The 60,948-nt window shown below is 41.6% G+C and overlaps 3 protein-coding genes across 6 annotated transcripts in view; 1 reads left to right on the top strand and 2 right to left on the bottom strand.

Annotated features, from left to right (window-relative positions):
• Positions 1-1,113: 1,113 nt before the first annotated feature.
• Positions 1,114-22,309, bottom strand: LOC134312013 (nuclear factor 7, ovary-like). The gene is made up of 8 exons (XM_062993658.1): positions 21,716-22,309; positions 21,433-21,528; positions 21,073-21,306; positions 20,830-20,977; positions 20,617-20,643; positions 20,340-20,515; positions 6,317-6,638; positions 1,114-1,118 (listed from the first exon to the last, which is right to left on the bottom strand). Exons 1-8 carry the CDS (start codon positions 22,295-22,297, stop codon positions 1,114-1,116), a joined length of 1,590 nt encoding a protein of 529 aa, XP_062849728.1. The 5' UTR covers positions 22,298-22,309.
• Positions 22,310-42,700: 20,391 nt separating this feature from the next.
• Positions 42,701-50,110, bottom strand: LOC134312520 (zinc-binding protein A33-like). 4 transcript variants are annotated; one of them, XM_062994519.1, is made up of 6 exons: positions 49,508-50,110; positions 45,901-45,996; positions 45,581-45,814; positions 45,338-45,485; positions 45,220-45,246; positions 42,701-43,868 (listed from the first exon to the last, which is right to left on the bottom strand). In XM_062994519.1, exons 1-6 carry the CDS (start codon positions 50,087-50,089, stop codon positions 43,318-43,320), a joined length of 1,638 nt encoding a protein of 545 aa, XP_062850589.1. In that variant the 5' UTR covers positions 50,090-50,110; the 3' UTR covers positions 42,701-43,317. The 4 variants fall into 4 exon arrangements, with proteins under 4 accessions (XP_062850589.1, XP_062850586.1, XP_062850587.1 ...); XM_062994516.1 differs by having other exon boundaries at positions 45,344-45,485; positions 49,508-50,089; XM_062994517.1 differs by having other exon boundaries at positions 45,581-45,748; positions 49,508-50,089.
• Positions 50,111-56,880: 6,770 nt separating this feature from the next.
• The window catches only part of sorcs2 (sortilin-related VPS10 domain containing receptor 2), a 194,707-nt gene continuing 190,639 nt past the window's right edge, over positions 56,881-60,948 (top strand). Inside the window, exon 1 of the mRNA XM_062994515.1 lies at positions 56,881-57,174. Within this exon, the coding sequence (XP_062850585.1) occupies positions 56,881-57,174 (294 nt within the window). The remainder of the gene's footprint in view (positions 57,175-60,948) is intronic.

The raw sequence follows: 60,948 nt of genomic DNA, 5'->3' as shown, positions 1-60,948 counted from the left end.
TCTGATTATGCCTTTCAGAATTTACAAGCAGCACGGAGTAGAGGATGCCGCGGACGTCCTGACCAATCACCACAGCCATCGAAGAGACACCCGAGAGGTCAAACCTGGCGGATCCTTCGACAAGACCGTGTGGATTGATGGTATAGGGGTCCCAAGGGGGGTCCCAGATGAATTTAAGGCTAGGAACCAGATTGCTGCAGGGTTTGAAAGTGCACTCTTTTGGTGGGTAACTATCAATAAGAATGTAGACTGGATAAACTATCTCTATTACAATCAGCAGAGATTTGTCAATTTCAGCGTTCAGGCCATTGAGGGACTGAGAGACCAGCTAGACCAGACTTCACTTATGACCATACAGAATAGAATGGCATTAGACATGTTAGCAGAGAAAGGTGGAGTTTGCCAGATTGTGGGTTCATCGTGTTGCACCTTCATCCCTAATAATACTGCACCCGATGGTAGCGTGACACAAGCTTTGGAAGGATTGAGGGCTTTGTCACGAGAATGGAAGAAAAATTCAGGGATAGACAATGAATGGGTCAAGTGGCTAGAAAAGATGTTTGGACCATGGAAGGGAGTTATTACGAGTTTGGTGATGTCAGTATGTGTGGGATTGGCAATTTTAGTGGTATGTTGTTGTTGTGGTGTCCCGTGTATCAGGGTATCAATAGAAAAATTTGTGATAGAAGTAGTGAGTAGAGGAAGCAGAGGGGGGCAGGATCCACCAGTTATCCAGATGGTGTTGGCTGATTTGTCTAAATATCATGTAGATGATGAGGTGGAGGATACCCTTGAAGGTGGGCCGGAAGACCCACTTCGAGCAGTATAAGTGCTACTAACTCTGCTTAATTAAAGGTAAAACCGACCAGACAAGATGAGGAGAGAGGACCAGCACTACTGATCACCCACCGTGATGAAGGAAGGAGACTTGGAAGAACTGACAGAGGCATACTCTGTGGGGACTGGAAGACCCACTCCAAGGGACAGAAGTGCCACCAACTGGACCTGTCTACAGGGAACAAAACACAGCAGAAAGCCCGACAAAACCGACAATGTGGAAGAAGAGTCCAGTGGAGCCAACGAAACGGAACAAGAAGATGGGGGAGGATTTAGTTAGACTAGGAGAGAAAAACATAAACATATAGTTCGCAGACACGTAGACCATCTTTGAAAACACTAGTTAAGTGCAACACACATAGTTTAGCTACAAAACACAAGGGGTTAGCTCAGGATTGTTTACGATGTATATATGTTTGGTACTCTGCTATTTTTAGGAGGGATATTCTCTGTGTTTCATCGTGTAAATGTTTGTGCCGCTGCGGAAACAGGTAAGACCGACAGGGGAGAATCCATGGGACAGTAGGAGCCATGCAGAGAAACAGGAGCTATGGGCCCCTTCTGAATATCTGCAGCTCCGTCCGGTGGAGGACAACCTGAACGGACTTCCTGTAGAAGCTACGCACCCATTGTTTTTATTTTTCTTCTCGTTTTTGATTTCCTATTTATAAATTGCTTTATTTTGTTTTCCTATTCTTATTTTATTTTTTGGTTGTTTGTTTGTTTGGTTTAGGGGTAGGAGCTGTTGCGATAGGTACGGTTCCTTTAGTTTAACTGGCAGCCTTTTATTTTTTAGATACCTTTTATTGTAAAAACTCAGCCCAGTGGCCATGTAGTCAGAAGGGGTTAAATTGGGGGTTGCTGACAGCTATCCTTTTCTCCTGGAATCTAGAAACACCTAACCTATAGTTAAAAGTTAATGTGAAAGCATTAAGATGCTTTCAAGGGGGAATTGTTAGGATTTTTGGAACATAACATCATTATTAAACATAAATTCAATATGGGAAGTTTTACGGCATTTTCCCAGTTTTACGACATTTTGCCCACGTGGCCCTTTGTTCAAAATGGCGCCTACCACATTCCCTTGGTGGAGTCCCTCCCGGCCCCAGCCGAGGGGGGGGGGGGGGGGGGGCCTGGGCTTTTTAGCACATTTCATTGGCTCCACCAGCAGTGAAGGAGGAGGAGCCTAGTTTAGTTTGAAAAACCGCGCACTCAGAGGCACGGGCTCTCTCTTTGGCTGTTGATCACCTAGATTGCAAGAGAAAGGAGCGCCGATCGGCTTAGCTCTGACATATATTCACAGATCGTTTCTTACACTTAATAAAGTGTTTTTGAAGAGTACTTTCTGGATTCTCTGACTGCTTCTTCAGGGCCTCTCGACAAAAAGATTCGTCGTAACACATTCCTGAATATTAAGAAAAACATGTTTAGTGAAGCTGCTTGTATGTATAAACTCATAAGTTGGCAGGTATTAAAAAAGACAAAATTGAATTTGATGCAAAGAAACAATTAACAGCACCATTTCATCAGCTTGAAGCAAAGAGCAAAATCAGACTAACCTGTAATCCATTAGAACTTACACTCACCTGTCCCACCTTGTCAGTGATCACATGACTTTAATTAGCTTATGAATGGTGGCTTTGATGCTTAAAAAGGCTCATTTAATTTCCTGTTTCTTGTTCACAATGGTAAAGAGAAGTGAGCTGTCTGAGCAAACCAGAAATGCTATTATTATCAACACAAGTAGTTTGAAATGTTATCAAGAGGTCTGCTACAGTCGAGAACCTTCCAACAACATCCAAAGAACTTCAAGCTGACCTGGAGACATCTGGATGGATGGTTTCATAATGTATGATATGCCTTACACTAAAGAAAACAGGGTTCTGTGGGTGAAAGTCCAATAGGACCCCACTGCTTTAAGGAAGGAATAAGAAAAGAGAGTCTGAACTTTGCCAGAACGTACAAAGACAAACCACAATTATTTGGAAAAATCATTTATAAATAGATGAAACCAAATTAGAGCTCTTTGGCGATGAATACCAGTGTTGTTTATGAAGCCTATAAAGAAAAGATCACCTTACCTACAGTGAATCATGGTGGAAGATCTAGAAAACTAAGTGTCAGTCCTACAGCATGATACTGACCCAAAACACAAAATGCTTTAGAAGGAAAATGGACTGTTTTAAACTGGCAGCGACGAGTCCTGATCTCAGTCCACTAGAAAATGTTCAGAGATGAAATCAAAAGTCAATTCAAATGTGTGAGAGAACTTATGTGAGAGAATGTGTGGATAAAACTACCAGCAGACAGGAACAAGAAGCTCACAGATGTTTGGAGACTGTCACTGATGCCAAACATTGTGTAAATAAATTTTAGATAATGGCACCTTTAATCCTGTCCATGTGATATGTTTCTTCTTTCTTTATAGTTTTGAAATGACTGCATGTACGTGGACAGGACAAGTTTTTGTTGGATGTATCTGGACATGCAAATTGGTACCACCTCTGTCCACTTATTTCTGAAGATATTTACTTTTTTATACTAAACAATCGAGGCTGCCAATAATGTTGAGCACAGCTGTATATAAATGACTGAACAGGCTTTTATTACTACTGCAGTGTTTATTCTAATCTCCACCATCTGAATATTCATGTTTTATTATAAGAAGAGACATTTGTACTGTGGTTCTGGTGTGTAACTGAAACACTAATGTAAAACTCAGTCACAAAGTAAATCAGACCTCATCAGATTTCTCCTGTTAATTTATTTTACATATTAAATTTCTATAGAAAACGGCTGTGGTGAGTTTTCATAAAAGATAAAAGTTTCCTGGCATTCCACGCCAGCAGAACATCAAACCAGAGCAAGTCTAGCACCATGGTACCAGAGAAAGTAGGTTACCAAACAGAGGAGCTGGCAAGTCTGTGAGGAACAAACCAATCTATAGAAACACTCCCACCTGAAGCAAATTAACACTCAACAAGGTGCATGTGACTTGTCTCTTAAAAGGAACTGACATGTTAATCATCTGAGGCCCCATGCCTCATCAAATTTAGGAAGGCAAAAGATCAGAATTACAGAATGATTCTGTAACTGATTCAAATAACAGAAACCACAAGTTAAAATCCATCAATAAAGAACTGTTCTGTTACTGTACTGATACGACTCCCTCCCAGCTTCCACATACATACAGTGGATGAACCGGCTGCTTCTAGGAGTGAATACATGAGTGAACGTGTGAAAATATTTCAATAATCAAACAACAGCTACAATCTGAGAATAACAGTGTACATGTACATGCACCGAGAGAAACAGTACAGGAGATTTAATATAAAACAGTCAATAAGAAATGTTTTACAATATGTTAATTCTCTTTTTTCATAAAATATTCCTAGAGATGCATTATGCAGGTCATGCAGTAACAGAGAAATATTGATCAAATGTCATATGGATGGTATAACATACATTTTATTTACAATATTCAGTGCAGAAACATCACAGAAGGTATAAAATGATAAAAAAAAATAACACCATGTAATATCAGCATATTTTTTCCATTTATTGTAATTCTGCTGCTGTCTTCAAGTCTTCAAGACTTGGTGAGATTATTCTGCATGGTTGCTGGTTATTGGTTGCTACGGTGTTGTGAGATGGTTTGCCATCATGGTGCATGTGTGCTGATAGCTAATTGATATAATATCCCATGAAGTTGCTGGGTGTAACAAAGTGGTTGCTATGACATTGCTAGGTGGTTGTTTTAATATGCCACATGGTTGAAATGCTATTATTAGCTGGTTGCTATAGTATTGTATGTAGTTGCAAGGGTGGTCCAGTTAGTCAGTACAGTGCTGCTAGTTGGTCGTGATGGTATTTTATTGTTGTTACCAGTGTGTTTCTAGAGGGTTGCTATGGTATTGTAGGTGTTGCTATGATGTGCCCTGCTCTAAATAGGTGTTGTGAGTGTACTTACACAGTCAAGTCGGAAAGTCTGCACACCCCTTTCACCTTCTCCACGTTTTATTATGTTACAGACTCATTCTATACAGATTGATTCTATTTTTTGTCATACAATTCTACACAAAATCGCCCACAATGACAAAGTGAAAGCAGCTATTAAACATTTGTGTTAATTTATTAAAAATCAAAATGTAAAATATCATATGTACATAAGTGTGCACACCCTGTGATACGACACCCAAAAGTAAGCTGAGGTGCATTTTGATTTCACTGATCCTGCTTGAGATGTTTCTACAGTTTAACTGGAGTCCACTGGTGGTCAATTCAATTGATTTGACATGATTGGGGATTGCCAACACCTGCCTATAAAAGGTTCCACAGTTGACGGTGCATATCAGAGCAAACTCCAAGCCATGGGGTCAAAGGAATTACCTGCAGACCTCAGAAACAGGATTGTATGAAGGCACAGATCTGGAGAAGGGTATAGAAATATTGCTGCAGCTTTACACACCCCAAAGAGCACAGTGGCCTCCATCATTCATAAATGGAAGAAGTTTGGAACCACCAAAAATCTTTGTAGACCTGGCCGCCCAGCCGAACTGAGAGGTCGGGAAAGACGGCCTTGGCCAGGGAGGTGAGCAGGAACCTGAGGGTCACTCTGAAAGAGCTCCAGCATATCCTTGTGGAGATGGGAGAACCTATCAGAAGATCAACCATCCAGCAGCACTCCACAAATCATGCCTTTAGGGTAGAGTGGCAAGACGGAAGCCCCTCCTCAGTAAAAGGCACCTAGAAAACAAGATTCTCTGGTCTGATGAAACCAAAGTGTAACCTTTTGGCCTGAATACCAAGTGTCACGTCTGGAGGAAACTAGGTACCACTCATCACCTGGCTAACACCATCTCTAGTGTGAGGCATGGTGGTGGTAGCATCATGATGTGGGGATGTTTCTCAGCAGTGGGACCGGGGCGACTGGTCCTGATAGAAGGAAAGATGAATGCAGCTCAGTACACCAGATCCTTGATGATAAATAACTTGCTCCAGAGCGCTCTGGACCTCAGGCTGGGGTAAAGGTTTACCTTCCAACATGACAATGACCCAAAGCACACAGCCAAGAGAACAAAGGAGTGGCTTCAGCCCAGCCAGAGCCCAGACCTGAATCCAATCAAACATCTGTGGAAGGAGCTGAAAATGGCCGTGTACTGACGCTCCCCATCCAACCTGACGGAGCTCGCAAGGATATGCCAAGAGGAACGGGCAAAAATGTCCAGAAACAAGAGTGCAGGTGAAGGTGTGAGGGGTGTGCAGACTTTCCGGCTTGACTGTATCATGCTAACATGAGAGGGTGCACTAACTTTTGCAAATAATTTGTTTTTATAGAAATAAAATACAAAGAAGAGAAAGAAGAAGAAACGAGTAGAAGAACATCAGTGCGACAGTGGTGTTGCACATTACGCTGCATTCACTCATTAGGATTGAACTTGACTAACAGGGCAGATGATCAGTGGTGCTGAATTTTTACCTCCATCATTGAGATGAGGACTGAAGTATGGATAGAATTTGTCAGTGAAAGACTGACCAGTGAAAGAGTAGATATGAAACTCATTCTCAACATCATAGAAGGAGACCAAACCCTCCTCATAATCCACAAACACCCCCACCTTCTGAGGAGCCTGTTTCAAGGAGAGGAGAACAGAGGGAGACTCCAGAGCCCCATATTCAGTTTTATTTCTCAACCACACAGACCAATATCCATTTTCAGGACTTGGTGTAATCTTCCCCTTCCTGTTACTGGACTCTCTGGTCACTCCTAAATCCCAGTCAGTCTTCTCTTTAACCTGAACCTCATAGTAAATATCTTCCTGAGGAGAATCCCTCCTTTTCAAGCACACAGACACAGCGATCAAATCTCTCTGGATCATCAGGAAGATTCTGTTCTGTGTCTCCACATGTAACTTGTTTTCCATCATCAGACAGGATCAGGTTGGGATGAGATGTATCAGGATCCAGAATCACATCCACTGAGAGAAAGTGACACAATTTACACCCATTTTATCGTTACACAGTGTGCATTTGTCACAATGAGCTCCTGTGTGCCACGCCCCCCTCTCCATGCGCACACACGGTCTCCTGCCACGCCCCAATTCTGATCAGTTCCTTTGGACTAATTAGCTCCAGCTGCCCTCTATATAAGAGGTGAGCTGGAGAACAGATGTTTGACTCTATTTTGCGATCATTTTGATTTGATTTGATTTGATTTGTTTCTCTGACTTTGGAAGTGACTCTGTCTGATGGTTGGTGACCATTTTGTGATTGTTTTGTACCCTCTAGTTCGCTTTGTTAGCCTAAATCGCCTTGTTAGCCTAGTTCGCCTGTTTAGCCTAGTTCGCCTTGTTAGCCTAGATCACCTTGTTAGCCTAGTTTGCTTTGTTAGCCTAGATCGCCTTGTTAGCCTAGTTTCCATTGTTAGCCTAGTTTGCCTTTTTAGCCTAGATCACCTTGTTAGCCTAGTTTGCTTTGTTAGCCTAGCCTCTCGAGGCCGAGAGCTACTTCAAGGCTACTGAATAATACGAAGGGCTACTTGGTGATACAAACTTCCTGAAACAAAGTTGCACGGTTCACCTTTAATGATATTATTATTATTACAGTCGATTCCGGTTAATTGGACCACTGGTTAATCGGACCAGCCGCTTATTCGGACCGAATCCTAAAGTACCGAAACAAATCCTATTATGTACGTGTAATGTTATTCGCTTATTTGGACCAAAATTCCGTTTAATCGGACCAAAGAACGTGAGAGCGAATAAGAAAAAGTAGCCACAAGTCGCCACTTACAGCGGATGCAAAGCGGGGAAGCGAGATATGGGAGGATTCCTGGGCTCCCCGGGAGAATTTATGCTGTTATCAAAAGTCAGGAAATCCGAAAAGTTGTGTTGACAAGAGCAAAACCAGCGGGAGGTTAACACGCCCACCACTTTCTTTCCCACAACGAAGCACCCAGTAGCCAGCAGCGTGGTTATTGGATCCATCTGCATCTCCGCTTTTCGGCGAAATGAAGTCAAGCGTAAACCAGAGTGTCCGGCAACACGTGCAAGGAATTCCCTCCTGTCAACAGTATATAGTGTACAGTATATCGCACAATAAAGGTTTAATAAACATTTAATATGTTACATAAATTATAGCACGTCCCGTCTTGTAACATAGGGCATGTTCGTGTAATCGGACCTGCCGGTTATTAGGACCAAAACGATCGCGTCCCGATGTGGTCCGATTAACCGGATTCGACTGTATTATTATTATTATTATTATTATTATTATTATTATTATTATTATTATTATTATTATTATTATTATTATTATTATTATTATTATTATTATTATTATTATTATTATTATTATTATTATTATTATTATTATTATTATTATTATTATTATTATTATTATTATTATTAATCAATATTCATATATATGAAGAGACTGTCTGATCATATGATAATAATAATTATTAACAACTATTTACCATGGTAGAAAACATATATTTCAACATGTAACATTATTTATCTCTATTATTCTAAATTTGTCAGAGCTATCACATCTTTAATATTTTAGTAAATATCTTTCTTGACAGTTTTGTACGAATGAGTACATATGTAGCATTTTGATCAAAATCACTTTTTTTTTTTTTTACAAATGATCATCACAATTATTATGGATTTACTGATCTTTATTATATTTTAATATAAAATAAATATAAAAGGATTTTTAAACAAGGTTTGTAGGAGGTAAGGGACATTAATTTGTATATAAAAATAGTTTTACATTAATTCATGAAATGGTACAATATTTTAATAGATTCATTTATTTGCACAATTAAATTATTTTAAAATAAATAAATTTATTTATTTAAAAACAAGGTTTGTAGTAGGTGAGGAAGATTGATTGTTTGTATATAAAAATGCTAAAAATACATTTGAGATCTTTATAGATTTATTCATCTCCATTATAAATTTGTGACAAATTTTTTCATACGTTATTGATACTTTTTAAAGTAAAATTAATGGAAAATAAATACAAACGTCATTTTTAAAAGATATGGTTTGTAGTATTTAATGTGTTTGTATAAAAAATGTTTGACATTAATCCATCAAATCATTACAAGACTTTAATGGATTTATTTCTAGTGCAGAGTAAATGTCTCCTATGTGTTTCTGTTAGTTTGATGACGCTCCCTAACGCCTCAGCTGAAGTGAGAGCTTGATCAGCGGTTTCATTATAACCTTTCTGTAAATAATAATAATAATAATAATAATAATAAAATTTTATTTGAAAAGCACCTTTCATAGGGTAAAAACTACATAAAACCCGCATCTCGCTCCTATGCGGCTGCGCATGCGTAGCTCGTTATCTCAGCGTTATGCGCACGTTTTAAAACTCCGTACTCCGAGATCAGAACTCAAATAAACATCAAACATCAAAATTGTTTTTTAAATGTTATATTCACTATTGTCATTTTCAAATCTACATCAATGCAAGTGTTATTCGTTTAAAAAGAACAGCAACACAAATATAATTTTTAGATGGAGCTCTATAGTCACTATAGTCATACCTGTAAAGTCTCCCGTTTTGGCCGGGAAACTACCGTATTTTACCCCTCTTTCCCGCCGTCCTCCCGTATTAGTATTTTCCCGTAAATTTCCCGTATTATACTATAATTTTAAAAAACATTCCTGTGCCTCTCCAAACTGAAATGTCACTGTGATGTTCTGTTATTTACATTGGGCAAAGGGAGACCCCTGGCATTCATTTGTGCCTTTGCTGTTCCAGTGGGTAGTTTGGACTGTATGAGGTAACTAATCAGTTGCGGTTTTCTTACTCGGCATTATATGGCCAGGAAAACATTTGCCTGTGAGTATTTTTATGTTTAATTACTGTATAACTTTATTTTTAGACTATCTCTGATGCAAACCTTGGTTAATGTATGAAAATAAGTTCTAAATCTCTTGAGTAATTTGTAAATGCTAACCGCTAGCATCTATATGGTTTTTTCCATAGAAGTTAGCTTTAAGCTAATGATTCGGTTCTATTTATTTTAATGTACAGTGTCACGTAAATGCACTCAGGAAACAAATGTAACTAAGACACATTTTGTATGTCTGCTTTACAGTTTTACAGTGAGTCTTAAGTAAAGTTTTGGAGACAATTTCGGTTTCCGGCTTTTCTTGGGAAACTGTTATCCATCTATCGAGCTTGTAGCCACACACACGAGCAGGGGCAAAATAGTCACTAACCTCGCGAGAACTGCCACCCAGGCTGCTGCAAGTGGCAGTTCTCGCAAGGTTAGTGCGGACAGCGGGAACAAACCTGGAACAGGGAGAGATGGATGGATGCAAGGAAAGAGAGGGCATTCCTGCCAAAAAAGTAAAGACTGCATGTAAATATCTAGAGAAATGGGACATCGAATTTACCTTTCTAAAGAGGAGCAGGATGGGGCAAAGTTATGCAAAGGTAGGCCTATCAGATTCTGATCATCTAATTGTAGTTTGTAAGTGTTTCACAGGTGGTTATTTTAGATTTCTTGTAAACCTGTCTTAAAATGTAAGGGATACTGAACCTCGGTTGGGCTGGTGGGACGACTCGAAGCGCGCGGTGGAAAATTTCCCTTATTTTTAAATCCAAAACTTGACAGGTATGACTATAGTGCTATTTTGGAACATGGGCTGCAGGCGACCCACGTGGTCCCTGCGGGTGACCAGGTGCCCGCGGGCACCGTGTTGGTGACCCCTGGCCTAGATCGCCTTGTTAGCCTAGTTTGCATTATTAGCCTAGTTTGCCTTGTTAACCTAGACTGCCTTGTTAGCCTAGTTTGCCTTGTTAGCCTAGATCGCCTTGTTAGCCTAGTTTGCATTGTTAGCCTATTTTGCTTTGTTAGTCTAGTTCACCTTGTTCACATTGTTAGCCTAGATCGCCCGTTTAGCCTAGTTCGCCTTGTTAGCCTAGTTCGCCTTGTTAGCCTAGTTTGCCTTGTTGGCCTAGTTCGTCTCTTTAGCCTAGATCGCCGGGTTAGCCTAGTTTGCCTTGTTGGCCTAGTTAGCCTTGTTTAGTCCTTTTTTGTGTTGTCTTTTTTTGTTTTTAATAAATATTAGTTTAGTTACATCTCTGCGTGTGTGTCCGCCCCCTTTTGTCTTGTCTTAGCCCCCGCGTGACAGTAAATTTAAGTTATAAGCAATTCCTTTCCTCAAACTCACAAGATCTTACAGATGTTAATCACTTACCCATACTGACAACCTTCTTCATTTCCTCATTCCTGAAGCTGAGACAGAGCTCTCCTCAGAGTCTCCACATCCAGATGAGGCTGAATACTGACATCAGTCCAGTTGTTGGTGGGTGGAGGTCTGCACAGGGATGGGTAAATCTACAGTACAGCAGGAGAGAGGAGAAATCCCTCAGCATGACCAGTGCTGTCCTGTCATGTGCTGCATTACTATTATGAAACAGAGGGACTGACCTGTAGGAGATGGAGATGATCCTCAGTGTTGGAGATCTGCTCCAGGTCAGTGTTTCTCCTCTTTAGCTCAGTGATTTCCTGCTCCAGATCTTTAATGAACTCTTGAGCCTGACGCTCTGCTGCTCTCTGCTTCTCTTCCATCACCTTCAGCATCTCAGCCTGGTTTCTCTCAATGCTGCGTATCAGAGCTCTGAAGATCTCCATGCTGTCAGCTTTCTCCTTCTCTGTGTTTTTCTACCAGGAGAAACATCAGGTCATTTATGTAGTGTTATTAGAAATAGCAGTTATTCTTATGTATGTTTGGAAATGAGGACTAGTTGAGAAGAGAAAGGCTTTACTTACTTTATCAAGTTCTGTAGAATGTTTGATTTCTTTTATCTTCTTCAGTCGGTCCTGGATCATCTGCTCAACTTCTGCTTTTGTCACTCCCAGCTGAGTCTGTAAAATATACAAGAATAAGAAATATTAGGCGCTCAGGTGACGCAGTGGTAAAACACGCTAGCACACCAGAGCTGACATTTTACTCTTATCGGTTTTAAACTCAGCTTTGCCAACTGTCTGGGCTGGGCACCTACATGAACAACAACTGACTGTTGTTCATACAGATGGGAGCCGGATAAAGGACTCCCTCATGGCTGATGCAATTACGACCTCTGCTAGCTAATTGATGGCACCTGCACAGAGACGGGAAAAGAGTGTGTGTTGATCAGGGTGTCGCTCTCTATACACAAAGCTGATCCACATATGCACCCGCCTAGTGCAGGTGAAAAGATGCAGTCGGCTACTGCACACATGTTGAAGGGGTCGTGTATTACCTCAATCGGAGTGGGAATCAGCTTTAGTGGAGAGAAAGCAAAGTTCAATCTGGCAATTAGATGCAGTAAATTTAAGAGAAAATGCATAAAACAATTTATACACTGATCCGCCATAAGATTAAAACCACCTCCTTGTTTCTACACTCACTGTCCATTTTATCAGCTCCACTTACCATATAGAAGCACTTTGTAGTTCCACAATTACTAACTGTAGTCCATCTGTTTCTCTTCATGCTTTGTTAGCTCCCTTTCATGCTGTTCTTCAATGGTCAGGACCCCCACAGGACCCCCACAGAGCAGGTATTATTTAGGTGGTGGATCATTCTCAGCACTGCAGTGACACTGACATGGTGGTGGTGAGTTAGTGTGTGTTGTGCTGACACCTCACTGTCACTGCTGGACTGAGAATTGCCACAAACCAAAAATATCCAGCCAACAGCGCCCCGTGGGCAGAGTCCTGTGAACACTGATGAAGGTCTAGAAGATGACCAACTCAAACAGCAGCAATAGATGAGCGATCGTCTCTGACTTTACATCTACAAGGTGGACCAACTAGGTAGGAGTGTCTAATAGAGTGGACAGTGAGTGGACACGATTTTTCAAAACTCCAGCAGCGCTGCTGTGTCTGATCCACTCATACCAGCACAACACACACTAACACACCACCACCATGTCAGTGTCATTGCAGTGCTGAGAATGATCCACCACCTAAATAATACCTGCTCTGTGGTGGTCCTTTGGGGGTCCTGACCACTGAAGAACAGGGTGAAAGGAGGCAACAAAGCATGTAGAGAAACAGATGGACTGCAGTCGGTAATTGTAGAACTACAAAGTGCTTCTATATGGTAATCGGAGCTGATAAAATGGACAGTGAGTGTAGAAACAAGGAGGTGGTTTTAATGTTATGGCTGATCAGTGTATACTCTACATATATACTATTTGTGCAATAATTATAATAATTATTACTACCTGTTTGTGCTGTAAGTTCTTTTATATATATTTTGTACTTTTTATATATTTTAATATTTTTATTTTGTTTTTATTGTATTATTGATGCTGAGAGCTACCAAACAAAGATTCGTTGTTTAACTACAATGACAATAAAGTTTATCTTATCCTATCTTATCTTAGTTTGAATGCAGGTTTTTAGGAGGAAACAAGAGCACCTACAAAAGACCACGCAAACTCCACGCTTGCTCCACTTGGGAATCGAGCCCAGAGCCTTCTCAATGTAAGGCAACAGTGCTACCCAACGAGCCCTGCCATGATTAATTTAGTCCACAGTAAACTTGTGTTTAAAACAAACACAACTTCACTATTGGAGTGGTGAGAAAACTGCACTTCAGATGACTGAACTGTGTTATGAGGCACAATTGATATTTTGCTGTTAATTTACGGTGCTGTACATTTACATTTACATTTCCGGCATTTAGCTGATGCTTTTATCCAACGTGACTTACATTTGTGACAGTATACAACCTAAGCAATTGAGGGTAAAGGGCCTTGCTCAAGGGCCCAACAGTAGTAACCTGGCAGAGGTGGGGCTTAAACCGGCAAACTTCTGATTACTAGTCCAGTACCTTAACCACTAGGCTACAATTACCCAGAGAGAGCTTCTGTAAGCAAAGTGAAAACCAAACACTTACACTGATGGACTTACAGCTGGTTATGGCTGCGAACCGCCGGATGGCTGCTTGTCGTAGTTGGTTACTTTTCATCAATCCCCACATCCCTAACCCGTGGCTGGTTGTGTGACTACGTTGTTTTTATGTTTACATGTGCTTGTGTGCTGTAAGGGGCTTTTTTTTCGTGTTACCATAGTGTGCTCCTCAAGGGAGCACAATCTGGTTGCTCCCCCCCCCCCCCCCTCCCCCTCTTGTCATATTGAATGTTCTGGACGGGTTGATGGCTAATTTCGCTGTAATTGTACCTGTTGCAATTTATAGTGACAATAAAGTTCTTCTACTACTTACGGATTGTACATCAGGATGTGTGGATGTCTCTGGTTTCTCTAACTTTTACTGTATACGTAACAGGTATGAATGCATTTATTATAGAGCACAGAGAACAATGGGTAACAAGAACAAACAGGAAAAATAAAGAATAAAATATTTTGGATAAAAAACTGATTTAAACTATTTTTTACGTTTCACTTGGTGGTAGAATATAGAAGTTCTTGCTCTTGCTCTCGTGGAAGGCGGTCGAACTTCTCTCTCCTCCCTTATCTTTCCTGCTTGGCTTCTCCTGTACTGTCTTGTCTCGTCTACTCTACTCTACAGGGATTCTCTTAGCACTGCTCTTCAAAGAACAAATTATGGAATTAGTTAAATGGTCTCTGAATGCTATTGACACCATCTTCTCATCGAGAAGTTCGGGTTCGGGGGAACCCACATTCCCCGGCAGAACGCAGATGGCGGGATACGCGATGGACTCGTGGGAGAAGTGGATGGTCATGTGCCTGGCACCTCTTTCGTTAGAGGACATAGAGGATGTTTACCTATTCGGAACTTTGATTGTGGGGTTTTTGCTGATTGGATTAGGTTTTACCCTGCTATATCGGGAAATTATAAGAGTTGGGTCAGTTGTCAAAGGTCCCCAGAAACTGCCCAATTTGATTTGATTGATATGATGGGCAGAGCCGTTGGAACTCAGACTGTGACTATAAATCGCAATATGGATTCCATCTTGGAGAAACTAACGGCTTTGCAAAACGGTGTGAATCAGAGACTGACTCAATCTGAGAGCATGTGTTAAAGAAATTGTACTCGTGCACATATAAAAAAAAAAAAAGTAATTTCTGCTCTTTGGCTTTCCCTGTTATCAGCTTCGGCCTTGCTGATAAGGAAATTCCTCCAGAAGATCTGTTGCTACGGGTCATCTTGTACCTAACCTCCCCTGCTCTCTGTTTTTCATTCTGGGTAGCAACGGCTGTAATACGCCATCTTATCGCGAACTTTGTACAGATTTTTTGCTTACAGGAATGAAGAGCTGCCCCAACCCCCAACCCAACGTCTCCACTCTTAGCTTAATTCCACCAATACGGCAAGACGGGTCTGCAGCGCGCGCTGGTTATGGCTGCGAATCGCTGGATGGCTGCTTGTCGTAGTTGGTTACTTTTCCAATCCCCACATCCCTAACCCGTGGCTGGTTGTGTGACTATGTTCTTATGTTTACATGTGCATTTGTGCTGTAAGGGGCTTTTTTTCCTCAGGGAGCACAATCTGGTTGCTGGTACTCTCCCAATGTGTTATCATTTCTTGTTTCTTATCCTGTCTTCCTGTCCTGTCTCCCCCCTTGTCATATTGAATGTTCTGGATGGGTTGATGGCTAATTTTGCTGTAATTGTACCTGTTGCAATTTATAGTGACAATAAAGTTCTACTACTACTACTACTACTAGAAACACACAGAGCCAGTGAAAGTGAAACTCTAATGTAATCAATCAGACTGAACTGTTCTAAACTGAGCTTCTGTATTACAAGAGCTTATAAACCACTGATTATAAACATTCAGATATCAACATTTTATCATCCACTTTACTGCGTCTAGATGTTAAATCATGTGAGATATGAGACACGACCACATAATATTTCTTTATGCTGGGAAATAAAATGAAGACAAACATGCTGCTTGTTTACTGTCCTGCTGTCTCGGTTAGTTTATTTAGTAACTAAATTGTTTGTAATTCTAGCTGTACAATCATCTGTATCAGTATTAACACTTAATAAACATTTCATTCTTCTGTCTTCTGAGACGCATCCTGTGGAACTTCCCCAACATTTCCTTATAGCACCGTTCCACTTTACCTCCCTGTTTGCTCCTTGTATTGCCCCTTTATTATTTACCTGCTTATTTAGCTGACTGAAGACTGTAGAAGCTTCGAACTGGAGATTTTAAGCTGCTGAAACAAGTCACTTCTGATTAGGAAACACGTTTCTACTTTACTTTCGTTTCTGCTGAGTGACGTCATGAAAACACGCCCCTCAGTTTGTACAACAGTTACACACTTTAACCACCAGATAGCAGAAATTCACCCACTTTTACCTGCAGTAAATGGAACCAGTTTGTATAATCTGAGTTTAGTGATTATTATCACTATGATGAGATTTAGCAGCTACATTTACTGCAGAACAGCCTGAACTCAGACACACTGTTGATTTCAGGTCTCACCACAGCACAACTCTACATCCACCGGCTAAACTAAATACTGCTGACGCTTAAGTGTAGTCATGATTTATCAGCCATAACATTAAAACCACTTCCTAGTTTCTACACCCACTGTCCATTTTATCAGCTTTACTTACCATATAGAAGCACTTTGTAGTTCTACAATTACTGACTGTAGTCCATCTGTTTCTCTGCATACTTTTTTACCTGATTCATCCTGTTCTTCAATGGTCAGGACCCCCACAGGACCACCACAGAGCAGGTATTATTTAGGTGGTGGATCATTCTCAGCACTGCAGTGACACTGACATGGTGGTGGTGTGTTAGTGTGTGTTGTGCTGGTATGAGTGGATCAGACACAGCAGCACTGCTGGAGTTTTTAAACACCTCACTGTCACTGCTGGACTAAGAATCGTCCACCAACCAAAAACATCCAAACAACAGTGTCCTGTGACCACTGATGAAGGTCTAGAAGATGACCGACTCTCTAGACCTTTAAGTATGTAGAGAAACAGATGGACTACAGTCAGTAATTGTAGAACTACAAAGTGCTTTTCTATGGCAAGTTTTTCAGGATGAACTCTGAAGTTTATATGCGTGTGAAGGCAGGCGAGCGAATACTTTTGGCAATATAGTGTATCTGCTTGCTCCATACTTGTTGCTTTCATAACTTGACTGTGGGTCAAAACAGCAACTAGGTGATTCATTTGGTGGTCAGTAAAGTTCTTTATTATTTAACTTCTGTTACATGAAGAACCTGCCAAAGAAATGAGGTGTGTGGGCAGCTTAGAACAAGCTGGGGGACAAGCCATAGCCTAGTGGTTAGGGTACTGGAGGTTGCTGGTTCAAGCCTCACCACTGCGAGGTTGCTGCTGTTGGGCCCTTGAGCAAGGCCCTTAAACCTCAATTGCTCAGATTGTATACTGTAACTGTACTGTATATCCACATATACCACACTGTTAGACATTTCAAAGGGTTTTTACGGTAACTTTCTGGTAACACAAGTTATCGTAATTCAAATTTACAGTACCATAACTGTATTTTACTTTTACAGTAACTTGATGTTACTGTAATTGCATTTTACAGTAACACCACAGTAAAAACATAGGTTAACTGTACAGTACTGTAATTATTTGTTAAATTCTTATTATTTAATTTAAAATTTTAGAAACTCTTATTACTTATTTTACTTATATCTTACACAATACTACTATTAAGTCCACACAGACAATTATTGCAACATATCAAATTGTTTATTTAAATCCCTGCAAATGCTTAAAGCACTTTCATCAAAAACGTGTAAAAATGCAGAATTTCCTTAAAAACATTCTTACTTTAATCCACGCAACTTTCAAAATGCATTTAAAACAACACATCTAAAATAACACAATGTGCATTAACTTAACATGTACAAAACACTTTTACTGTTAAATAATTCAGTATTGAATGCATAGTACAACAATGAACAATGAAATCTAGATAAAGTTACATTAGAAATAACACAAGAGCTTCAAAAATGCAGGGTTACAGAAACACTGTTGAGTGGAGTTTTATACCAAAACTACTCTGTCGACTCACATACCTGACTTAACATGAAATGAACCGTGTTCCTAGGTAGACCCTAGGTAGCAAACGTGTCGAGGTAAACCACTTCTCAACCTGCAACCTGCTTTGTTCTTTTCCCTTAACAAGCCATTCAGCATTGTTCACCTGTAATCACAGAAAGATAATCTTTAACAGTTCTATGCAATTAAATACAGTATCCTCAAAATAAATCTAATCTTTCTGAAAATTACAATGTTTTGTAAGGATCCTGCGGCGACTGTTAAACAAAGTCACAGTTTACAGCGTCGCAGGCCTTACAGAGGCTCTGTGTGACTGGTATTAATTTATTGTCGTAACTGTCGTAACATTTTTGCTGGTTCCCAGTTTTGGTGTAAAAAGTCCTCTTCAAGGGTCAGCACATCTGCTGCTCCATTGCGGCTTCATCCATCCATAGAATCATAGCCGAGCCGCAGAACTATTTCTGTGTGCGCGCCTCTACTGAACTCCTTGCCGCAAAACTTGAGATAATGTGGTGGTTCCGAAGCTGAACCGTTAGGCAAACAACGTCAGTTCAAAACTCTCACAGGTGAAAATTAGGATGAGTCTTGTCAATAAAATCGTTTGGCGCCAAAGGTAATTACAGTAATTTACCTCAATGTAAAAAATACAGTAAATCTCTGTATTCAGTATTTGGCATCAGGCAAAATTGTCACGATGCAGTGGAAAATACTGTTATGTACTGTAAATAACTGTAGAAATTACAGAAATGTCTAACAGCACAAGTCACGATTCCTCAATAAACAGTCGAGAACCTTCATTATATACATGGTGAAATTAAAACGTTTTATACTGAACAAAAATATAAACGCAACTTTTTTATTTTTGCTCCGATTTTTCATGAGCTGAACTCAAAGATCTAAGACTTTGTCTATGTACACAAAAGGCCTTTTTCTCTCAAATATTGTTCACAAATTTGTCTAAATCTGTGTTAGTGAGCACTTCTCCTTTGTCGAGATAATCCAACCACCTCACAGGTGTGGCATCTCAAGATGCTGATTAGACAGCATGATTATTGTACAGGTGTGCCTTAGGCTGGCCACAATAAAAAGGCACTCTAAAACGTGCAGTTTTACTGTATTGGGGGGATCCGGGGGGGTCAGAAAACCAGTAAGTATCTGGTGTGACCACCATTTGCCTCACGCAGTGCAACACATCTCCTTCGCATAGAGTTGATCAGGTTGTTGATTGTGGCCTGTGGAATGTTCGTCCACTCCTTCTCAATGGCTGTGCGAAGTTGCTGGATATTGGCAGGAACTGGAACACGCTGTCGTATACGCTGATCCAGAGCATCCCAAACATGCTCAATGGGTGACATGTCCGGTGAGTATGTTGGCCATGCAAGAACTGCTGAAAATGTTTTCAGCTTCCAGGAATTGTGTACAGATCCTTGCAATATGGGGTCATGCATTATCATGCTGCAACATGAGGTGATGGTCGAGAATGAACGGCACAACAATGGGCCTCAGGTACTCATCACGTTATTTCTGTGCATTCAAAATGCCATCAATAAAATGCACCGGTGTTCGTTGTCCATAACTGCCCATATCATAAAACCCACCGCCACCATGGGCCACTCGATTCACAATGTTGACATCAGCAAAGCGCTCACCCAAACGACACCATACACGCAGTCTGACATCTGCCCTGTACAGTGAAAACCAGGATTCATCCTGTGAAGAGAACACCTCTCCAACGTGCCAGATGCCATTGAATGTGAGCATTTGCCCACTCAAGTCGGTTACAACGACGAACTGCAGTCAGGTGGAGACCCCGATGAGGATGACGAGCATGCAGATGAGCTTCCCTGAGACGGTTTCTGACAGTTTGTGCAGAAATTCTTTGGTTATGCAAACTGATTGTTGCAGCAGCTGCCTAATCAGCATCTTTATATGCCACACCTGTGAGGTGGATGGATTATCTCGGGAAAGGAGAAGTGCTCACTAACACAGATTTAGACAAATTTGTGAACGATATTTGAGAGAATAAGGCCTTTTGTGTACATAGACAAAGTCTTAGATCTTTGAGTTCAGCTCATGAAAAATCGGAGCAAAAACAAAAGTGTTGTGTTTATATTTTTATTCAGTACAGAACTTGACTGACAGGGCAGATGATCAGTGGTGCTAAATTTTCACCATCATCATTGACACAGGGACTGAATACTGGATAGATTTTCTCAGTTAAAGACTGACCAGTAAAAGAGTAGATATGAGACTCATTCTCAACATCATAGAAGGAGACCAAACCCTCCTCATAATCCACAAACACCCCCACCTTCTGAGGAGCCTGTTTCAAGGAGAGGGGGACACAAGGAAAATCCAGAGCCTCATATTCAGTTTTATTTCTCAGCCACACAGACCAATATCCATCATTAGGACTGAGTGTAAGCTCTCCCTTCCTGTTACTGGACTCTCTGGTCACTCCTAAATTCCAGTCAGTCTTCCCTTTAACCTGAACCTCATAGTAAAATCTCCCTGAGGAGAATCCCTCCTTTCCCAGCACGAATACACAGCAATCAAATCTCTTTGGATTATAAGGAAGATTCTGTTGTTTGTCTCCATTAGTTACTTGTTTTCCATCATCCGACAGGATCAGGTAATGATTTGCTGTATCAGGATCCAGAATCACGTCCACTGAGAGAAAGAGACACAATTTACACCCATTTTATCGTTACACAGTGTGTATTAATGAAGAAATCTAGATTTCATCATGTGATGAGTGAGAGCTCACAAACCTGCATATTGTTGAATTCTCTTCAGTTCTGGTTGGAATAAAATAAAGAACAAAATTATTTACTGCTAGAAATAATTTCTGTTAGAAACTGGATTATTTTAAAGTGATGATTATAAAGCACAATATGAAGCTGGAACATGAACATTAACCCAGTGTGGTGACCAACACTCATAAGTAATTTCTCTGCACAATCTTACAGATAGTAATCACTTACCCATACTGACAACCTTCTTCATTTCTTCATCAACACATTCCTGAAGGTGAGACAGAGCTCTCCTCAGAGTCTCCACATTCAGATGAGGCTGAATACTAACATCAGTCCAGTTGTTGGTGGGTGGAGGTCTGCACAGGGACGGGTAAATCTACAGTCCAGCAGGAGAGAGGAGAAATCCCTCAGCATCACCAGTGCTGTCCTGTCATGTGCTACATTACTATTGAGAAACAGAGGGACTCTGACCTGTAGGAGGTGGAGATGATCCTCAGTGTTGGAGATCTGCTCCAGGTCAGTGTTTCTCCTCTTTAGCTCAGTGATTTCCTGCTCCAGATCTTTAATGAACTCTTCAGCCTGACGCTCTGCTGCTCTCTGATTCTCTTCCATCACCTTCAGCATCTCGGCCTGGTTTCTCTTAATGCTGCGTATCAGAGCTCTGAAGATCTCCATGCTGTCAGCTTTCTCCTTCTCTGTGTTTTTCTACCAGAAGAAACATTATTCATGTAGTGTTATTAGAAATAGCAGTTCTTCTCATGTATGTTTGGAAATGAGGACTAGTCGAGAAAAATTAAAAAAAAAAAAAAAGTAGAGACAAATTCTTCTTACTTTATTAAGTTCTACAGAAAGTTTAATTTCTTCGACCTTCTTCAGTCGGTCCTGGATCATCTGCTCAACTTCTGTTTGTGTTGCTCCCAGCTGAGTCTGTAAAATATACAGACAGCTGTGTTTACAGAAATGATTTGAATTCTGCAGAAGTGGTACTTATATAATTATACAGGACCACCAGTTTTTAAACACCTCACTGTCAGTGCTGGACTGAGAATCGTCCACCAACCAAAAATCTCCAGCCAACCGTGCAAATGATTCTGCAGTGTATAAGATCTCTCACCTTCTTCTCTGCACTCTCCTCCTCTATAGGAACTGTGTTGTGGTTCCTGTGGTCTGTTTCAGTGCAGAACTGACAAACACACGTCTGGTCGTCTCTACAGAACATCTCCAGAGGTCTCTCATGTTTCTGACAGGTGTAATCCTCCAGGTTCTCCACTGGATCTATTAGTTTGTGTTTCTTGAATGAAGAAACGTTCCAATGAGGTTCCAGGTGAGTCTTGCAGTAAGAGGCCATACAGATCAGACAGGACTTCAGAGCTTCACGTTTCTTCTCACTGCAGAAGTCACAGAACACCAGAGATTTGGTAGGTTCTCCTGCAGTGCTGCTTGATTTGACCTGAACTGGCTTCCTGAATTGAGCAGCCAGTCCAGAGATGAAGGTATTTACTCGTAGTTCAGGTCTTCGAGGAAATTTCTCCTTACATACTGGACACTGACAGTGTAAACTGGTGTCCCAGCACTCTTTGATACAGATCATGCAGAAGTTGTGTCCACATGAAGTAGTGACTGGATCAGTAAACACATCCAGACAGATGGAGCACTGGAGCTGATCTTCAGACAGGACACTGCTGGAGGAAGCCATGCCTGATAGAGGAGATACAGAGACCCTTTAATGATTCATATATTAATTCATTTATTGTCTATTTAACCACCCATCCTATTCTGTGTCACAGTGGGTACAATTAACTGGGTAAAAGGTAGGAAACACCCCAGACAGGTCACCAGTCCATTACAGGGCAAGCAAACACACACACACACACACACACACACACACACCCCTAACAGCAAATAGTTAGCTTTGTTACTGTGTGACAGTGTGGTAAACCAGCTGTACAGCCGAGAACATGAGGAATTGGACCGTATAGTTAGGACTGCACAGAGAATTTTGGTTACTAAGCTTCCAAAGCTGGACACAGTTTACACTAACCGCCTACATAAGAGGGCTAGGAACAATATCAAAGACTCAACCCACCCAGGTCACAGACTGTTTGTCCCCCTCCCAACCAGGAAAAAGATTCAGGACGATTAAGACCCGAACAAGCAGACTGAGGAAATTAAGAAGCTTTTATCCCAGAGCTGTAGCCTCTATTACACCTCCACCCCCACCCAGACACACACCCATAGCTGCTGAGACAACAAACCAAACTGTTTTGAACCCTGCCCTCCCCAAGCTGCTATTTTATGCACAGATCACTTTACATCTATACTATTACATATTACTATTACTATATACTACATACAATGGGGAAAAAAAGTATTTGATACACTGCCGATTTGGCAAGTTTTCCCACCTACAAAGAATGGAGAGGCCTGTAATTTTTATCATAGGTACAATTCAACTGTGAGAGACAGAATCTAAAAAAAATCCAGATAATCACATTGTATGATTTTTAAATAATTAATTTGCATTTTATTGCATAAAATAAGTATTTGATACAATGGAAAAACAGAACTTAATATTTGGTACAGAAACCTTTACAGAGGTCAGACATTTCCTGTAGCTCTTGACCAAGTTTGCATACACTGCAGCAGGGATTTTGTCCCACTCCTCCATACAGATCTTCTCCAGATCTTTTAGGTTTCGGGGCTGTCGCTGGGCAACATTGAGTTTCAGCTTCCTCCAAAGATTTTCTATTGGGTTCAGGTCTGGAGACTGGCTAGCCCACTCCAGGACCTTGAAATGCTTCTTATGGAGCCACTCCTTAGTTGCCCTGGCTGTGTTTCACGTCATTGTCATGCTGGAAGACCCAGCCATGACCCATCTCCAATGCTCTTTCTGAGGGAAGGAGGTTGTTGGCCAAAATCTTGTGATACATGACCCCATCAATCCTCCTTTCAATGCGGTGCAGTCGTCCTGTCCCTTTTGCAGAAAAGCACCCCAAAGTATGACGTTTCCACCCCCATGCTTTACTGTTGGGACGGTTGTACTTATCCTTCTTCTTCCTCCAAACACGGCGAGTGGAGTTGATACCAAAAAGCTCTATTTTGGTCTCATCTGACCACATGACCTTCTCCCATGCCTCCTCTGGATCATCCAGATGGTCATTGGCGAACTTTAAACAGGTCTGGACATGTGCTGGCGTGAGCAGGGGGACCTTGCGTGCCCTGCAGGATTTTAATCCATGGCGGCGTAGTGTGTTACTAACGGTAATCTTTGAGACTGTGGTCCCAGCTCTCTTCAGGTCATTGACCAGGTCCTCCCATGTGATTCTGGGCTGATTCCTGACCTTTCTCAGGATCATCCTTACCCCACGAGGTGAGATCTTGCATGGAGCAGCAGACCGAGGAAGATTGACAGTCATCTTGTGTTTCTTCCATTTTCTAATAATTGCGCCAACATTTGTTGCCTTCTCACCAAGCTGCTTGCTATTGTCCTGTAGCCCATCCCAGCCTTGTGCAGGTCTACAATTTTGTCCCTGGTGTCCTGAGACAGCTCTTTGGTCTTGGCCATAGTGAAGAGGTTGGAGTGTGATTGATTGAGTGTGTGGACAGGCATCTTTTATACAGGTAACGAGTTTAAACAGGTGCAATAAATACAGGTAATAAGTGCAGAATAGGAGGAGCTTCTTAAAGAAAAACTAACAGGTCTGTGAGAGCCAGAATTCTTGCTGGTTGGTAGGTGATCAAATACTCATTTCATGCAATAAAATGCAAAATTATTATTTAAAAATCATACAATGTGATTATCTGGATTTTTTTTAGATTTTGTCTCTCACAGTTGAAGTGTACCGACGATAAAAATTACAGGCCTCTCCATTCTTTGTAGGTGGGAAAACTTGCAAAATTGGCAGAGTATCAAATACTTATTTTCCTCACTGTATATATACTTTTACATATTTAGGCATGCACATAAGTGGTGCGCAAGTGCGCATGCGTGGTCAAAATGAACGATCCGCAGCATGCATTACAACGAGAAGCGCGTTTGCGTACCAAAATGTTTCGAGCTTTGGGGTCACATAGCCAAATTGCGTCAGATGGTTGCGATCGGGGATTCCCTTGTGCATATTCTGTGTACCGCCCACACCCTGGAAAACTGCGCCAAGTCAGCTGATTGCATCGTTCCGTACTGTGAGTCATTTACTCTCTCCATTGTAAAGTTACTATGCTTTTATTTACAGCAAGGGGGCGCAAAAAGAACAGAACAACTGAAGAAGACATGTGCCGAGAATATATTGAGAGGTTTAATACACTAGTTTGAAAGCAGATATGAATTCCTCAAGTCATGTGATCAGTTTTTAATTTTTGATCCTTAAACTTGGCCTCAAGAAATGTAACAGCTCCACAGTTTTGGCAACACAGTGCCGACTAACATGCTCCAGAAATATGATGCCAGCTTGTCTGTTGACAGAGATGGCACTCTAAGAGAATCGCTGCGTTTAAAACAGTCAGGGAAGCGTTTGGCAACTTCCTCTGTGTATGACCTGGTCAACATAGTGAAGACAGGCACACGAGATAGTTACTCCAACATTCACAAAGTCATTCTGTTGTCCCTTACACTGCCCTTGAGCAGTTCGGCATGTGAGAGGGGATTTTCAGATCTCAATATGATAAAAATCAAGTACAGATCCCACCTGTCAGACTTTTGCCGCTCATGCCTGATGCACATTCACTTGTCTCAGAGACTTTTGACCCAAAGCCAGCTGTTGATCTGTGGATGCAAACAGCTCATCGCAGGCTCAACCTGGGAGAAAGAAGCCTTCATCATCATCCACTATGTTTGAAGGAGAGGAAAAAAGTGAGAGCAGTCAGGAGGTAAGTGATGATGAGCACTTGTAGGATATTCATGCATTGTACAAGGTGAGCACCAAGCAACAACTTCAGGTGCTCCTTTGAGAACCAGACCAAAAAGTTATGTGCACCCCTGTACATATTACTATTACTATATACACCGATCAGCCATTAAAACCACCTCCTTGTTTCTACACTCACTGTCCATTTTATCAGCTCCACTTACCATGTAGAAGCACTTTGTAGTTCTACAATTACTGACTGTAGTCCATCTGTCTCTCTGCATGCTTTGTTAGCCCCCTTTCATGCTGTTCTTCAAAGGTCAGGACCCCCACATGACCACCACAGAGCAGGTATTATTTAGGTGGTGGATCATTCTCAGCACTGCAGTGACACTGACATGGTGGTGGTGTGTTAGTGTGTGTTGTGCTGGTATGAGTGGATCAGACACAGCAGCGCTGCTGCAGTTTTTAAACACCTCACTGTCACTGCTGGACTGAGAATAGTCCACCAACCAAAAATATCCATCCAACAGCGCCCCGTGTGCTGCGTCTTGTGACCACTGATGAAGGTCTAAAAAATGACCGACTCGAACAGCAGCAATAGATGAGCGATCGTCTCTGACTTTACATCTACAAGGTGGACCAACTAGGTAGGAGTGTCTAATAGAGTGGACAGTGAGTGGACACGATATTTAAAACACACTAACACACCACCACCATGTCAGTGTCACTGCAGTGCTGAGAATGATCCACCACCTAAATAATACCTGCTCTGTAGTGGTCATGTGGGGGTCCTGACCATTAAAGAACAGAATGAAAGGAGCTAACAAAGCATGCCAAGAAACAGATGGACTAGAGTCAGTAATTGTAGGACTACAAAGTGCTTCTATATGGTAATTGGAGCTGATAAAATGGACAGTGAGTGTAGAAACAAGGAGGTGGTTTTAATGTTATGGCTGATCAGTGTATACTCTACTGTACATATATATTATTTGTTCAATACTAATAATAATAATAATAATAATAATAATAATAATAATAATAATTACTACCTGTTTGTGTTGTACAGTTTTTTTCATATTTTGTACTTTTTTATTTATTTTAATATTTTTATCTAATTTTTATTTTATTATTGCTGCTAAGAGCTACCAAACAAAATTTGTATCTTATCTTATCTTAGTTTGAATGCAGGTTTTTAGGGGGAAACTGGAGCACCTACAAAAGACCACACCATCTTCACGCTTGCTCCACTTGGGAATCGAGCCCAGAGCCTTCTCAATGTGAGGCAACAGTGCTACCCAGCGAGCCCCACCATGATTCATTTAATCCTCAGTAAACTTCTGTGTTTAAAACAAAACTGCCCTTCAGACGACTGAACTGTGTTACAAGGCACAATTGATATTTTGCTGTTAATTTACGGCTCTGTACATTTACATTTCCGGCATTTAGCTGATGTTTTTATCCAACGTGACTTACATTTGTGACAGTATACAACCTAAGCAATTGAGGGTGAAGGGCCTTGTTTAAGGGCCCAACAGTAGCAACCTGGCAGAGGTGTGGCTTGAACCGGCAACCTTCTGATTACTAGTCCAGTACCTTAACCACTGAACTACAATTACCCAGAAAGAGCTTCTGCAAGCAAAGTGAAAACCAAACACTTACATTGATGAAATGACAGATTGTACATCAGGATGTGTGGATGTGCTCTGTGATATGATGTCTCTGGTTTCTCTAAATTTTACTGTATACATAACAGGTATGAATGCATTTATTATAGAGCACAGAGAACAACAGGTAACAAGAACAAACAGGAAAAATAAAGAATAAAATATATTGGATAAAAAACTGATTTAAACTATTATTTCCATTTCACTTGGTGGTAGAAACACACAGAGCCAGTGAAAGTGAAACTCTAATGTAATCAATCAGACTGAACTGTTCTAAACTGAGCTTCTGTATTACAAGAGCTTATAAACCACTGATTATAACCATCCAGATATCAACATTTTATCATCCACTTTACTGAGTCACATTTGTTATAAGATGTTTTATTTACATGATTTACAAGCCTTGTTGTTGAGCTCACACTGCTGTGTCTCAAATTATGACCACTTCCCTTTCCAAACGCACTATATAGAAAGCAATTCACAGTGGCTCTAGTGCACTAGATGTTAAATCATGTGAAATATGAGACACGACCACATAATATTTCTTTATGCTGGGAAATAAAATGAAGACAAACATGCTGCTTGTTTACTGTCCTGCTGTCTCGGTTAGTTTATTTAGTAACTGAATTGTTTGTAATTCTAGCTGTACAATCATCTGTATCAGTATTAACACTTAATAAACATTTCATTCTTCTGTCTTCTGAGACGCATCCTGTGGAACTTCCCCAACATTTCCTTATAGCACCGTTCCACTTTACCTGCCTGTTTGCCCCTTGTATTGCCCCTTTATTATTTACCTGCTTATTTAGTTGACTGAAGGCTGTAGAGGCTTCGAACTGGAGATTTTAAGCTGCTGAAACAAAGTCACTTCTGATTAGGAAACACGTTTCTACTTTACTTTCGTTTCTGCTAAGTGACGTCATGAAAACACGCCCCTCAGTTTGTACAGCAGTTACACACTTTAACCACCAGATAGCAGAAATTCACCCACTTTTACCAGCAATAAATGGAACCAGTTTGTATAATCTGAGTTTAGTGATTATTATCACTATGATGAGATTTAGCAGCTACATTTACTGCAGAACAGCCTGAACTCAGACACTGTTGATTTCAGGTCTCACCACAGCACAACTCTACATCCACCGGCTAAACTAAATACTGCTGACGCTTAAGTGTAGTCATGATTTATCAGCCATAACATTAAAACCACTTCCTAGTTTCTACACCCACTGTCCATTTTATCAGCTCCACTCACCATATAGAAGCAATTTGTAGTTCTACAATTACTGACTGTAGTCCATCTGTTTCTCTGCATACTTTTTAACCTGCATTTACCCTGTTCTTCAATGATCAGAGCAGGTATTATTTAGGTGGTGGGTCATTCTCTGCACTGCAGTGACACTGACATGGTGGTGGTGTGTTAGTGTGTGTTATGCTGGTATGAGAGGATCAGACACAGCAGTGCTGCTGGAGTTTTTAAATACTGTGTCCACTCACTGTCCACTCTATTAGACACTCCTACCTAGTCGGTCCACCTTGTAGATGTAAAGTCAGAGACTCATCTATTGCTGCTGTTTGAGTTGGTCATCTTTTTGACCTTCATCAGTGGTCACAGGACGCTGCCCACGGGGCGCTGTTGGCTGGATATATTTGGTTGGTGGACGATTCTCAGTCCAGCAGTGACAGTCAAGTGTTTAAAAACTCCATCAGCAGACCTGCCAACCTTGAAAGAATATTATGAGTACAACACCCCCCCCCCCCCCCCCCCCTGCTTAAGTAAAGCGCTCCGATTGGCTGAAAGCACTCCGCTTACGCACAAATATCTCTGGCTCAGCGGCAAAATCAACTTTTGTGACAACCTGGTGACAACTTCACTGAAACAGGCGAAATACGAGATCAAACGATATGCGTACTTTAGAACATGGAATCGTACAAGCGTACTAGGAGGTCAAAATGCGTACATGTTGGCAGGTCTGCATCAGCATTGCTGTGTCCGATCCACTCATACCAGCACAACACACACTAACACACCACCACCATGTCAGTGTCACTGCAGTGCTGAGAACCATCCACCACCCAAATAATACCTGCTCTGTGGGGGTCCTGTGGGGGTCCTGACCATTAAAGAACAGCATGAAAGGGGGCTAACAAAGCATGTACAGAAACAGATGGACTACATTCAGTAATTGTAGAACTACAAAGTGCTTCTATAAAAATGGACAGCGAGTGTAGAAACAAGGAGGTGGTTTTATTGTTATGGCTGATCAGTGTACGGGTCAGCTATGCAGGTCATGCATTTTGCTATCCAAGGATCCCGACCGAGACATAAACAGCGATCATTTCTATAATTCGTTTGTGAATTTTTATTTGCATTTGGGCATTTTTACAGTGTGAGAAGGCAGAACCTGAAGACAAAGATGAAATCAGTGCAAAAAAACACGCAAAGAATAGCACACAGACTATAAAAGCTGAATCCCGGACATTCCTGGTGACTTAGATGCATTTTTAGGTCCAAAAAAGAGGACACGTCCTGGAAAAAGAGGACGTATGGTCACCCTATCTGTGTGTATATCTTTCAGAGTTTCAGTGTGTAAAAACCAAAAGCACAAGCACTCAGACGGCATCAAGAACCTCCACTCAACACTAGCTGATAGAACCACATGGGTGAAGGATTAGTTTATCAAACCTTTATCAGCTCTACAATACAGAGTTACTGCACAAATGATACTTACACCTTCACTGTGCAAAAAAGAAGCCTTATGTTAACCATGTCCAGAAGCTGCGTCAACTTCTCTGGGCTCAGAGGCATCCAGAATGGACCATCACACAGAGGAATTGTGTATTGTGGTCAGATGAATCAGCATCCAGGTCTTTTTTTTTTTTTAAATGGACAAAAAGGACCATCCAGACTGTTATCAGCTTCAAGTCCAAAAGCCAGGGTCTGTCATGGTATGGGGGTGTGTCAGTACCAGGGTCTGTCATGGTATGGGGGTGTGTCAGTACCAGGGTCTGTCATGGAATGGGGGTGTGTTAGTACCAGGGTCTGTCATGGTATGGGGGTGTATCAGTACCAGAGTATGTCATGGTATGGGGGCGTGTCAGTACAAGGGTCTGTCATGGTATGGGGATGTGTCAGTGCCAGGTTCTGTCATGGTATGGGGGCGTGTCAGTACCAGGGTCTGTCATGGTATGGGGGTGTGTCAGTGCCAGGGTCTGTCATGGTATGGGGTGTGTCAGTACCAGGGTCTGTCATGGTATGGGGGTGTGTCAGTACCACGGTCTGTCATGGTATGGGGGTTTGTCAGTACCAGGGTCTGTCATGGTATGGGGGTGTGTCAGTGCCAGGATCTGTCATGGTATGAGGGTGTGTCAGTACCAGGGTCTGTCATGGTATGGCGGCGTGTCAGTACCAGGGTCTGTCATGGTATGGGGGTGTGTCAGTGCCAGGGTCTGTCATGGTATGGGGGCGTGTCAGTACCAGGGTCTGTCATGGTATGGGGGTGTGTCAGTATCAGGGTGTATCTTGGTATGGGGTGTGTCAGTACCAGGGTCTGTCATGGTATGGGGATGTGTCAGTACCAGGGTCTGTCATGGTATGAGGGTGTGTCAGTACCAGGGTCTGTCATGGTATGGGGGTGTGTCAGTACCAAGGTCTTTCATGGTATGGGGGTGTGTCAGTACCAGGGTGCATCATGGTATGGGGGAGTGTCAGTACCAGGGTGTATCATGGTATGGGGTGTGTCAGTACCAGGCTCTGTCATGGTATGAGGGTGTGTCAGTACCAGGGTGTATCATGGTATGGGGTGTGTCAGTACCAGGTTCTGTCATGGTATGGGGGTGTGTCAGTACCAAGGTCTTTCATGGTATGGGGGTGTGTCAGTACCAGGGTGCATCATGGTATGGGGGAGTGTCAGTACCAGGGTGTATCATGGTATGGGGGTGTGTCAGTACCAGTGTGTATCATGGTATGGGGTGTGTCAGTACCAGGGTGTATCATGGTATGGGGTGTGTCAGTACCAGGGTGTATCATGGTATGGGGTGTGTCAGTACCAGGGTGTATCATGGTATGGGGTGTGTCAGTATCAGGGTGTATCTTGGTATGGGGGCGTGTCAGTGCCCTTGGTAAAGGTCATTTTCACTCTGTGATGCAGCATTAATGCAGTAAAGTACATTGAGATCTCAGAGCAACATGTGCTGCCTTAAATGTAAATGTAAGAAACTGAGAGAACTGTCCCAACTTTTTCTGATTTGGGGTTGTAAAACTCAGCCATAAACTCATCAGATTCCGCCTGTTATTTGACTTTATGTACTACAATTTTACCCATGCTTAGGTTAAGGTTTTTAAATATCTGAACCAGGCGCTGATTAACACATGGTAATAAAGCTCCCGGGTAAGTTAAACTGGGAGTGTAGCAACTATGGTAGTGTACAGACTGTACCAGTACAATTACCTCCTACTTTCCAGATACCGGCTGCTTCTATGAGTGAGTACATGAGTAAATGTGTAAAAGTATTAAAATACATTCAGGCAACACCTACAATGTCAGATTTATAGTTTACATGTTAATGCACTAATAAAAGTACAGAAGATTTAAAATAAATCAAACATTAAGAAATGTTTTACATGCATATTGTTATTTATTTATAGTTTATACACAGACAGATGTGCATTACACAAGTCAGGCAATAGCAGCAAATATACAATTTATTAAATGTCATATGTCTAGCACAAAAGACTTTTCATTTTGAGTTCTGCATACAATAATAAAAAAATAAACTCTCTATAATCCCAACATAATTTTATAGCTTTTCATGAAAAAATTGCAAACAAGTTGAATCTTCTGGCTGATTGATGCCACCTGCACAATGAGATGGGGGATAACAGAGATAGATGCACAACTCTCCAGGCAAAACAGATATATGAATCCACCTTGGGCTGGTAAAAAGAAACAATACAGCACACGTCAGAAGAGGGATGTGTGGTGGTAGCAGCTCTCCTAGGTCATGAGTGAACAAATGCAGCAGTAGAAAAACAAATCGAGTATTTGGCTACAACTAAACCGGGAGAACACTCAGGGTAAAATCAGGAGCGTCTCTTTAGGAAAACTGGTCTCACAATACACAAGGAGCTATATCATAACCATCTTCTTTTCTATAAAGATAATCTTCACATAGCAAAATCCCAGTACTATTCTCAATTAATTAGAGCTGGTGATGGAAACACACGGGCCCTGTTTTCTCTGGTCACTACCACTCTTTGCCCACCTGACTCTTTACCTTCACACTTCTATTCTGTCGATCATTGTAACTTGTTAATGTCATTTTTCAATACTAAAATAGATCTGATACACCAGCAATTGCTTCCTGTTACTTCTTGTACCGTTTTTTCCCCAGTGTCGGTCCCTCTTATTCATCCATTTACTACTTTTCACCTTCCCACTATCTCTGATATATCTAATCTCATCCAGAAATCAAAATCTTCCACTTCTCAACTTGATCCTCTCCCAACACCCCTGGTCAAAGCAAGTTTACCCGCTATATTGCCTCTGATAACTGCCATTATTCACTCCTCCCTCACCTCTGGATCTGTCCCTTTGTCATTAAAGTCTGATTCAGTCACCCCTATTTTAAAGAAACCCGGTCTAGATTCTAACAACTTCAATAACCTTCGTCCCATCTCTAATCTGCCTTTTCTTTCAAAAATCCTTGAGAAGACAGTTGCTTCTCAGGTACATTCTCACCTCTCCAATAATCACCTTTATGAGCAGTTTCAATCTGGTTTTCGTCCCTATCATAGTACAGAAACAGCTCTCCTCAAAATAACAAATGACCTGTTGACTGCAGCAGACTCAGGTTTTTTATCCATACTCATTCTCCTTGATCTGAGTGCAGCATTTGATACCATCTCCCATTCCATTCTCCTCCATAGACTATCAGCCATTGGTTTTTCCAACACACCTCTGGACTGGTTCACCTCATATCTCTCTGACCGCACTCAGTTTATTCAATTAAAGACATTTACATCCCAACCATCTCCCCTCACTTCTGGTGTTCCTCAAGGTTTGGTTCTCGGTCCTATTCTTTTCATCATTTATCTTCTTCCTTTAGGTCATATTTTCCATAAGTATAATATCCAGTTTCATTGTTATGCAGACGACACCCAGCTCTACCTTTCTAGCAAACCCACTTCTACCTTCCTTCCTTCTTCCCTTTGCAATTGCTTACAGGAAGTCAAGTCTTGGTTTTCCTCTAATTTTTTCAAACTCAATAGTGATAAAACAGAGGTTCTTCTCATTGGTTCTAAATCTGTCCTTGCAAAAGTAGACAGTTTCTCTATTCCCATTGATAACACTCTTGTTTCCCCCTCCCTTCAGGTAAAGAGTCTGGGAGTTGTCCTTGATAGCACTTTGTCTTTCCAAACTCACATAAATAACATTACTCGGTCTGCATACTTTTATATTCGTCATATTAATCGTCTCCGTCCCTCCCTCACTCCTGACAATACTGCCATTTTGGTCCACTCCCTGGTCACATCCCATTTGGACTATTGCAATTCTCTTCTGTTTGGTCTCCCCCTCAAGTCCCTCCATAAGCTTCAACTAGTTCAGAATGCTGCTGCCCGTATCATTTCTAGAACCCCATCCATTCATCACATCACCCCCGTTCTTCAACAGCTCCACTGGCTCCCTGTTAAATTTCGCATCGACTATAAACTTATACTGCTCACTTTTAAGGCTATCCATCATCTTGCTCCTCCATATCTCACCAAGCTCCTTCACATAAATAGACCCAGCCGGACCCTTAGATCTTCCTTATCCATTAGTCTTATTGTCCCTCCAGTCCGTTTGACTACCATGGGGTCTAGAGCTTTTAGCCGTTCGGCCCCCCGTCTCTGGAACTCCCTCCCACCAGACATTCGTAATATTGACTCTCTAGACATTTTTAAATCATGCCTCAAAACTCACCTGTTTAGGACAGCATACAGTCTTTAGCCTGTTCTCTTGACTATATATATTTTTTAAAATTCTTTCCCTGTTTTTATTGCTGTTTTATGCTGTTTGTATGTATATTTTTATGTACGGTGACCTTGAGAGTCCTGAAAGGTGCCTATAAATAAAATTTATTATTATTATTATTATTATGTATGAAGAGAAAATAAGATTTAGCTTAAATAAGTTGTTGCTGTGTTATCCTATGCAGCCGGTGATTTCTATAGTATTGTGAGGTGGTTGGTATGGTTTGCTATGATGGTGCACTATGCTGATAGCTGGTTGATATCATATCTCATTCAGTTGCTGGGGTGTTGCTAAGTGGTTGCTATAATATCTCTGGTGTTTATTACAATAGGCCACATGGTTAAAAGGCTGTTATTAGCTGGATGCTATGGTATCCTATGTGGTTGCTATGACATTCCAGTTAGTTACTTGGGTGCTGCTAGTCAACTGTTATAGTATTCATTGTGGTTCTAGAGCAGGGGTCACCAACACGGTGCCCGCGGGCACCTGGTCGCCCACAGGGACCACGTGAGTCGCCCGCAGGGCATGTTCCAAAATAGCACTAGTGACTATAGAGCTCCGTCTAAAATTAGATTTGTGTTGCTGCTCTTTTTAAATCAATGACACTTGCATTGATGTAGATTTGAAAACGACAAAATACTGAATATAACATTTTAAAAACAATAATGTTTGATGTTTTATAGCGTGCGAGCTACGCATGCGCAGCTACGATGCGGCGCGATATGCAGGTTTTACCCCAAAATAATAATAATAATAATGAAAAAACATACAAGAAAAACAAAAGAAAACTTCATATTTTTACAATAATTGGATGGAACGTGGAGAGACACTACAGTATGTGTCACTAAAACTTCCATGGACATCAGCATTTTTAAATCGTACATAACTGATAATAAACATGATTTGTTGTAAATGTAGAGATAAGTACAAACAGGACATTTACTGCAGTCAAGTTAGTGTAATATTCAACATTCGTTTAACATTCGCCATTCCGATCTATATAAATGGTTGAAAACACACCTAACAACTACTTTATTTATCATTTCTTACGCAGATAAAAATAGGCAAAATACTACAAAATCTATTTTATGGTAATTTTAAGATTACATGTATTTATTTAAAGAAAGGTTAAAATAAAACCTCTGATCGAGCTCCCACTTTCAGGTAATGCGTTAGGGAGCGTCATCAAACTAACAGAATAGGAAACATTTACTCAGCACTCATTACTGACAAATAAATCCATTAAAGTATTGTAATGATTTGATGGATCAATGTCAAATTGTTTTATACAAACAAATGAAATGCTACAAACCATATTTAAAAAAAATAGTTTGTATTTATGTTTCATTAATTTTAAAGTAAAAAATAAATGTAATGTATTTTTTATATACAAAATGAATGTCCCTTACCTCCTACAAAACTTTTTTTTAATCCCTTTATATTTATTTTATATTAAAATATAATAAAGATCAGTAAATTCAAAATAAGTGTAATGATCATTTGTACAAAAACTGGTTTGATTTTGATCAAAATGCTGTCAAGAAAGACATTTACAAAAATATCAAAAATGTGATGGCTCTGACATTCAAATATTGAAACAGATTTAGATTAATAGAGATAAATAATGTTACATGTTGAAATATATGTGTTTCCTACCGTGGTAAATCGTTGTTAATCATTTTTCTGAGGAATCATTAACATTAACATGATCAGACAGTCTCTTCATATATATGAATATTGATAATAATAATAATAATAATAATAATAATAATAATAATAATAATAATAATAATAATGGTTTGTATAACCAAGTAGCCTTTTGTATCATTTAGTAGCCTTGAAGTAGCTCTCGGTCTGGAAAAGGTTGGTGACCCCTGTTCTAGAGGGTTCTAGACTCATGTCTGCAATCGATTTATTTTAATCAGACAGTGGTGTTGCACATTGTATTACATTCACTAATTAGGATTGAACTTCACTAACAGAGCAGATGATCAGTGGTGCTGAATTTTCACCATCATCATTGGGACCAGGACTAAATACTGGATAGAGTTTCTCAGTAAAAGACTGACCAGTGAAAGAGTAGATATGAGACTCATTCTTAATATCATAGAAGGAGACCAAACCCTCCTCATAATCCACAAACACCCCCACCTTCTGAGGAGCCTGTTTCAATGAGAGTGAGACACAAGGACAATTCAGAACCTGATATTCAGTTTTATTCCTCAGCCACACAGACCAATATCCATCACCAGGACTTGCTTTAATCTTTCCTTTCCTGTTACTGGACTCTCTGGTCACTCCTAAATCCCACTTAGTCTTCCCTTTAACCTGAACCTCATAGTAAAATCTCCCTGAGGAGAATCCCTCCTTTCCGCGCACACCAACACCGTGATCAAATCTCTTTGGATTATCAGGAAGATTCTGTCGTTTGTATCCACATGTAACTTGTTTTCCATCATCAGACAGGATCAGGTCAGGATTTGCTGTATCAGGATCCAGAATCACGTCCACTGAGAGAAAGAGACACAATTTACACCCATTTTATCGTTACACAGTGTGTATTAATGAAGAAATCTAGATTTCATTATGTGATGAGTGAGAGCTCACAAACCTGCATATTGTTGAATTCTCTTCAGTTCTGGTTGGAATAAAATAAAGAACAAAATTATTTACTGCTAGAAATAATTTCTGTTAGAAACTGGATTATTTTAAAGTGATGATTATGAAGCACAATATGAAGCTGGAACGTGAACACACACACACAACACATAGTTAAAAATAACAGCAAGTAACCACAGCTGCAGTCTAGGGTTAAACTATTACCAGGTAAATGTAAGTTATAAGCAGTTCATTTCCTCAAACTCACAAGATCTTAGATAGTAAACTCTTACCCATACTGACAACCTTCTTCATTTCTTCATCAACACATTCCTGAAGCTGAGACAGAGCTCTCCTCAGAGTCTCCACATTCAGATGAGGCTGAATACTGACATCAGTCCAGTTGTTGGTGGGTGGAGGTCTGCACAGGGACGGTAACTACAGATGTCTCCTTCCTGAACAAGCTAAATGACTTTTATGCTCGCTTTGACAGAGACAACAGGGAGACGGCTACCCAGACCAGACTCTCTGCAGACCACCAGCCCCTCTCACTCTCCTCCACAGACGTCTACACTGCACTGAGCCAGATCATTGTACGCAAAGCTGCTGGTCCAGACGGCATTCCCGGGCGAGTGCTGAGAGCATGTGCGGAGCAGCTGACTGGAATCTTTACGGACATTTTCAACCTGTCCCTCACCCAGGCAACTGTACCTACATGCTTCAAATCCACCTCCATCGTACCAGTGCCGAAACACTCCAGCCCGACGTGCCTGAATGACTCCCGCCCTGTAGCACTCACACCCATTGTTATGAAGTGCTTCGAGCGACTGGTCCTGGCACACCTGAAGAACTGTCTCCCACCCACACTGGACCCACATCAGTTTGCATACTGCAGCAATAGGTGTACAGAGGACGCAGTCTCCATGGCGCTGCACTGGCGCTGCCTGTGCATGGATCCAACTCCATCATTAAGTTTGCTGATGACACTACGGTGATTGGACTCATCAATAACAACGATGAGACAGCCTACAGGGAGGCGGTACAGCATCTGGCCACATGGTATGAGGACAACAACCTGCTTCTCAACAACAACAAAACCAAAGAGCTCATCGTGGACTTCAGGAGCGAAGGAGGAGGCACGCATGACCACATCTCCATATAGACGGAATAGCTGTTGAACGTGTCTCCAGCTTCAAGTTTTTGGGGACCCACATTTCGGAGGACCTGTCCTGGACCACCAACACCTCCATCAGGGTAAGAAGAGAGGCGGCTGAAGTGCCTAGTGCCTACCATCATACCTAGTGCCTACCGTACAAGCCTGTGGGGGCAGTGCTATGATCTGGGGTGGCTGCAGTTGGTCAGGTCTAGGTTCAGCAACGTTATGTGCCCAAAGAATGAGGTCAGCTGACTACCTGAATATACTGAACCACCAGGTTATTCCATCAATGAATTTTTTCTTCCCTGATTGCACAGGCATATTCCAAGATGACAATCCCAGGATTCATCGGGCACAGATTGTGAAAGAGTGCTTTAGGGAACATGAGACATCATTTTCACACATGGATCGGCCACCACAGAGTCCAGACCTGAACCCTATTGAGAATCTTTGGGATGTGCTGGAGAAGACTTTGTGCAGTGGTCCAAATCTACCATCATCAATACAAGATCTTAGGGAAAAATTAATGCAACTCTGGACAGAAATAAATGTTGTGACATTGCAGAAGCTTGTGGAAATGATGCCACAGCAAATGCGTGCCATAATCAAAGCATAATCAAAGGCGGTCCAACCAAATATTACAGTGTGTGACCTTTTTTTGGCCAGGCAGTGTATATATATTTCTGGTGAATTTAATTTCATTTGTTAATTTACATCCATTCCTGCATCTCAGTCCTGCAACACATTCCAAAAAATGTTTGGACCACTTTGTAATGTTGTCGTTCCTTCTCACAACACTTAAAAAACATTTTTATTTCTGGCAGATGGAGCCAGATTTGGTTTACGAGCTTCAGATGTTTTTTTCTTAATTGTTATCGCCAGTTTGCCTGATTGTGAATCTGCTTCCTCTTACACAATCCCTAATCTAAACAAGGAGAGCCAGATCCATACCCCCTGACGTGTCCATTCTGCAGCCACCTCTTATCACCTGCCAGTTTAAGGTTCCCATACAGAGATGTATTGTGTACAGAGAGCCACACTAAGCTTCATGTACATATGCAGTTATAAAAACCAAAATGCTAACATATTTTAGAAATCTCAAAATTTGGCCTCAGTAACCACCATCCTTAATCCTTAATATATCTAACTGTATACAAATATGTAAGTGTGTGATTTTAAAGTCGTTGTCTGATTTATGAAATCAAACATTAAAAAATGAAAACATTTACCTCATTAGTATATTTGGAAAGTTTACCTCTGTGTTATTCCATATTTATGCCCCAGCAAAACAGTAAGTATAGAAGAACCAGAAAAGGTCTTTAACACTCAGGTGGAGGGAAAGGTACAAATGAAATATAAACACTCTTAATAAGTATTTTAGTTTGAAACTAAATTAATCAATCACAGACATTTTCAGAAACTTTTTTAATCCTCTTTACCAAATAATTCTGGAGCACAATGTATGAGATCTCTCACCTTCTTCTCTGCACTCTCCTCCTCTATAGGAACGGTGTTGTGGTTCCTGTGGTCATCTAAAGTGCAGACCTGACACACACACATCTGGTCGTCTCTACAGAACATCTCAGTCAGAGTCAGAGTCAGTCAGAGTCAGAGAGGTTTTATTGTCATTTCAGCTACATACAAGTACATATTGAAACGAAACAGCGTTCCTCTAGGATCACGGTGTAACACGGTACAAAAAGTGCAAGACAATACAAAACAGTGTAAATACAACAATAAATACAAAAAATCCTATAATAAATAACTACAAAAGATATTCCTAATTATCTCTAATCTAAACAAGTAATTAGAAGACAGGACTAAAGACAAGTGTTAGTACATGATGGTGAATAGATGGTACAATGGTTCATGAGGTAGTGACATGTACATTAGCAGCGTAAAATTGGCAATGCCGATAAGGTGCTTAAAAATGAAATAAGGTGCAAAAATACAAGTAAGGTGCAGAAATTACTTGTGCAGTTCCAGGAGGTGTGCAAGAAAATGCAAGTAACATAGTCAATACAGTTTCAGTGTGTGGCAGCAGAAAATTTCCGGAGGAAATTGTTATAGTACTGAGTTGAGGAGTCTGATTGCCTGAGGGATAAAACTGTTACACAGTCTGGTTGTGTTAGTCCGGATGCTGCGGTATCGTCTCCCAGACGGGAGCAGAGTAAAAAGTCCATGTGATGGATGGGTTGGATCGTCCACAATGCTGAGAGCTTTGCGGATGCAGCGGGTGTTAAAAATGTCTGCGAGAGATGGAAGAGCGACCCCGATGATCTTTTCAGCTGTCCTCACTACTCGCTGGAGAGTCCTGCGGTCCGACGCAGTACAATTTCCGAACCAGACAGTGATGCAGCCGCTCAGGATGCTCTCGATTGTTCCTCTGTAGAACGTGGTGAGAATGGGGGGTGGCAGATGAGCTTTCCTCAGTCTTCTCAAAAAGTAGAGACGCTGCTGGGCTTTCTTGGTGATGGAACTGGTGTTGAGGGTCCAGGTGAGATTCTCCTCCAGATGAACACCGAGAAATTTGGTGCTCTTGACGATCTCAACAGATGAGCCGTCGATGTGCAGTGGGGAGTGGTCCCTTAGTGTCTTTCTAAAGTCAATGACCATCTCTTTGGTTTTATCCACGTTCAGAGACAGGTTGTTGACTTGGCACCAGTCCGTTAGATGTTGTATCTCCTCTCTGTACGCTGACTCATCTCCAGAGGTTTCTCATGTTTCTGACAGATGTAATCCTCCAGGTTCTCTACAGGATCTATTAGTTTGTGTTTCTTGAATGAAGAAACTTTCTCATGAGGTTCCAGGTGAGTCTTGCAGTAAGAGACCATACAGATAAGACAGGACTTCAGAGCTTCACGTTTCTTCTCACTGCAAAACTCACAGTACACCAGAGATTTGGTAGGTTCTCCTGCTGCAGTGCTGCTTGATTTGACCACATTTGAACACATCCAGACAGATGGAGCACTGGAGCTGATCTTCAGACAGGAAACTGCTGGAGGAAGCAATGACTGATAGAGAAGATTGGGAGACAACATGAAGATGACCTCAAGAAACTTGTTTATTAAAAATCAGCAGTGTTGAAACTCCACTCTTGGAGCAGGGAGAAAACTGCCCTTCAGACGATTAAATTGTGCCACTAGGCAGAATGTAAAATGGTTGGGCAAAAAAATGAATGGATCTGTATTCAAAGTGAAAACCAGAAGGTGTGTGTTTGGTGAAATGATGCTTCTGATTTCTTTCACTGGTACTGTATAGATTAGTGGTTCTCAATTTTTTTTCTCTTGACCACCCTGTGTTCAAAAACAATTTCACGTGTGATTATTTTTATTCTTCTTAATAAAATGCAAAAGGACCCCCTTCTGGGCTCACAGAGGTCCCCTAGTAGAGCGCGGCCTGCTAGTTGAGAACCACTAAAAATAGATAACGTATAAAAGTTCATGTAAATATTGATAAGTCGTTACTCTACTAGACGACCTTTGGTCTGTACGTGGTAAATATTAACTAGTGCATTTATTGTACAGCATAGAGAATAAAGAATCAGTCAATATAAATCTCCAAAGCATTTATCAGACTGTACTGTTCTAAACTGAGCTTCTGTATTACAAGTGTTTATAAACCACTGATTATAAACATCCAGATCCAACATTTTATCACCAACTTTACTGCGTCACATTTGTTATAAGATGTTTTATTTACAGTAAAGTCTTGCTGTTTTTCATTTGTATGTACTGTACATTTCCAGTCAAAACACTGCGCTGTCCCAAATTGTGTGCACTTCCCTTACAATGTGCACTATATAAAACAATTCCCTGTAATTCTAGTGCACTTGATGTTAAATAGAGTTACATATGAGACACGACCGCAGATCGTTTCTATACGCTGTTTCCTCATTCTACCAACATAAAGAAAACAAACTGTGGAACTTCCCTAAAACTTGGTTATAGCACTGCTCCACTTTACCTCCCCTGCTGCACTTTTTACCTTTTTACCCCCTTTATTATTTACCTGCAGTGATTGTAGCTGCTTGAAGGCTGTAGAAGCTTCAGACTGGAGACTTTAAGCTGCTGAAGTGGGCCAGTGATAGCTCAGTGGTTAAGGTACTGGACTAGTAAACAGAAGGTTGCCGGTTCAAGCCCCGCCATCTCCAAGTTGCCACTGTTGGGTCCCTGAGCAAGGCCCTTAACCCTCAATTGCTCATCGTGTTCAGCTCATTGTGTAAGTCGCTTTGGATAAAAGCGTCTGCTGAAAATGTAAATGCTGAAAGAAAAGAAGTTTTGTTTCACCTGAGTGACGTCATGAGGACACGCCCACTGTTTGTACCGCATTTACACATTTTAACCACCAGGTGGCAGAAATTCACCCAAACACATACAGTGCTGTGATAAAGTAATTGCCCCCTCACTGCTCTCTGTTATTGTACATGTGTAGTGATGGAAGTGACTCTAAGATAAAGAGCAGTTAGATGTGTTAGTGTTTTCAGTGAGAGAGAAACTCCAGATATGATGCAGGAAACTGAAATTCTTTTTAAAATAACAGGTTTTAGTTTAGTTTAGCACATCCAGGAGAATAAGTTCATAAAATGTGTTTGTGTGTGTGAGCTAAAGAAAAAACAGATAGAAATGTACACATTAGTATAGCAGTACTGATACAGAATGTGAATGTTACACAAATGTTGTACACTGTTGAACATTATTGGAGTGAATACGTTTATGTGTATTTGGGCAACACCTACAATCTGAGAATGATCAGATTAATAGTGTCCATGTTAATGCAGTCCAGAAGATTTAAAAGAAACCAATAATTAAGAAATGATTCATAATATGTACTTTTAATATAAAATATACACAGACAGACGTGCATTACACAAGAAAAACAATGATCAAATGGATGACTTTTCAGTGCAAAAAAAATCACCAAATACATAAAATAATTTAAAAAAATAAAACTCCATGTAATACTAACACAATTTTTCCATATACCCCCTCCATCCTCTTTCCAAATCTTGTCAATTCCAATTTCCAACTGTAACTCCACTTCTGCTTACAGTATCTCTGATCAAGGAGAGTCGTGGACCATCATGCACCCCCTGTGACACACGACCAGTCGTGTTGAAGAGGTTTCTACAGTTGCTTGGTAAATACTAACATATTCTACCAGGTAACAATGATATTCTTAGTTGGTTTTATGGTATTTATGGAAATTACTAGTGTGTTGCTTGATATTATACACATTTGGTGGAAGTTGCTAGTTGTTCCCTTAAGATTGCTAGGGTGTTGCTACGTCATTTCCAAAATATACTGTGCAGCTCCAGTCAGGTTGCTAGGGTGATCCACTTAGTTGGTAGGGTGCTGCTAGTCGGTTGTTATGGTATTTTACTGTTACCAATGTGTTTCAGACAGTGGTGTTGCACTTCGCATTGTATTCAATAATTAAGTTTGAACTTGACTAACAGGGCAGATGATCAGTGGTGCTGAATTTTTACCTTCATCATTGAGACAGGGACTGAAGTATGGATAGAGCTTCTCAGTGAAAGACTGACCAGTGAAAGAGTAGATATGAGACTCATTCTCAACATCATAGAAGGAGACCAAACCCTCCTCATAATCCACAAACACCCCCACCTTCTGAGGAGACTGTTTCAAGGAGAGGGAGACAGAGGGAGAATCCAGAGCCTTATATTCAGTTTTATTTCTCAGACATACAGACCAATATCCATTTTTAGGACATACTGTAATCTTTCCCTTCCTGTTACTGGATTCTGTGGTCACTCCTAAAGTCCACTTAGTCTTCCCTTTAACCTGAACCTCATAGTAAAATCTCCCTGAGGAGAATCCCTCCTTTCCCAGCACGAATACACAGCAATCAAATCTCTTTGGATTATCAGGAAAATCTTGTCGTTTGTCTCCATCAGTAACTTGTTTTCCATCATCAGACAGGATGAGTTTAGGATGAGCTGTATCAGGATCCAGATTCACATCCACTGAAAGAAAGAGACACAATTTACACCCATTTTATCGTTACACAGTGTGTATTAATGAAGAAATCTACATGGGTTGGACAATGAAACTGAAACACCTGGTTTTAGACCACAATAATTAATTAGTATGGTGTAGGGCCTCCTTTTGCGGCCAATACAGCGTCAATTCGTCTTGGAAATGACATATACAAGTCCTGCACAGTGGTCAGAGGGATTATAAGCCATTCTTCTTGCAGGATAGTGGCCAGGTCACTACGTGATGCTGGTGGAGGAAAACGTTTCCTGACTCGCTTCTCCAAAACACCCCAAAGTGGCTCAATAATATTTAGATCTGGTGACTGTGCAGGCCATGGGAGATGTTCAACTTCACTTTCATGTTCATCAAACCAATCTTTCACCAGTCTTGCTGTGTGTATTGGTGCATTGTCATCCTGATACACGGCACCGCCATTGGATGCACATGGTCCTCCAGAATGGTTCGGTAGTCCTTGGCAGTGACGCGCCCATCTAGCACAAGTATTGGGCCAAGGGAATGCCATGATATGGCAGCCCAAACCATCACTGATCCACCCCCATGCTTCACTCTGGGCATGCAACAGTCTGGGTGGTACGCTTCTTTGGGGCTTCTCCACACAGTAACTCTCCCGGATGTGGGGAAAACAGTAAAGGTGGACTCATCAGAGAACAATACATGTTTCACATTGTCCACAGCCCAAGATTTGCGCTCCTTGCACCATTGAAAGCGACGTTTGGCATCGGCACGAGTGACCAAAGGTTTGGCTATAGCAGCCCGGCCGTGTATATTGACCCTGTGGAGCTCCCGACGGACAGTTCTGGTGGAAACAGGAGAGTTGAGGTGCACATTTAATTCTGCCGTGATTTGGGCAGCCGTGGTTTTATGTTTTTTGGATACAATCCGGGTTAGCACCCGAACATCCCTTTCAGACAGCTTCCTCTTGCGTCCACAGTTAATCCTGTTGGATGTGGTTTGTCCTTCTTGGTGGTATGCTGACATTACCCTGGATACCGTGGCTCTTGATACATCACAAAGACTTGCTGTCTTGGTCACAGATGCGCCAGCAAGACGTGCACCAACAATTTGTCCTCTTTTGAACTCTGGTATGTCACCCATAATGTTGTGTGCATTGCAATACTTTGAGCAAAACTGTGCTCTTACCCTGCTAATTGAACCTTCACACTCTGCTCTTACTGGTGCAATGTGCAATTAATGAAGATTGGCCACCAGACTGGTCCAATTTAGCCATGAAACCTCCCACACTAAAATGACAGGTGTTACAGTTATTTTGTCCAACCCCTGTAGAATTCATCATGTGATGAGTGAGAGCTCACAAACCTGCATATTGTTGAATTCTCTTCAGTTCTGGTTGGAATAAAATAAAGAACAAAATTATTTACTGTCATAAGCAATTTCTCTGCTCAAACTCACAAGATCTTAGATAGTAAACACTTACCCATACTGACAACCTTCTTCATTTCCTCATCAACACATTCCTGAAGCTGAGACAGAGCTCTCCTCAGAGTCTCCACATTCAGATGAGGCTGAATACTGACATCAGTCCAGTTGTTGGTGGGTGGAGGTCTGCACAGGGACGGGTAAATCTACAGTACAGCAGGAGAGAGGAGAAATCCCTCAGCATGACCAGTGCTGTCCCGTCATGTGCTGCATTACTATTGAGAAACAGAGGGACTCTGACCTGTAGGAGATGAAAATTATCCTCAGTGTTGAAGATCTTCTTCAGCTTTGTGTTTCTCTTCTTTAGCTCAGTGATTTCCTGCTTCAGATCTTTAATGAACTCTTCAGCCTGACGCTCTGCTGCTCTCTGCTTCTCCTCCATCACCTTCAGCATCTCAGCCTGGTTTCTCTCAATGCTGCGTATCAGAGATATGAAGATCTCCATGCTGTCAGCTTTCTCCTTTTCATTGTTTTTCTACCAGGTGAAACATCAAGTCTTTTATGTAGTGTTATTAAACATATCAGTTTTACTTATGTCCCTAGAAATCAAGATTTTCTTACTTTATTAAATTCTACAGAATCTTTGATTTTCTTGATCTTCTTCAGTCGGTCCTGGATCATTTGCTCAACTTCTGCTTGTGTTGCTCCCAGCTGAGTCTGTAAAATATACAGGTTGTGTTTCCAGAAATGATTGAAATCCTTCAGAAGTGCTAATATAGTACTAATATAATTAAACTCTATTCCCATTTCTTTTCACAACATTTAAAAAATGCTTTGCACCAAGGAAACCTAGTGATTTAGTGTTTCAGGTTTTATTTTGTCCCATTTTTCCTGCAAACATGTCTTAAGATACACAACAGTACAGAGTTTTCCTTGCCACATTTCTTGTTGCAAAATTCTACACATTCTCAATTAATAATAAATAATAATAATAATAAGTTGGACTTACATAGCACCTTTTACAATACCCATGGACGCTTTACAAAATAAAGTAATACATCGAGATACAATAAAAGAATCAAATACATGAGAAACACATAAATACATAAATAATAAGACTCAACAGGATACAAGAGAAGAATAACAACACACTTAAGAAACACATAATTTAAATAAACTAATGAGACTTATAAAACAGTAGAGAAATGTTGAGTAAACAGATGATTTTTAAGTAAGGATTTGAATTCAGTAAAAGAAGAAGTAGAGCGCAGGGAAAAAGGAAGAGAGTTCCAAAGTAGAGTAGCAAAGACAGAAAAGGATCTTCCACCCATGGTAGAGAGCCTGAAGCTGGGGACAATCAGGAGACCAGCATCAGCAGACCGTAAAGAGTGTGAGGGAGTGTATGGATGTAGTAGATTACGTAAGTATATAGGACCGAGACCATGAAGTGCTTTGAAAATAAGAATGAGGACTTTGTATTGAATGCATTTGGAGATGGGTAACCAGTGAAGTAGGGCAAGGACAGGTGTAATGTGATCAGTTTTTTTGGAGCGAGTGAGCATCCTGGCAGCAGAGTTTTGAACACATTGAAGAAGGTGGATAGATTTTGCAGGAAAACCACAGAGCAGAGAGTTACAATAATCAAGTCTGGAGGAGATAAAAGCATGAACAAGGGTTTCAGCAGCCACAGAAGAAAGAAAGGGACGCAGACGAGCAATGTTTCGCAGGTAAAAAAAAAGCAGACTTAGAGATAGATCTAATTTGGGGAAGAAAGGACAGTAAAGGATCAAACAATACACCAGGGTTACACACAGTAAGGGATGGGGAGATAGAAACACCAGCAATAGGAAGAGATGAGGGGGAAAGAGAGGAAACCACGGATTTGGAGCCAAAGAACAGGAATTTAGTCCTCTGGGGATTTTACTTTAGAAAGTTGGAATGCAGCCAAGAATTGATATGTTAAATACAGCTAGTAAGAGAAGCGGGCCGGGGGGGAAGAGGAGGGTTTGAAATTGAGGTAAAGTTGAGTGTCATCAGCATAAAAATGATAACTAAGTCCATGGTGTTGTATAATAGAGCCAAGAGGTAAGATGTACAGAATAAAGAGTGGACCAAGAACAGAGCCCTGAGTCTATCAGTGAAGTAGGATATAAACCAGGTTAAGACTGTACCAGAAAGACCTATTTCAGAAAGACGGGTTAATTATATGTTATGATTGATAGTATCAAAAGCAGAAGAAAGATCAAGAAGAATAAGCGCAGAAGCAGTGAGAAGATCATTGAGTACATAGAGAAGTGCAGTTTCAGTAGCACATGACTTAAGGAGGGAAGAAGGAGCAGGATCGAGAGAAGAGGTAGATTATGAAAGACCAGAAATAATGTATTTGGCATTAACAGCAGAAAAAGTAGAAAAACAGCAGGAGGGCAAGGTTTTAGGCAGGGATGGAAATGGCAGTGCAACAGAGGAAGAATGAAGAAGTTCATGATAGATTGTGGACACTTTGTCTGTGAAAAATTGAAGAAAAGAATCACAGAGTTCAGAAGAGTCAGACCTCTGTTTAGAGGGGGGACGTAAGAGCTTGTTTACAGTGTTGAACAGCTGACGATGGTTTTGACCTGAAGCTTGAATGCAAGAAGAAAAGTAATAAGAACAAGTAGTGTTAAGAGCAGTTTTGTATTTTGAAATGTGGTCAGAGTAAGCTAGAAAATGAACATGTAATTTCAATTTTCTATAGAAGCGCTCAATACGACTCCCAACAGTCTTTAAAGAGCGAAGTTCAGGGGTGAACCAAACCAAACCAAGGCGAGGAATGGGTAGAAGGGACAACCACATTTATAACAGGTGCAAAAGGAGTCAAGAGTAGCAGACACTGTTTTATGGTAAGAAGTAACTATTTTATCAAGAGAGCGGAGCTCAAGAAGCCTAGGCAGAGATGTTTTTAGGGAAGCAAAAAAAGACAAATGGGTCGATAGATGAGGTTCGGCAATAAGATAGGCAAGTTTTAGACATAGGCTTAGCAACCCGGAAGAGAGAGAGATGAGATAATGAGCTTGTGGTCAGAGAAAGGTATGGGAAAACCAGAGGTATTTCTGATGAGATTAGAAGTAGAACAGAGAAGATCTAGGGTGTGACCACGATTATGGGTGGAAAATGTGACATGTTGAAGTAAGTCAAAACAGTTTAAAGTGAAATAAAATCAGCAGTTGAGGTAGATGGAGTGTCAATGTGAATATTAAAATCACCGAGAACAATCAATAATGATGAAATTGAACTGACAGATGTGAGTATTTCAGAAAACTCAGTAAGAAAATCTGGAATGGAATGCTTAGGTGGTCGATAAACTAACAGGATGATAAACATACTGTCCGAGTGAACTTTTAGCACCATATATTCAAAAGTAACAGCAATACCAAAACCAACTTCAGATACTTTTAAGTTATTTCTGAAGAAAACACAGGATGGAGACAGAAGAGTCCAAAGGGTAGGATCGGAGGAGACGTAACTCAGCAGCAGTATAGGCAATATAGGAAAAGTTGTCTAAATCAGAATAGACACCAGGAGCAGCCATGGTTCCAAAAACACGAAATAATAAATGAGTCCAACAAAGCGAAAGTGGTGAAAAGCCAGTTTAGGACCAAGCTGGTATGTAACAGGGGTCTACACAGCACCCAGTAGCCAAAAGCTAAATTGCTACATTAGCCGACACTAAAACCAGATTCCACAGAACCAACAATCAGCAAAAGCTGGCCTGATAGCGGACAGCAAAATGAAGGAGCGTTTACTGAAGGCACGGTATCTAGAACAGTGAAGAAGCTGTTCAAAGCTAGCTCAGGCAGACACACCAGCAGCGCATGGCACTAAAACAAGGCAGACCAAGGTAAACACAGTCGCTAAGGTGGTTTGTTCATAGCATTTCAAAGGATCCAAAGGCGAAAATACAATGTCGCAGCCAAAACGCACGTCACCAAGCACACATTAGTCCATGAAAGTCCGCGGGTTTAAAAAGTTAGATTGCAAAGAAAGAGAAACAGAGAAAAAAAAAAAAAAAAAGTCCGAGCCGGAAGTGGCAGCCAAACACGCGCACAATGTGCCCCGAAACCGGAATCCAGACTGGAGTGTATCAGCACATGACAGTACGGTACAGTACAGAGACAGGTCGGGACTGCAGGCAGGCCACTCCTATACCCGTACCCTTGTTAAAAATGTCCCTAAAAAGAAGGTCTCTCACCTTCTTCTCTGCACTCTCCTCCTCTATAGGAACTGTGTTGTGGTTCTTGTGGTCATCTAAAGTGCAGAACTGACAAACACACGTCTGGTCGTCTCTACAAAACATCTCCAGAGGTCTCTCATGTTTCTGACAGATGTAATCCTCCAGGTTCTCCACAGGATCTATTAGTTTGTGTTTCTTGAATGAAGAAACTTTCTCATGAGGTTCCAGATGAGTCTTACAGTAAGAGGCCATACAGATCAGACAGGACTTCAGAGCTTCACGTTTCTTTTCACTGCAGACCTCACAGAACACCAGAGATTTGGTATGTTTTCCAGCAGTGCTGCTTGATTTGACCTGAACTGGCTTCCTGAATTGAGCCGCCAGTCCAGAGATGAAGGTGTTAACATGTAGTTCAGGTCTTCTGGGAAAATCCATTTTACATACTGGACACTGGCAGTGTGAACTGGTGTCCCAGTACTTGTTGATACAGGTCATGCAGAAGTTGTGTCCACATGGAGTAGAGACTGGATCAGTGAACACATCCAGACAGATGGAGCACTGGAGCTGATCTTCAGACAGGAAACTGCTGGAGGAAGCCATGACTGATAGAGGAGATACAGAGACAACATAATGGTTCATATATTCATTTATTTATTGTCTATTTAACCACCCATCCTATTCTGGGTCACAGTGGGTACAATTAACTGGGCAAAAGGCAGGAAACACCCCAGACAGGTCACCAGTCCATTACAGGTCAAGCAACACACACACACACACACACACACACACACACACACACACACACACACACACACACACACACACACCTAACAGCAAATAGTTAGCTTTGTTACTGTGTGACAGTGTGGTAAACCAGCTGTACAGCTGAGAACTCTCCCATCAGGAAAAAGATTCAGGACAATTAAGACCCGAACAAACAGACTGAGGAAATTAAGAAGCTTTTTCCCCAGAGCTGTAACCTCTATTACACCCCCCCCCCCCCCCCAGACACACACCCATAGCTATTTAATGCACAGATCACTTACATATGTAATATTACATATTATTATATAAACCGGCGGCACGGTGGGTAGCACTGTTGCCTCACAGCGAAAAGGTCCTGGGTTCGATCCCCAGGTGAGGAGGTCCAGGTCTTTTCTGTGTGGAGTTTGCATGTTCTTCCCGTGTCCGTGTGGGTTTCCTCCGGGTGCTCCTGTTTCCTCCCACAGTCCAAAGACATGCAAGTGAGGTGAATTGGAGATACTAAATTGTCTAGGTCTGTGTTCGATATAAACTTGTGAACTGATGAATCTTGTGTAATGAGTAACTACCGTTTCTGTCATGACCACCACAGAGCAGGTATTATTTAGGTGGTGGATGATTCTCAGCACTGCAGTGACACTGACATGGTGGTGGTGTGTTAGTGTGTGTTGTGCTGGTATGAGTGGATCAAACACAGCAGTGCTGCTGGAGTTTTTAAACACCTCACTGTTGCTGCTGGACTGAGAATAGTCCACCAACCAAAAATATCCAGCCAACAGCGCCCCGTGGGCAGCGTCTTGTGACCACTGATGAAGGTCTAGAAGATGACAGACTCAAACAGCAGCAATACATTTACATTTTCAGCATTTAGCAGACACTTTTATCCAAAGCGACTTATACAATGAGCAATTGAGGGTTAAGGGCCTTGCTCAGGGACCCAACAGTGGCAACTTGGTGGTGGCAGGGCTTGAACCGGCAACCTTTCTTTACTAGTCCAGTACCTTAACCACTGAGCTATCACTGGCGATTGATGATCAATCGTCTCTGACTGGGTAGGAGTGTCTAATAGAGTAGACAGTGAGTGGACACAGTATTTAAAAACTCCAGCAGCACTGCTGCGTCTGATTCACTCATACCAGCACAACACACACTAACACACCACCACCATGTCAGTGTCACTGCAGTTCTGAGAATGATCCACCACCTAAATAATACCTGCTCTGTGGTGGTCCAGTGGGGGTCCAGTGGGGATCCTGACCAGTGAATGCATTTCCGGCATTTAGCTGATGCTTTTATCCAACGTGACTTACATTTGTGACAGTATACAACCTAAGCAATTGAGGGTCAAGGGCCTTGCTCAAGGGCCCAACAGTAGCAACCAGGCAGAGGTGTGGCTTGAACCGGCAAACTTCTGATTACTAGTCCAGTACCTTAACCACTGAACTACAATTACCCAGAGAGAGCTTCTGTAAGCAAAGTGAAAACCAAACACTTACATTGATGAAATGACAGATTGTACATCAGGATGTGTGGATGTGCTCTGTGATATGATGTCTCTGGTTTCTCTAACTTTTACTGTATACATAACAGGTATGAATGCATTTATTATAGAGCACAGATAACAACAGGTAACAAGAACATACAGGAAAAATAAAGAATAAAATATATTGGATAAAAAACTGATTTAAACTATTATTTACATTTCACTTGGTGGTAGAAACACACAGAGCCAGTGAAAATGAAACTCTAATGTAATCAATCAGACTGAACTGTTCTAAACTGAGCTTCTGTATTACAAGAGCTTATAAACCACTGATTATAAACATCCAGATATCATTTTATCATCAACTTTACTGCGTCACATTTGTTATAAGATGTTTTATTTACATGATTTACAAGCCTTGTTGTTGAGCTCACACTGCTGTGTCTCAAATTATGACCACTTCCCTTTCCAAACGCACTATATAGAAAGTAATTCACAGTGGCTCTAGTGCACCAGATGTTAAATCATGTGAGATATGAGACACGACCACATAATATTTCTTTATGCTGGGAAATAAAATGAAGACAAACATGCTGCTTGTTTACTGTCCTGCTGTCTCGGTTAGTTTATTTAGTAACTGAATTGTTTGTAATTCTAGCTGTACAATCATCTGTATCAGTATTAACACTTAATAAACATTTCATTCTTCCATCTTCTGAGACGCATCCTGTGGAACTTCCCCAACATTTCCTTATAGCACAGTTCCACTTTACCTCCCTGTTTGCCCCTTGTATTGCCCCTTTATTATTTACCTGCTTATTTAGTTGACTGAAGGCTGTAGAAGCTTCAAACTGGAGATTTTGAGCTGCTGAAACAAAGTCACTTCTGATTAGGAAACACGTGTCCACTTTACTTTCGTTTCTGCTGAGTGACGTCATGAAAACACGCCCCTCAGTTTGTACAGCAGTTACACAGTTTAACCACCAGATAGCAGAAATTTACCCACTTTTACCTGCAGTAAATGGAAGCAGTTTGTATAATCTGAGTTTAGTGTTTATTATCACTATGATGAGATTTAGCAGCTACATTTACTGCAGAACAGCCTGAACTCAGAAACACTGTTGATTTCAGGTCTCACCACAGCACAACTCTACATCCACCGGCTAAACTAAATACTGCTGACGCCAAAGTGTAGTCATGATTTCTGCTTACACCGATCAGTCATAACATTAAAACCACCTCATTTATTTTATCAGCTCCACTTACCATATAGAAGCACTTTGTAGTTCTACAATTACTGACTGATATTTTCAGTTGGTGGACTATTCTCAGTCCAGCAGTGACAGTGAGGTGTTTAAAAACTCCAGCAGCGCTGCTGTGTCTGATCCACTCATACCGGCACAACACACACTAACACACCACCACCATGTCAGTCTCACTGCCCGGGAGAGTTCTGACCATTGAAGAACAGCATGAAAGGGGGTAACAATGCATGCAGAGAAACAGATGGACTACAGTCAGTAATTGTAGAACTACAAAGTGCTTCTATATGGTAAGTTGAGCTGATAAAATGGACAGTGAGTGTAGAAAAAAGGAGGTGGTTTTAATGTTCCAGCGTTCTAAGCAAACTGGAATCAGAGATATTTAAAGTGGTCCACTTTTTAAACGTGGTTTTATTTGTTAAAGGGAGAGCTAAGGGTAATCGTATAATACTTAAATATTAAATAAACAAAATAAATTGTATTTATTGTAATAAATCACACATACTGATTCCATCATTTATTGGGTCATTTTGTGGGACCAAGCAAAGCTTATTTACATTTTTAGCATTTAGCAGACACTTTCATCCTAAGCAATTTACAGTTGTGACAGTATACAATCTAAGCAATTGAGGATTAAGGGCCTTGCCTAAGGGCCCAACAGTTGCAACCTGGCAGTGGTGTGGCTTGAACCGGCAACCTTCTAATTACTAGTCCAGTACCTTAACCACTAGGCTACAACTGCCTACAACTGCCTACTGCTTATAGTATCAAAACCTTCATTATTTACATGGTAAAATTAAAACGTTTTATATTCTGTGAAATTACGACAGTAAAATCAGCCACAGACATATACAATGTGTCAGTCATACAGAAAAAAACATAGCAGGATATATCGTAAAACCGTCAGAAACGTAAAAAAATATATAATTTTTTAAAGTGGCCTCAGGCTCAATCACGATCCGCGACTTGATGGATGAACGATCTGTAGGAATATCGATTTCGTGCGAGTCTAGATAGGTCCGCCAGGGTCTTCTCTGCCATTACTGTGATTGTGTCGAGCTATCGAGTTGCTGGTCTTCCTCTTCGCCTTGTTCCTTCTATTCTTCCGACCATGACATCCTTCTCAGGTGATCACTCTCTCTGTAGGATGTGTCCAAAGTAGGCAAGTCGTAGCTTAGTGGTCCTTGATTCGAGTGACATGTCTGGCTTGATTTGTTCCAAATTTGATTTGTTTGTTCTTCTGACCGTCCAAGGTATTGATAACATCCTTCTCCAGCACCACATTTCGAAGGCGTTGATTCTTCTTCTGTCTTGTTTCTTTATCGTTTCTTTAGGTTTTACATCTGTACGTTACCATTCGATTTGAAGACCTTGTCCAGTGACTTTATTGTTGATTTCCCCTCATACCTATTCTCCACCTGATTTCCGGTGTCGTTTCAGCATCTTGAGTGATCAACGCTCCGAGTAGGTTGAAGTCCTTTACAACTTCCAGTTCGTAGCCATCCATCTCCAATGTGACCCGGTCGTATCTGGCAGTAGTCAATATCTTTGTCTTCTTTGTGTTGTTGAGTAACAGCCCCATGGTCGAGCTTTCCAGCTTGATGCTCTGTAATAAGTCCTTCATTCCATCTGCACTTGATGTTATCAGTGTTGTATCATCTGCGTATCTAAAATTGTTGATGATTCGTGCAGCAATTTTAATTCCTTCTTCTTTTTCGGCTAGTCCAGCCTTCCTGAAAATGGCTTCTGCGTACAAATTGAAGAGAAATGGTGACAGGATGCATCCTTGTCTGACGCCCCGCTCTACTTTGAACCGTGCCGTGTCGCCGTGTTCTGTTCGGAGTGACTGTTGCTTCTTGGTCGATGTAAAGGTTCCTAATGAGGCTGATCAGATGGCTCGGCACACCCATATCCTTCATGGTATATCATGATATATCCAGTTTCTGGTGATCAACACAGTCTAAAAGAAATACCGTGATACAAATTTCTGGTCATACCGCCCAGCCCTGTATTCAGGTGATTCTGTAGAGCAGTGAGGACCCTCCAAGCGGACAAAAGCCAAACCAGTGTGAAGTTAGTTGATCAGGGACGGCTCATTCATTAGGGCGATCGGGCGACGCACCACCAAAGGGCGAATGGGAAGAAATTTTTTCTATCATATTCAACCAGTGTGAAACTAGCTGTGACTGTTCTGGAGTCTTGCCTCGGAATATCATAGTCCAATCAGCATCGAGTTGTGTTCCGTACAGTACTGCCCCTTTTGGGGCAACTGCAGTCTGACTGAAAATCGCCCCGGATTGCTCTCATAGACTCTCATGTTAAAGCTTTTTTTTCGTACTGCAGGTGCTGTAATGCATTTTGAATGACTTCCGGGGGGCACGCACTTACGTGCCTGCGTCACACGTAATCGTTCCTTATTTGGAAACTAAACGTCGTGTTCCGTATTTTTATCAATGGGAGAGAAATGCCGCAGATTAGACTGAGACAGGGCGATATGTATGAAACAGAAGGAAACTGCTGCTACCGTGGGGGTTAGAAAGCATTTGGTTATTATTGTAAGTAGTGTTCACTTTTAGTCTTAGTAACGCCGTGTGTAGGGTGAAAGTAAAGTAACACAAGCAGGACCGGCACTTTTCTCACTGCCCCCCCTAAGCAACGCAGTCCAGAACCGGGGCTGCATGTCAGTGTGAAGATGGATCATGTAAAAATGTTGTTTGCACTATTGAGAAAAAATGTTACATGATGTTCTTTATGTTGTTTTGTCTAAAATATGGTTCTGATTTATTATTATAAAGAATGAAAATAATAAATGTTAAACAGCCTAAATAAAACATTTTGATAATGTTCCCATGACGGTGTAAGACCCGTTATATTTTTTATAGGTGCAACCCTAACCGCCTATCCCCCCCCCCCCCCCCCCCACTCCCGCTCAGGTAAACACCTGCCATCCCACCGTCCTCCCTATGCCTTCCGTCCACCCTATGCCTTCCGTCAACCCGCCAGCTGAAAGTTGACAACCCTAACTGGAGCAGCTAGCGATCTCGTCAACATGACTACCATCACCTCAGAATCTGCTGCACCTAAAATAAAATGCTGATGACTGAATTAAATTGTTAGTGTGAAGGCTTTACTTCAGTTTATGATTAATGGTAAAGCTGCTCTCTAGGGTGGCACGGTGGCTTAGTGGGTAGCACTGTCGCCTCACAACAAGAAGGTCCTGGGTTCGATCCCCAGGTGGGGCGGTCCGGGTCCTTTCTGTGTGGAGTTTGCATGTTCTCCCTGTGTCTGCGTGGGTTTCCTCCGGGTGCTCCGGTTTCCTCCCACAGTCCAAAAACATGCCACCAGGCTAATTGGAAACACTGAATTGTCCTGAATAGATACCTAGCCGCTAGATGCACAAACCAGTGCATTGTAGTGCCGGTCCCAAGCCCGGGTAAAATAGGGAGGGTCGTGTCAGGAAGGGCACCCGGCGTAAAAATTGTGCCAAATCGATGCGCGGATCACGATCCGCCCGAAGAGCCGACCCCGCAACCGAACGGGATAAAGGCAGAGGAAAAGAAGAAAAAGAAGGTAAAGCTGCTCTCTCCCTCTCTCTCTCTCTCCATGTTCAAAGTTATTTGTGAGGGCAAACTGTAGTAGTTGATGCTGGTCACTACAGAACGTCAACACAGATCGGTCAGCAGATGGCAGCCCTGGAACGCCACCGTTACGCGCGTCTCTCTCTCTCTCTCTCTCTCTCTCTCTCTCTCTCTCTCTCTCTCTCTCTCTCTCTCTCTCTCTCGGTCCTCGAGCTTACGGTAGACGAGCCACCGACGTGTTCCGCGCGCACAGCCTCTCCGTTCTCCGTTGTTCTACAAACCGAGGCACGAACCGGCGCGCGTGTCATGGCGCACATCGCGGCCGCCCTGCTGTGGATGTGGGTGCACGGATCTGTGCTCTGCAGCGCCGGTGCTGATGATGTTTCCGTCCTGAACCGGAGGAGCGCGCACCACGGTCTCGGTCTCGCTCTCGGCGGGACTCAGCAGCACATGAGCGGAGCTACTGTACCGGATTCTCCGCGGAGGTCGGTGAGGTCGGCGGGAGCGGACAGGGTGTCCGTACTGAGCAGCTCGTTCGTGCTGAAGGGGGACGCTGCGCACAACCAGGCGATGGTGCACTGGACCGGAGAGAACAGCAGCGTGAGTCGCGAACACACACACACCGTGCAAACACACACACACACACACACACACACACACACACACACACCATGCAAACACAGCGGTACTTCCACCGGTCACACTGTGCAAACAAACTGCTACTTACAAGAGTCGCACAATGTAACCACAACGGCGCTTCCATCTGCCACACCATGCACACACACACACACACACACACACACACACACACACACACACACACACACACACACACACACACACACACACACAGGTACCTTCACCTGTCACACACACAATGCAAACACACCGGTACTTCCACTGATCACACCATGAAAATCCACCATGCAAACACACAGGCACTTCCACCACTCACACCAATGCAAACACACCACAAAAACACACAGGTACTTTCACCTGCCACAGGATGCAAACACACCAGTATTTTTACCACTCACACAAAGCAACCACACCGGCACCTCCACCTGTGACACCATGCAAACACATGGGTACTTTAACCAATCTGCCACACCATGCAAACACAACAGTATTTTTACCACTCACACCATGCAAACCCACCACGAGAACACACAGGTACCTTCACCTGTCGCACCATACAAACACACCGGTACTTCCACTGATCACACCATGAAAATCCACCATGCAAACACACAGGTACATTCACCTGTCACACAATGCATCTACACCGACACTTCCACCCGGCACAGCATGCAAACACACCGGTACTTTGCCAATTCATCTGTCACATCATGCACACACTGGGGCTTCCACCTGTCACCTCATTAAAACACTTTACTTTCACCTGACATGTAAACACAGCAGTGCGTTTAACGTGCACACCATGCACATCACGCATTCACACTACTGGTACCTTCACCTGTCACACAGTGGAACCACACTGGCACTTTTACCAGCCATGCCAACGCATCGGTACTTTTATTATCACACCTCTCACACCGTACAGTGTTTGTTTGCTGGTTAAATCAGCACGGTGACCTACTGTTGTTACCCACAGCGCGCTAGACTAGAGATTGTGCATTGTGCTCTGTTGTTGAAAGTGTATATATGTGTATAAATGCGCAGTCAGTTTTATTTGTGGCTAATATTCGGTTAACTCGTTTTAAAAGTGCTTATATTCAGTCTAACCTGCGTTTACTTTATAACTTGTTTAGTATGTGAGGTAAATTGACTGAGAATCACCTGGTTTCTGTTAGCATGTGGCTAATATAGACTTTTTAAAGATGGCTCTTGAGTTTATTGGTTTGTTTCAGACTGTAGAGGATGATGGGGTCGCTTGAGACAGGATATTGATTGATAAACTGTTCTTTTAAAGGCCATTTGGAAAATCTGTCTTCTTCTTCTTCCTTGGCCTTTGTCCCGTTCGGTTGCGGGGTCGGCTCTCGGCGGATCATGATCCGCTTTGATTTGGCACTATTTTTACGCCGGATGCCTTTCCTTATATAACCCTCCTTATTTTATCCGGGCTTGGGACTGGCACTGTGATGCACTGATTTGTGCATCTAGCGGCTAGGTGTCTATAGGACAGTTCAGTATTTCCAGTTAGTTAGTTCCAGTTGGACTGTGGAAGGAAACTCCGCACAGAACCCAGGACCTTCTTGCTGTGAGGCGACAGTGCTACCCACTAAGCCACTGTGCTGCCCATTTGGAAAAAAAATAAAGTTATAGACCTGTCACATTCCTTTAATGTAAGGATGCCTGATTATGAGCTTATTGTTCATCCCATTCCAAAAACATGGGTATTATTATTATGCCACCCCTTTCACAGCCTGCACTGTTTTGAAGTGGTTTTCCCACAGGATTTCGGAGTGTGTCTGTAGGAATTGGGTTCTTTTATGCAAAGTTCACACCACACGACTTTCAAGTTGTTCCGATCTCTGTACAGTTCACACTACACAACTTGATCTCTTGTAATCGGGAGTCTTTCAAGTTGTTGTGGTTTTCACACTACAGGACTGATCGGTGATAGGGCGTCACACACTACACCATCTATCACTGGGAGGAATCTCAGACGAGTCTGTCTGGTCTCCCAAACTACGTTTAGTCACGAAAACACATGCACAAAAATCAGCATCTCTGCCGTGTTAGCGGACGGCCGGTTCCTCTTCTCATCATATAATAATAAACTCGCTGTATTCGGCTGAGTGATTATTTTTTAGGTGCCGTATCAGATTGGTAGTAATTGTAGATCGTTTGGTTAAATGATATCTGGTTTGTTTCTTATGAGCCACCGTACTTGTATGCGTGTTGTAACTGTAACAAACTTTTCTGTGGTTGTATCGTGACGATGGTTTGATGGACGTTTCTACGCGAAGTGAGTGTGTTTTGACCCTTTGGGGCTTCCATAGTGCATGGAATAGCGTGCTTGGCTAACGCGATGACTCTAGCTGTCTGCTATTCGGTACCGTAACAGAAGAAGTTAATAAAGTGATAAATGCTCCCGACAAGTAGTGAATATTGTTACGGTGAGTGAGTGGGAGTGGTGGATCCAGGCGCAGAGTCCTGTGTGTGTGAGCGTGCACTTATTTACTGTAAGCACACACACGTTTGTCAATTAACAAATGTGTGTAAAATTATATATACAGTACAGGCCAAAAGTTTGGACACACCTTCTCATTCCTGTGGTTTTTCTTATTTATTTTTTTTAATTTTCTACATTGTAGATTAATACTAAAGACGTCCAAACTATGAAGGAACACATATGGAATTATGTAGTAAACAAAAAAGTGTTAAACAAACCAGAATATGTTTTATATTTTAGATTCTTCAAAGTAGCATCTTTTGCTTTAATGACAGATTTGCACACTCTATGAAATTTTCTCAACCAGCTTTATTAGGTCTCCACCTGGAACGGTTTTCAATGAATGTTTGCGCCTTGTCTAGAGTGAATTTTTGGAATTTGTTGCTTTTTTAATGTGTTTGAGACCATCAGTTGGGTTGTGCAGAGGTAGAGTTGGTAAAATATAAAACATATTCTGGTTTGTTTAACACTTTTTGGTTCACTAAATAATTCTTTATAGTTTGGATGTCTTCAGTATTAATCTACAATGTAGAAAATAAAAATAATCAAGAAAAATCATTGAAGAGAAGGTGTGTCCAAACTTTTGACTGGTGTGTCCAAACTTTTGGCCTGTACTGTATATATGTATATTTATATATACACACACATATACGTATATATATATATACTTGTTTCACTTTCCAATTTAAAGTATTTCCACACAGCGAACATGCTGACACAAAACGAAGGATTTGGATTAGGATCGGCATTAGTAAAGCCAATACCGATCATTTAAGAAATGCCTTGCTCGGCCTCGATTCCGATCTTTGAGATCGGACTGGGACATCTCTAGTAAATGTACTGTATTGTATCTAAATTTGTTTGCACCGTTACTGTCAGGGGAAAAAGTTTTTGGAGATACGTGTTTTTCATCGGACAGAGACGATATATGAAGTCAAGCGCCTCTGCTGGACAATTTTGGAACTTGCTGGCTGAGGAAACAAGAATATGGATCGACCTTTTTTAACATGAAAATAATGAGGTGTAAATATGGGTCCACTCTTACTGATGAGCACTTGGAAGCTGCTTGAGAATCGGCATCAGCAGCTCCTGTCCAGACAACAGATGAAGCCACCCTAAAAAAACAAAACAAAAACAGATCGCGATGACCTCTAGACTGAAATAGTAGCTCTCAAGCCACGGAGGTGTGGGCACCCCTGCTGTAGAAGATGACGTTAGCTTGCCTGCTAAATGGG

Source organism: Trichomycterus rosablanca, chromosome 4 (genome assembly GCF_030014385.1).
Source record: "Trichomycterus rosablanca isolate fTriRos1 chromosome 4, fTriRos1.hap1, whole genome shotgun sequence".
Classification (NCBI taxonomy): domain Eukaryota; kingdom Metazoa; phylum Chordata; class Actinopteri; order Siluriformes; family Trichomycteridae; genus Trichomycterus; species Trichomycterus rosablanca.
This window is presented reverse-complemented; position numbering and strand designations above follow the sequence as displayed.

What these genes read in the sequence shown, in the direction of transcription:
- LOC134312013 (XM_062993658.1), bottom strand. Translation starts at nt 22,297, where the DNA reads ATGGCTTCCTCCAGCAGTGTCCTGTCTGAAGATCAGCTCCAGTGCTCC. An exon ending in AGGAGAGTGCAGAGAAGAAG is followed by an intron (nt 21,529 to 21,715) that starts GTGAGAGATCTT and finishes TATATTTTACAG; the next exon opens with ACTCAGCTGGGAGCAACACA. An exon ending in TTTCTGTAGAACTTAATAAA is followed by an intron (nt 21,307 to 21,432) that starts GTAAGAAGAATT and finishes TTCTTCTGGTAG; the next exon opens with AAAAACACAGAGAAGGAGAA.
- LOC134312520 (XM_062994519.1), bottom strand. Translation starts at nt 50,089, where the DNA reads ATGGCTTCCTCCAGCAGTTTCCTGTCTGAAGATCAGCTCCAGTGCTCC. An exon ending in AGGAGAGTGCAGAGAAGAAG is followed by an intron (nt 45,997 to 49,507) that starts GTGAGAGACCTT and finishes TATATTTTACAG; the next exon opens with ACTCAGCTGGGAGCAACACA. An exon ending in GAGAATTCAACAATATGCAG is followed by an intron (nt 43,869 to 45,219) that starts GTTTGTGAGCTC and finishes TCTTTCTTTCAG; the next exon opens with TGGATGTGAATCTGGATCCT.